The sequence below is a fragment of the Centruroides vittatus genome, unplaced genomic scaffold (assembly GCF_030686945.1).
Source record: "Centruroides vittatus isolate TY-2023 unplaced genomic scaffold, ASM3068694v2 contig_482, whole genome shotgun sequence".
Taxonomy (NCBI): Eukaryota; Metazoa; Arthropoda; class Arachnida; order Scorpiones; family Buthidae; genus Centruroides; species Centruroides vittatus.
This window is the reverse complement of record NW_027122272.1, coordinates 652,171-721,669: the sequence shown is the minus strand read 5'-3', so window position 1 is coordinate 721,669 and position 69,499 is coordinate 652,171. Positions and strand designations below refer to the sequence as shown.

The window sequence follows — 69,499 nt, the reverse complement described above, 5'->3', positions numbered from 1 at the left end:
TTATAAGTTATTACAAATATGTTTTCACATTTCATATATAATCATAAGGCTAGATATAGTTTTGTATAAAAGTTAATTAGGAATCTATTAACTTCAATGCCATTGACAAGACATTCAAGAACACATTTTTAAAAATAATATAACGAGCATTTAAAGTTAGCATTAATACATTAAATTCATATTTTTCTAACTGTTATAAAGATAAATCAATACCGAATAAAACAAAAATATATAGTGTTTGTATAATTGGTAAAATTCCATTGGTTTTATTATTCAAAATCATCTTGATGTAAAGGTTTCATCATCCAAACTCCTAAACCTGCATTTTCAAATGCTTCTTTCAAGGTGCTTTTAGCCGCTTGATAATTCAAGCAAGATTGTTTTGCTTCCGAATAAAACTTTGGTTTTCTGTTCAACTGTCGTTCAGCAGCAATTGGAATGTCGTCGTATAATTTATTAAATCGACAAAAAGACGCTTTCTTACTTAAACTCGAAATCTTTCCATTTTCTAACTTTCCTGTTGTTGAATTAATAATTTCAGGGCCTTTAAATCCGACTGACCAAGTAACACTAAAATCTGGGTGTTCTACAAACTCGCAGTTTTCAGGATTTCTTACACAGCATATTTTAGGTTTATTTAAAAGATAAGTTTCCGGCAACGTTTTAAGCGATTTTTCAAAACGACCCCACAGAGCTCTAAATATATATCCAGGATAAACCTCACTTCCAAAAACAATACTTTCCAGATATATCGGTTGTATGAAATAATTAAGAAGCGAACCTTGAATGCCTAAAACGTTCCACGAGGCAATTTTATCAGAACAAGACATTGATATATACTGTTGTTTCTGCTGTTTAATTAACTCTGTTGCTTGATTTCCATCATTAACTTTAATAGGTAAAGATTCGTTTCTGAATTCATTTTTTGATCTTAAAACTCCACATGCAGTACGATGTAAAGATTTGCGATTAAATTCCTCAGGCAAATATATTCTCGAATCACCACAAGGTGGATCACTAACGTAAAGATGAAATTTTATGTTGGGCTTGAGTCGGTAACCTCCCGTTTCTTTACATTCGGTAAAGATTGAATCATTTTTCCGTCCAGTGGCTATCAACTTTAAATGACCATACAGAAAAAGTTTCAAACATCTTCGTACAAGCACTTCGGCATGACAATCATTCAAAGATTTACCATCCATACTTATATTTTTTCTAACAATACATTTTGTGCCAGTGCTTAAGGCAATAATTTCTATTTTATGCATTTCAGCATCACGTGTCATGGAAATTCCGGCTAGTACTTTCCATTTTCTGTAATCTTCATAATGGACCATTACTTTCTGAAACGTTTCGTGAATACCACTACATATTCCATTTGCTATTGATTGAGGGAGTAAATATTTTTCCGGTAAAGGTACCTGATTCACATTATTTTCCAAAAAATTAATACCATACAAAGTGTGCAAAGCCGATCTCGCAGCTGCAACTTTCGCTAATTTTTTGGTTCGATCACAGCCTTCAAAAGTAATATCGTAAACTTCAACACTCATTGTGAACCTCTCCAAAGTAACTGATTTATTTTCTTTTATTAAATTAAATTTCAAATCCGAATGAAGTTCGTTTAGTAGCTCAACGGGATGTTTTCCTCGTACACCGGTATTCATTACGTTGTTGTGTATTTTCTCAGAATATTTTTTCGAATTATGAACATAACCAATTGCAGCTAATGCCTTCTCTGCAGCAATACGTTTCGCCATTTGCTTAGTACGACTTTGGCCAGTAAATTTTTGATTATCGATTTCAAGAGATACGGTAAATATAGGACAATGCGCTGGTCCCTCACTTTCTACTGTACATTGTACATCAATGTTTAATTCGTATAATATCATTAATGCATTTTTCCCATGGCCGCTCTTTGACATCTTTAACGGTCGATCTGATGAAGAAACGCCTTTTCTCTTCAACGATTCAGTTGAATTAATATTTAAACAATCGCCAACTTTCATTTTGATATTGACTATAATTAAAAATTTCGCAATATTTCAAAATCATGCAAGAAATTGAGTAATTTTTTTATTATAAAAATTCCAAAAAATGTCAGTTACATACTCACGTTTTCAAAAAGTTTTTCGTGTTGCCAACCAAAAATAAAAATAGTAATTTGCTTGTTATTATTGACGTTTTAACTTTTCATGATATATTGATATTTAAAATCTATAAAATTATATTTATAGAAATAAAACGCTTAAATATAAATATAGTTTAATTTAAATAGATTGGATTTATTAGGTGAAGATATAGCACATTTACACTATACTGTACAATCGACATCAATATTATACAGAGTTGCAAAAAAAACAGTTTTTAAAAAAATAACGGTTTTTTTTTGTTTAAAACAGCTTTCTGATAAAAAAAAGCATAATTTTTTTGGATGTTTTAAAATTTGATTTGGTTTTTTTTAATATTCCGTATTTACGATTATTACAAAACCGAGAAATAATTACTTAAGTAACGATTACCTGCTACTAGCATAGTGATTTCTTGAGAAACTAAGACCTGGATTAACGAAAGCGTCGTATAATATGACAAAATTTGGTATTCATAAAACTTGTCCTAACCTAAATATGGTAGTCGGACGGCCAGATGGCCGAACAGTAAAGGTGGCAACCTACCGCTCTGGGGGACCCGGAATCGAATCCGAACGGGGCGAAAAATCCCCAGGAATTTTTTGTAGGAATGGTCCGTCCAAATATGTCAAGCCCCGTCCCTCACCACCCGGCCGCCCCATTGTGGGCCAAGCCGAACCAATAATGGCCTTGCTAAAAGAGGCCCTTTTAGTGCCCACAGGGCGGAGAGTTAAAAAAAAAAAAAAAACCGAAATAGTCGTAAATGTCGTTATATACGACATAGAGTCGGTTGTCTCAAAAGAAAATAATTCAAGATGATCGATAGTATTTAGCTTTCTTGGTCGATCAGTGGGGTGCAGTCTGTGGAAGCGTTGCTTCTTTTGTATTTTCTAAAATATAAATACATATTGTGCGATTATTATCATAGACAAGTTCTTATATCTTTGTTTCATGTCGATGTGTCTATTTTAGAATTAAAATAAATAAACTGTTTATTTAGTCATTTTCAGTATTTGTTTATAATTTTTAAAGAAACACAGCTTCCCTACCATCAGATGTCACTGCACGCCACTGTCAATTAGTATATTTAGATCTTTATTTTTGAATTTATCATATCGTGGGATTTCCTGGGAGTTTTTTAAGGATGGAAAAAGACCGCGAAAAGAAAAAAAAAACAATATTTTATGTTTTGGGCGTTATTTTTGTTAACGATCGGACTTGACTCCTTACACCACCATCCTCCCTCAACAAAAAGAAATGAAATTACCGTATTTATTCGAATATAAGACGAGATATGGCTTTAAAGTTCAGAATAAAGAAAATTAGATTTATTAATGCAATTCTAATTTTATTTCGTTTAATAACAAATAAAATATCAAATGAACGTAAATGTACACGCAAAAATTACTGGCATTTTAAACTTCAAGGAAAAATCTTGTGAAATCGACAATATAATTTGTTCACGTAAAGCCGGACAATCGGAAACCTTTTTTTGTTAATACTTAACAGTCGAATTCACTCTTCATCGATTACACGTGAGTTTCTTCGAATTCTGATTTCCAAATAATCACCTGTTTTCACGTGGGAATGAATTACAGTAATTCTTATATCGGGCATCCGTATCATTTTGGAATTCAATTCATAAGTTCTGCTTTTCCTATTGCTATTCATCTTTACTCCTGACCATACACAAGAACGATTCAAACGACCCAGATAAAATGCTTTTGTCTTTAAACACCAGAAAATGAGAATCCGGTAAAAAATGCGAATACACAGTTTACAAAAATTATAGAAAAACGAAAAGAATCTTTCGTTCTCGCGTATGGGACGACCTAAGTATTTGAAGCAGTGAAAAAATAAATAAAAACCTCGTCTTATATGCGATTAAATACGGTATTTCTTTTAAAAGGGATTCCGAATCAATAGTACAAATCAAGTGACTCTCTCGTTTCAACAATAATTTTAGATGAACATTATGAGACATCAACATAATACAGTACGTAATGCCATAAAATTTATTAAAAAATATAAATTTAATTTACTGAAATTTTAAAATGATATACATAGCTATTAAAATTATTAAACGTTTGTAATGGATATTAGAATTTAAACTCTATTTTAAAATAAAAAATATCAATGCACGTGATGAATTTTGTATCTGTTGATATCCTGTCGTACTGTATTTTTATACCAAGTTGATATAAATTATAGTTTGACGATTTATTAATAATTTATTTAATTTATTATTTGGTATAATTAATAGTTATATAATACTACTAATAATAGTGTAACGATATATATTAAAAAATAACTTTACCTGAATATAAAAATTCACAAACAAAATATTAATAATATTTTTAAAACACTCTCTTCACTAAGTAACAACGGTTCGGCAGAATTTTGCCACCGGCATTTTATAACACGAATATTTAAAAAAATAAAATTTTCGAATTATTATATTATGTTTTATTCTAGCGTTGTCTTTCATTTTTGTATGGCGCGCAATTTGGAATAATCAATTTTGGGTGCGAGGATAAAAATGTTTTCGAAAATTAGTTATTTTTTCTTGCTGTGTGCCGTTTCGATGTTTGTAAGAACGCACCCGAGATAATCTGAAACCTACCTACAAATGGCCTTTGCCGAATAACAAATCCAATAAAAATAAAGAAATGAGATTTGGCTGTTATAAGATTCTATTTAGAAAATAACTTTTATATTTTTAATTACAGTGGAATCTCGCTCAACGAGCACCTCGCACAACGAGTATTTTGCATAACAAATTGTAAAAGTTTACTTCGCTTAACGAGCTATATTTCGCATAACGAGTGATGAGGAGAGGGGAAGACCAGAATTGTGCGCATGCGGCATGCTCCATCAGTCTGTGTTTAGCACTCATTCCGCTAGCATCTTAGTGTCGCTTGTGATCACATATTTTTCCAAACTTGTGTTCACACATATTACTTATAAACATCAACAACCATAGCCCGTTATACAATAAACACGCCAAACAATATGCCAAATTCTTGGGTCATTAAATTTAATGACCGATTCCAAATTAAATTTTAGAAATGTCCGAATTAAAAATTAACTATTTATAATTACTGTGTTAAATGTAATACGAGATGGCAGCATAACTGCCTACCTCTAGTCAAATTAATTAATTTCTAATATTTAATTATAGCCTTTACATAGCCCAAGAATTTGGCATATCGTTTGGAGTGTTTATCAAACATATTTGATTTTCTTTTTGTTTCTGCAAATCGAATTTTCATTCCAGGATGGTTCATTCCGCGCTAGAAGAAAAGATGATGATGATTCACGCTCCTTAACAGTGTATATCGTATAATTTTTTTTAAAATAAACGTTATACATAAAACATTTGAGCATTTTTTCGGCGTGGAACGCATTATCGTATTTTACATTAATTTCTATGGGAGAAAATTATTTCGCTTCACGAGTGTTTCACATTACGAGTAAGACTGTAACGAATTATGCTCGTTAAGCAAGGTTTCACTGTACAATATAATAAATAAAATTGCGTATGACGCCATCTGTTACGAGATATATCTGTTACGGGATCATCTGTTACGAGATTAGAAAACTTTCTATATTTTTAATTATTATCGAATAGCATAAAATTTAATTTTGAGGGTTATCATCAAAAAAACTGTAAATACTAATAACGTATAATAACATCATCAACGATCCTACTCGAGATATGACAAACGAAGCTCTTTATCTCTCTGCTCCATCGACCTTTAAATTACGATATTAACATTTAAGTATTACAAAAAATATAATTATAATTAAAATTATAATTAAAACATGCCAGGACAGAATTCATACTTTAAATATTAAATTCACAGAAGCAATCACAAACTTTGTGTCTTCTTTTAACGTCCTTTTCGCACTCGGGAAATAACTGTCTTTACGGCGGAGTCGACCTTCTTTTGTAGGCTACTCTTCCGCCTCAATATTGAGGCGGAAGAGTAGCCTACAAAAGAAGGTCGACTCCGCCGTAAAGACAGTTATTTCCCGAGTGCGAAAAGGACGTTAAAAGAAGACACAAAGTTTGTGATTGCTTCTGTGAATTTAATATTTAAATTTAAGTATTAGTTTTTTGGAAACTTTCACGATGAGAAAGAGAGTACGCAACGTCCCATACACGAAGTAACGTCTGTCATAGCGGACTTTTTTTTTTTTTTTTTTTTTTTTTGGCGGACTTTCACGCAGTGACCGTAGACCGCCGAAGATCGTGAGCGTCGGTACTTCTGATTGGTCATTTCTTCTTCCACTCTCTCTTTGTTTCGCGTAAATGCGGTCTTTTATCTGATTTGAAGACAAGTGGAATGCCTGTAAGTGGCGTTCTAGACATAGTACAAACGATAAGTGATCATGTAATATAAACGTCAATACCTAAGAATGAGTATAAAATCGAATACTTATAAATTAGGCATCTTTAAAGCAAAAGTGCGCCTTCCGAATAATATAGTTATTTGAGGGGACAAATTAAATCGGATAATATTGTGTAGGGGGAAAAAACGCAAAACTAACGATAGTATGTCAAATCCATTAAAATCCCAATGAAACAAAAGTTTTGAAAGTACTGTACATTGTTGACTATGTTTAACATAAGTGGATAAACAAGGCTGTAATTTTGTTTTTTTAAGACACCTGATTTAAGCAGTGGCATAGCGTGGGTGTCAGCCGCTCGGGGCGGAGAAAAATTTCACCGCCACCTTATTTAGGTATTTTCACAAGATATTATTATTTATTGTAAAATTTTGCCGCCCCTATAAGTGCCGCCCGGGGCGGGCCGCTCCTGCCGCTCCCATTACGCTACGCCACTGGATTTAAGTACAGTATTCAATTTTAAACTAATTTTTAGATATTTACACTTATATTACGTGATCGCTTATCGTCTGTGCTATGTCTAGAACGCCACTTACTGGCATTCCACTTGTCTTCAAATCAACTAAAAGCGCTTGCGCAAAACAAAGAGACGATGAAACGACCAATCAGAAACACCAACGCTCATGGTCTTCGGCGGTTCCCACGGTCGCCGCGTGCGGATTAAAATTATGCGTCAGAGTATTTCAGGTGAGTTGGACTTGATGAAAATTTTAGTTCTTACTGGCAAAACTCTTCTCTGCCCTCAAAATTAAGCCGTTCGACTTTTTATTATAATTAATTATACAAAAGTTATTAAGAATAGCAGCTATACGTAGAACTGGATAAATTACGAGAGGAGAAGGTAAAGTTTATTAATGACTTGAAACCGTGTCGCGCTTGATTCTTGTTGACTACGAACACAATATAGTGCTTTCGACGATCACTTGGCTTTTCTTCTCCCTGTTCTTTAGTTGAGACAAGCATTACGTGCGCATGTAGCTCGTTTCGGGCCCAATATGCCCCTCCTCAGTCAACTAAATATTAAGACGATGACACTTTACAACCAATGTTTTAGGCAATGACACTTTACAACTAATGTTAAGAACGTTGGTTTTAAAAACTTTTTAACTTTAAAACTTCGACTAAAATCAGTATTTTTTCCGTACATGGTAACTTAGAAAGGTCGCAGGAACCACAATTCACAATGCACTAATCAATACTGAACTAATCAATACTCACTAATCAATTCGTTCGTATCCTAGCAAGAATTGGATAGGATACGAACGAATAATTCGAAAGCACTATATTGTGTTCGTAGTCAACAAGTAAAGTTTATTGTTAACGATTAATTTAAAATTTTAATGTAATAATAATCGGCATAAAAATTTTTATATTATAATAAATAGAAATAATTAATAGTCGAAAGAGACAAAACGAAAACTTTAATGACGAAAATTAGTGAGAAAATGGAGAGAATATTCAACACAGAGAGAGACGCGATCAACATCGAAGAGGGGACGGCAAAAGCTACCAATCAGATCTTAACTATTAATAAAAAGAGATGTGTTTCTCTTCAAGATTTAAATGACCATACAAAGGTTTGTTAATTTTAAAATATAGCCATATATTTTTGTAACGTAATTGGAATGTTTTTCTTTATTTAGCAGTTGTTTATTTTGTGAAATTTCAGCAATGTGTCCAGTTGAACGAGAATAAAATTCGCATTAGTCTCCATTACTCTCAGATGCTCGCCGATAAACTGAAAACCGAAAGAGAATTGCATGAAGCCAACCAGAATCTACAAAGTTTGGAAGTTCGTTTGTCACGATGCTATTTATGTAACGATAAAAATGAATGCTTTAACTTTTATACGCCGCGTAAATTTTACAGGAAGAGTTGGAAGTCACGAAAAGAGCCGTTATGGAAATGAAAAACAACACAGAACATCTCTTAAAAATAGCGAGGGAGATCACGGACGTCGACGACGACGGAGAACTGCCAGAAAAAATGTAGAAGTAAGCGAAGTATATGATAATTCCCGACAATTTTAATTTTCGGAAATTATCATATTCGCTTCCGTGTTTCTCGAAAACGCAATTTTAATTAAATTGGAGTACGCTAATTTAAAGAAAATTTCGATAAAAACGCAATTTAATTAAAATTGCGTTATCGAGGAAGATGGAAGCGTGATATATTTTCCTATAATCTTTATTATTATTTTTCTAAAATTATTAATTGAGAGGTTGCGGCCGACGTTTTCAACGCGAAACGTGTACGTCAGACGTTCAGCGCCGCCTTCCTATAAGCCTAAAAGTTTGACAATGGCGTTTGGAACGTCGAGCACGATTCCACTGACGTTCCTAAACGCCATTGCCAAACTTCTAGGCTTTAGGAAGGCGGCGCTGAACGTCTGACGTACACGTTTCGCGTTGAAAACGTCGGCCACAACCTCTATTTTTTGTATGACGCGAAACTTTGCTCTGTAGGTCATCCATCAATATCGGCAGAAACATAACTACATCAATCAACTGGAGAAGGACGTGACCGAAAAACAGAATAAACTAGATCAGCTGAAGGACAAAATAGAAGAAATTAAGAAGGCTTCCTCATTTGGAAGATTTATAAGTACAATAAACAATAACTTTACTCGTTTCATATCCACAGATATGACAAATGACTCAATCTTCATGGTGATTATGTCGAAAAGTAACCATGTTTGTACCTAACTTTTGGTAATAAATTCATTTTATTTACACTTGTTTTTGTTTTATAAACCATTGGAGGTTGGGGAAAAACCGCCCTCATTAAAAAAGTAAGCTACCTTAAAACAAGGACTCACTTCTTTCTGCTAATTTCGTCTTCCCAATAAACTCCCAAACCTTTTGACCAATCTGGACCAAATTTTGCATAGTCTTTATAATTTTCCAAAAATATACGCTACTTTAAAATGAGGAACCTCACTTTTCCTGATTTCATCACCCAAATTGCCAAACCCTTGGACTGATTTGCACCAAATTTTACATAGTTACTCTCTCCCACTCTGAGAAATACACGCTACCCTATAACGATGACAACTCAACTCCCTCCGTAAGTTCCCGGGCAACACGACATTCTTTGCTAGTTCTTAAATAAAACTGAAACACCAGCAACTGACATTAAACAGATTTCACTTTACAAAAAAAAAACTCGATATTTGCTTTTTATATAAACAACGCATAAATAATGCTTTTATAAACCAATCAGGAAAATTATCGCGGAGTAAGAGTGCATATGCACAACCTTAGCAAATGGCGCAAGGGTGGGTGCCAGCCCACTTTAAAATCTCCTCGTCCTCTGAAATAATTTATTCCAGCCTTAGGATACTATTATTAGGGGGTTTCTTTAATTATGAACTAGTTGTTCGTTAACTATTTATATGTTCTAGCTAAACTTTTTCCGTTTATATAAATGTCTTACTGAAAGTCGTTCGCTAAATTTAAAAAATTAGTATCTTTGATAATACAATTTGTTCATAACCCGCCCTCTAAAACAACTTCTGCCCTATCTACGCCCTCCCGGAACGAAAATCCTATCGCTGTTATTGATAATTCTCATTCAATTCTTCATTTGCAGGCATACACATTTAGAATAAAACTTCGATTTTCGAAACGATTTTAATCTTAATTACAGAAAATATTTTTGAAGCTATATAAACACTTTAATTAATTAGAAGTATGAGAATTTGTAGGTTTTGGTATATGAAGGAATTTATACGTTTTTTTATTTCTTCCTCATAATTCAAAAATTCCCAGACCGTATGATTTATTCCATCCAGGCTTCTTGCAATGCGAAGTGATTATCCTTTACATCCAGTATAATTATACTAAAGAAACAATTACATATTTTATTTCATTGAATTCAGTTTCTAATACGAATATTACACCAGTAATACAATGAGTTATAATAAATCTTTCCAAATATGCAATAAATTTGTATTTCCAAATCTGCATTGAATCAGTTCATTCATTCTTTCATTCTGAGAAGCAGAAAAATGGTTTTTCCAATCTCCTACTTCACCTTTTCTTACAAGCTTTGAATCTGTAACCTTTCTTTTTTCCCATATTTCTTGAATTTTCCCCAAGTCTTTATCTTTTTGAAGACGAATAGCATTGTAATTTTCATTTGTTGTATTTTTCATGAAATCAAAGCTACTAAAATGAACTATATTTTTCATTATTTCATTATCGTTGATTAATTCAGAATACTCTGCACCTAGAAATACACAGATTTTCTTTACAACAGCACAAATATCTTGTTTCATTTCTTCGTAAGTTAAGAAAAGAACATTTGAATCATCTCGATGATTATACCACGATAATACATGATCAAAATAATCCCCGTAAGATATTTCTCCAGTAATAAAATGTTCAAAAAATTCATCAAATGTTATTTTAACATTCCCTACAGTTCTTGTCAAAAAATAATAATAAGAAACACAGCAGTCTTTGGGATTTCTTGCAACGTAGACGTATTTTGATTCGGGTGCATATGGAGTTAAGTGAAATGGCAAGTGTACTTTTAAGACACATGGCCTAACTTTATTTGCAGTTTCTATTCCCATCATTTCTAAATAAGGAGAGAATAACATGAAATCCTTGCCATCTTTTGGAGGTATTCCTTTATGAAAAATAAGATATAAAATTTGTTGAGTCCAAGTAGTACCGCATCTTGGAAAAGTCGAAAGAAATATATCATCATTTCTCGGTTTATATTGAATAGTAGAAGTTATGCATTCAGATATGAATGATTTTGGAAACTTGAAATCACTAATAATTTGATATGGTATACCTGTGTTCGATTTTTCTTCGGCCATTACTGTAAAATAAAGAATTTATATTTAATAATAATCATACAGATCATTAATTTATTCTAATTAGTAAGATAACTTACATAATTAATAAACATGTTCAAAAATATTCTGATCTGGACAGGCAAGTAAAGACGAGCTGCCATATGATAATTTTAATAATAATATAACGAGCAATTGAGATAACACAATTGGTACTGTGAAACAAAAGTCCCAAAGTACCAATTGTGATAGGGGGCCTTGGGTGCCATATCCCCTGGACTGACGAATTATCTAGAACGGACTTTTCGACGTTTGATTTATATAAAAAAAAAAAAAAAAAAAAAAAAAAAAAATACCATTTTTTTTGGAACTTCTTGCATACTACGAAAATGTCTGAGAGACGTCTAAGTCTTGAGACGGGTTCGTTTTACTTGTCAGTACCACCATTTCTGTGGCAAGTGTTTACCCTACCAATCACACTATAGACTGAGGCTTCCAGCTTTGGATTTATTGTAATATATATATTACAAATTACAATAAATATGATATATGTAATATATAAGCTGTATATCATATATCAAACAACTGATTATTATATGTGACTGAAAAAGGAAGCCATTACAATCTTCATACATATATTTAATATATAGAATATATATTAAAAACCCAAAAAACATTTTAATCATTAATCACATATATTTATGATTAAAATGTATTTTGTCATTTTAAATCCACTTTATTAATTCCTATGTATATTTAGTTCTCTATATTAAGAAGCAATTTATTTTCTTTCGGAGTAGAAAATGGACACATATTTATTCAAGAAAATGCAGTTATGTTCTGAGAAGAGTGACAGTTTCTATTTGTTTTAAAAACTATATTGCACTTTCCCTGTCAATCTTTAAATGTTTTGGAAGATAAGTTTTGTTTTGTTTAACGACGACTTGTCACAAAACTTTTTAAGAAAGAGGTGGAAGCATACATTAATAAAGTAAAACGTTTATTGCCTTAAAAATGTTATGTTTCAAGCAGACATTCAACAATGATCATAATAAAAACAAGAAGTTTGTATTTCGAGTTTAATTTCCTAAAAGAAAAATTTTCCAAAAAGTTAACCAGGTAAGGTTTTCCAGGTATCTGTTATAATGCGATTATTAGTAAAATAGTTTATGTGTGACCCTAAATAGATAACAATAAATAATTGTTACTGTAAATCGCAGCTGATTAAGCAAATTCAAGGTTTAAAAATTTCAACATTGTTATTTTCAGATTATTATTATTATATTCTTGTCTTCACTGTTAAAACTTTATCAAAAAGATATTGTATGCCTAAGGTAGCTTATTATACTAAACTGCAATAAAATTATTAATTTAAACTTTACGTATAATATGAAATAAAGATAAATAGTTGAACAGATTATTCACATATCTGATATCTCAAATTCGAAATCTATAAAATAAAGGTAATATTTTATTTAAAATCTCCTAATTTTGTGAAATTTAATATTTTGTTATTTAATGAAACAGTTTCAAAAACTCGTTTTTCGTTACGGTTTATACGATAAATAATTTCCAAACCATCATATTTCTCTATTTCATTTAATTTTATTCATTTATACATATTTATAAAGCCGTGAAGTCATTACGACATAACCCCCGCCACACCCAAGTATGAAACAAAACCATACAACTTCATGAAAATCACAAGAAAAACAAATGAAAATTAGTTAAAATACAATTGATGTTTCCTTATTAATCCTTATTCTTTTCCGAAAAAATAAATGTTTTAATTTTACATAAACTTTTAGGCTAACCAGTTATTTAAGCAAAAGTAGTATTTCAGATAACAGTCAATTAAACATTAGAATAAAACGCAAAATTGTAGGATCTCATCTTACGTGAATAAAGACATGTAGAAAGACAATAAATGGGGATTAAAATTTTATACTATAATAGATGATATGTTGCATTTATGAAGCAGAAATTGTGTCTGTTTTAGTTAAAATAAAAGAGTTTAGCCTATATTAAACCTATACTTACAACACTTGCAGCTAGTAATTGGATTAAAATGGACGAATAAATCGATTAAGCATTGTAATCAATTTTGTTAGTGTTTTAAGGTTAAATATAAAACAAAATTAACAGTCTGATACTGAAATGAAAGTAATAAATACTAACCTACTTTTTTTTTATTAGATCGACAATTTCAGTCACAACGTCTGCCATCCATATCACAGATACGCAATAATAGCCACACTAATTTATGCTGTATTTTAATTTATTTCAGTATTCTATAAGAACGTAACCTGATGAAATTAACAATTGCAAATATATAATTCATAGTGACAAATTTCTTCGATTTGTCAGTGTGCAATTGATATTATAATTTGAATTAAAAGCCATCCAATTATATAAAATTATTTTCGCAAGTCTTTTAGTCTATTATAAAAAGTATTAAATAGAAATACAGTGCCAAAGATTTAAAAAAATTAGGCATTTAATAAAAAAAGGTGTTTTCCGGGACAATACGTAAAAAACTTTAAAAATTTACGAAAAAAAATTTCAGTTGACGAACTGTAAAAGTGTCCTCCTCGAACACCATCAGGAAATGTAGGAAGGAACTACGAAGGAGGACACTTTTTACAGTTTATATTTAAAATTTAGTTTTTTTTTTTTTTTTAATTTGATCCGTAAAATTGACATATTGCTGTATAATGATACGTGAAGTTTTCTGAGTTCTTTGCGTCTAGTACAGTACCTAAATATGGGCCAATTTACTGTAAAAAGTCTTCTCGAGAGACACCCCCCTTGGCAGATTGCCTACTGTTACGTTGCTATATCCAATGAAATTAGTCAATGTTTTGAAAATTTTTATTTTGAATTTATTTGTACATTTATAAGAAATCATGTCTATATAAATCTTAATACATTTTCCAAGAACAATTGCAAATATTTATTAGAAAAAATAAACTTTTTTCAATAATTTTATTTAATTTTGACAATGATTAAAATCCATAGATAATAGAATAATTGATAATGAAATCGACAGTTTTTTGATATCAAACAAATTGCTATTATCTACATTCCGGTAATCAATGATTTTTTTAAAAATAACTGTATTGCTTAATATTGATTGATACGCGATAATTTATTATTCGAATTTATTAGAAGAACTCGACGTTTTTCTGCCTAAAGAATTCAAAGTATGCTAACTAAAAATGCCGATATAATTAAAACCTTTGATACGTAATCAAAATATTGTTGATGATTAATTCATATTAATATAAAATAATAGTAGAATTTAGAAGAAGTATGTTTATCGGGTTTTGGAGGATGATGGTGAGATACGTCATTAAAATATATATGTCCTCAAAGTTTCAGCCGTCTTCTTAATTAGAAGTGGATGAAATTTGGGTTGCAAGATTTGAGGACATTATACAAAACAAGTTAAATAATCGCGTTTAAAAAGGGATTTCAATAATTCGAAAATAATTCGTTCTTAGAAATGCTCAAAAAAGCATTACTGCCTAAGAACTTCGTTAGAACAGAGAAAGTAGATTGCTGTGTAAATACGTGATATATTACAAACAAACTTGTTTTCAAACATAACATTATATTATTGATAAATGTTATTTCAAAAAATTTCTTCGCAGTTTATATTTTATCTGTCTCCCCCATTTATCTCCCTTTTCCCTCTATGGTCTACTAAATTTTATTCTACTCATTATTTTAATTTTTCTGCTAAATAGTTCAACCTAACTGTAACAGTGTAAATCAATACTACCCTTTTCAAATTACTTTTAATCACTATATATTTATAAACAACTAGCAGACCCGGCCACGCGTTGCTGTGGCTCAAAATGTATCTATTATAAATGTATAACGCCTCCCCCGTGGGGGGAATTTCAAAAATTCCCTTCTTAGTGTACATTCTCTTGACGTACTGTACCCTATTAAAACGCAATCAAACACGCATCTAAAATAGTATAATAAAAGTCGAGTTCTTCACAGTAAGCCTTAGTCCTGTCCCTCTCCCAAGCAGGGAAATATCGAAAAATCCATTTTTAGTGTATATTCTGTTGACGTAACCTATTAAAACGCAATTAAAAACGCAAAAAACCGCATCTAAAATAGTATAATAGAAGCCAAGTTTTTCACGGTAAGCCTTAATCCTGTCCCTCTCCCCGCAAGGGATTATCGAAAAATCCCTTTTTAGTGTATATTCTGTTGACGTCACCTATTAAAACGCAATTAAAAACGCAAAAAACCGCATGCAAAATAGTATAAATAGAAGCAGAGTTCTTCACAGTAAGCCTTAATCCTGTCCCTTTCCCCGCTGAGGAATATCGAAAAATCCCTTTTTAGTGTATATTCTGTTGACGTAACCTATTAAAATGCAATCAAAAACGCAAAAAACCGCATGTAAAATAGTATAATAGAAGCCGAGTTCTTCACGGTAAGCCTTAATCCCGTCCATCTCCCCCAGTAGGGGGAATTTAGACGTGTATATTATATACAAACACTTGCGTATTCGAATGCAACGTTGTGTCAAAATTCAAAAGGAATCGGTAGGAACAAACAAACGTTATATTTTATTTATATAGATAGATAGAAAATGATCTGCTTTAGTCCATTCTAACAGAAAAGCATAATGCCTCACAGAAAAGCCAACTTAGGTTGTCGGAAGTCGGAAGGTTGGCGGTCGCCATCTGTTGGACATGAAAGCCTTAATCCATATATAAATATATTTTTGAAAGGGGGGAAATAGTGGTCTTCACATATGCCACAAACCTTCGCGGGAGTGTATTAAACAACTTCCCAAAGTTTCATGGCAATCGGATAAATAGTGTGGTAATGCATAAAGGACAGACACACAGACACACACACAGACAGACATACATTCGTTTATATATATATAGATAATTGATCATATTTTTTAAGTTTTCTTAAATTAGGCAGATCCTGTATATGTTTTAAAAATACTTGTAGTTTGATACTGTATACCATCGTTTCTCAAACTTTTTTGCTCACGCGACCCAATATATTAATTTCTTTGTAATGGTTCCGCTACCCAAATGCTTATAATATAAATTTTTTTTAAAAAAAACCTTGGTAAACTGAAGTTACTGTATAGGCTATTATATAACGAAATAAACTTATGCATTATTGATAACAACTTCTACGTGTAAAATGTAACTTTGAGTACATTTTTACACAACATACGAATGAAAGGAAAAACTCTGCTTATGATGGCGACTACAACGTGACTTGTGATGACATTTGATACCTGGTCACATCAATTAGACATTCATAATTCCATTCTGTTTCAACATACTATGTGAGCAGGATTACACTCTGAGCGTCATTTCCCAACTTTCCCTTATGTATATAATATTGAAAACTTAAATCCAACATAATACCAGGCAGTAATTCTCGTTACAAAAGCTCAAAAATAGCGTATTATCCTGTGTTAGAACGAAACTTTGATGTAAAAGTATTTTGTTTTAAGTGTTACCTGTTTTTTTCTCCTATACTTCTATGTTTCACTTAATTTATTTCGTGTAATATACGATTATTGAGATTATAAAAATACGTGACGATAAAATAAAATATTTCTTATATTAAAATATCAAAATAAGTGTTTTTAACGATTTATATTATATAAAATCGGTATAAATACCCTGTATTATGCATTGAGAAGCACATTTAAAATACTTAATTGCGAACTATTAATAAAATACGTAATCAAAATGATTAAACTTATTATACTTTATTTAAATATAATTATTTGTAAACAAATAAACGAGTTAAAGAACAAGTCTTAAAACTCGTTTCTGAAACTAGTTATTTGTATTTAGTTCTGTGTTTGCAACTAATAATTAAGTTCTTATTCAACTAATATATTATATTCCTACCTTTTCTAAAGACGTACGAAACTTTCTCTTTTCTATTAATTGAACTGTCTTGTTAGGATGCTATTGCATTCAGCTTTATTTATAATAGGTTGAAGCTTTAATATCAATGCGTGCTTCGAAATAACAAGCAGCTAAGTAAGTAAACCAATAGTGTATTTCGTTTCATATGAAACGAACTACAGCATTGGTTTGCTTACTTAGAAGCATCCAGTATCTCAATACCGAAGGCTGTTGACGTAAACTACAGCGTTAGTTGAACAGTTCAAGGTCATAAAATTGTGATATTTCCAGAAAAAAGGTGCACCTATTCGTTTAAACAAGGATATGATCCACAGAAATTCTTTGTAATTTGTTATAGCTTAATCATGATTAATTATAAACGATGAAATAAAATCCCTTTATTTTCTTAAAAGTAAACAAAATGAAGTTAAAAAGTATTAACAGACTTTTAAAATTCGTATTTATATCAACACTGTTCAGGCTTGATTGACGTCTTCAATCATTGATTACATCAATAAATAAAACAAGCTGACAACTTGAAACAGAAAATATAGAATAATTACTACAAATTACATTAAAAATTGATAAAATTAGCAAATTCATTTTATAATATTTAAGTGAATTTGTAAATACACTATGAAATTTAAATTATTAAATTGTATTCGTTTTGTACGGGATAAGAATCGGTTCAAACAATTTTTATTAAAACTACATTTATATGATGGATCCTTACTTTTAAGCAATAAAATGCTAGTTTTAATTCTTTAAAGACTCTTAATTTATTATTATTAATAAGAAAGTACGTATATAAATAGTAAAAAAACACTTAAATAATCATAAGACAAAAGAATAATATTTAAATTTAAAGAACATTATTGTTTCGTATAAATATTTAAATATGGATCAAAGTAATTTTATACTGTATTTGCATAGATGTCAGTCTAAAATACGAATAAAGAGAGACACCGTATAAGTAGAATTAAAACGATAACCATATTTAATTCTATAAAATATTTGCGAATTGTTAATCTGACTTTAATCGGATTAGAGCATTAACAAATATTTTAATTTTTATCTTTGATATCAGCGTAAATAATATTTCAGTAGAATTCTCTGATTAAAGGATGCTAAATCTATAAAATATTGAAATTTGTTGAAGATTTCTTCGGAGTGGATGCTGTTGTTTTCACTTAAAGAAGTATTTCTACATAGGTCAAATCCTTATCGATATTTCAATTTTTGTATGATAAGAAAATTGAAATCGTGTCAATTAGATAAAATAATAACTGGAATAAGCCTTCATAAAACGCTAACTAAAAGCCTTCATAAAACGCACTTTTGCCGTGGACACTTCTCAACATATCAATTGCCAATTTGCAGACCTTTTGATTGGGCAGACTTGTTCATCTAGAAATATTTCTGTTTATAACCATTACGAAGCATATTTAATGTCTTATCAATATTTTTCATTAGAAAAGTTTATAGTTTTGTTTCTATTTTTGATAGTTATGTAAATATTTTTGATAAGTATCATTATTCTTTGTATCATTGATCTAATGATTATCAATTATGATAATACTTATGTGATTAAATCAAGGTTTATTCTATTGTTTTGAATAACGTTTTATTTTTAATTATTTAATTAGTTATAGGGCAGCTGAATTCTTATTAGTTTAACTCTATGACCCTTTTATATCCTGTATAGTATTTCATACAGAAAATATCCAATAGTTTAACCACCTAAAGTTATTATTCAATTTTCTCTTCTAAATACGCATTTCAGACTGACGTAAAAACAAACCAAGATAAGAAAAAAAAACATTAAATTTTATAAGATGTACTGTCCAACAATCCCATAGGATTAAGACGTATTTAAAATTATGAATACAGGATATGTACTTGTACCCGGAATTGAATTTTCACCTATGGTTGTTCTTTTATGAAAGCACTTACAAATTATATGGCAGTGAAGAGTGGGTTGATATAAAAGGATTAGAGTTAAAACTAATTATGTAAAATTGTCGTCAGCTTACCGTTCTGGGGATCCCGAATAGAATCCGGGAGACCAACGATTTAACTCGTTATTAGCATTTTCAATTTTTTATAAAACCCATCCCTACCCTCAAAATTAAGTTCTTTTTATATTTTTAATTATAAAATGACAAAGTTTTTTTAATAAAATATCGTAACAGATTGCGCCATCAGAGGTTGCCGGGAAAGTTAAGCAACTTATTACTGGATTTTTTTAAATAAGTGCATGGACGGCTTTAGAGTCTGTTCACTCCTAGGCAATATATTCGGTATATGTTTTAATTTAAAATGGGTAGATGTGAAAACCATGTTTAATTTTTAAAATTTTCACATTGTTCGCTTAGATCAGTGGTCTCTTAACCTGGGGTGCGAGAGAGCATTTCCAGGGGTGCGAGAGAAATTTCAAAAAAAAAAAAGCTTCGTTTTAATAGAATTGTTATGAATAAACAACAACCTAGCCATTAAAATTTAAATATTACTTTTTATGTTATATAGTAATATATATTGTAAATAAACACGGCATTTGTTTATGCAATAAATGTTTTTTTCTTAAATAAAAAATATACACACATTTTTTAAGGGGGTGCAAGAGCTTATTTTCATATTCAAGGGGGTTCTGACCACTAAAAAGGTTAAGAACCGCTCGCTTAAATATCAAAGTTTCCAATGAGTGGACAGTGGTCACTGAGGAAAACTTTACCTTCATACCCTCAGACAACAAAAAATAAAATGTTTGATAATTCTTTAGTATTTTAGAACACTTGTGGCAAAAAAAAATTTAACATTCTGAATAAAACAGTAATGTTGTGATGATGAATGTTTAAAAAACATTGCAGTTTTAGCCATGTTTTTTAGCATATTGCTATCCATGGTAAAACATCGATGTGACATTACTACTCACGAATATATCATGTTACGTCGGATTTGTCACTTTTATAAATACAAATAATGCGTGTGCATTGCAAACGAGTATGGATAGTGACTCATTATAAGAAGGAAAAATTTGTTTATGGGGAGCTGCTCTATGGGCACCACGAAGGTTTTTTCTCAGGCCCACAATAGAACGACCAGGTTGTAAGACGAGGCTCGGTTCTTACTGGCTCACCAGAGGCAGAGTGGATTACTCTATTGAACACTGTCGTGGAATCGCACCTACTATGTTGTTTTCCGGTTTTTACACGCCTAATTTAAATAGGGGCAAGCTTCTCTATAGGAAGTCCTCCCAGATGTATCCGTTTGGGTAGATCAACCATGTGAGTTGCAATATCCTATCAAGCCAAGCCAAATCAAATACTCTACCAGCCAGTCACACTATTATTAAAACTTAAATTTTTCTCCATTTGACTTTTTCTGCCCAATGGACAGTAATCAGGCAGATCCACAAAGGACTACACTGGCCTAAGCCTTCCCCTCTCATATTTAAACATGTGGATTAAAATTTTAATCAATCATGTCAATCTGCTGATAATATTGTATATTGACTTGCATCTCTTACCTCAAAGATTTAAACTTTATTATTGTTTGTATGTTCATTATCAAATTACTTCTTATAAAAATATTAAATTTAGTAAAGATTTTGATTAAAAAAACTAATGTGTTTATAAAGAAATTTATGAACATTAATTTTCTGAAACTCTTGTAATGAATGACAATATAGAATTCTTCAAATGTTTCAATAATTCTACTGTGGATATTTTAATGAAATTGTAAGTAATTGTAAAATCATCTGACTATGTTAATATAATTAAAGTGAAGTTTTCACAAATATAATAGTATTTTTGATAAATGGCATTTTTACATACAATAAATAAAATACACAGAAACCATTATAATATAAAACAATTTATTCATTTTTATTTTATTATAAAACTAATTTTATTTATATTACATACAATGCAATCTAATATATTCAAAAGACATCATCACTGAGAATTCTCCTTTTCTTTGCTGTATTCATATATGGCCTCAGTGCCCATTCTACATCAGCTACTTTTTCCTCATCAAGTGTACCCAATTTGATTTCATACACTATTAAAAAAAATGAAAGTCATTACATAAAATAATACATAAATTATTTATAATTAAACTTACATTTTAATTCAAATCTTGGTCCAACTTCTTGCAATTCAATTTCTTTGTTTACTTTTTTATAAGTATGATGTCTGAAAAAAGTGTTTTATTATAAAATTTATAATAAATTAATTTTATTTGCATAACAACAAAACAGTTTCTTGAGTCTTTAATAGTATATTTCAAAATTTAAAATAATGTTTCTAGAAAGAATTTCATCACAATTCAACATTGAATGGGCAATTTATACACAAATACTTTAATCCAAATTGTAAATTGAATAAAAATATCAAGTACAGAAAGTCCTCATTTAACATCATTTTGTTATAACATTGTTGAGGAAAACCAACTACATTAATTTGTAATCATTTACAGATATTGTTGTTGAATTTTCTTTATAAATAGTAAAATTGATTATGTGGGGAAGGAAATAAATGCTGGAGGTTATAAACACAATCCAAGATAAATAATATTAACCAAATATTTTTCTTAAAATATGATTATTATAATTTGCATACCTTCACATTTTTTTATATATACCTTCACATTTTTTTAAAATCATGTAAACCTATATCCACATTTAACATGTAAGACAACATTTGTTGTCTTACATCAAAACAAACAAGTATGCCTTGTTTGTATTTACTATTATAAAAAAAAGATGCAACCTTTCTTTAAAATTTTTTTATATGTCTACAAAGCTGCATATAGATAAGTATAAAAAAAATTCATGTTTTTCAAGTTACTCTCACCACCAACCCTTAAAATTGAGTTTTGTACTTTGTAATATATGCAAAATAATTCTCTATAATCTTTTTCATATAGCAACATACAAACACTACTTGAGGTGTTATTTTGTTAGACTAATTTGCAACCTGGACAATAAATAAAGTAGTATGTGCCATTATTTTAATATTAAATGATATAGAGTCACATTGATGTGTCAATAACCAAAGATTATTGGTGCATCAATGTTTATCCCTAATCAATGACTATCCTTAAAAAAATTTTCATTGGTGATGGGGTAACTTAAAAAAACATGAATTTTTTTATACTTATCTATGTACAGCTCCATAAAATATGAAACTATCTGTCAGCTGAGACATCTTTATAGGATCATTTTCAATGGACATCAGACATATCAAAGAGATTGAAAATATTCTAGCCAATGAATGCTCTTTCCTGCATTGAGACAATCAGTAACCCATCTACTATAGATTACAGCAAGACCCTGAGCTTAGGTCTCTCATGATCTCAAGTGACTTGTAACTCGTACTTAAGAAGTTTAAACTTTCTGAGTGATGTTGAAATTTACTGTAATGTAATGTAATTGTATCAACAGGTCACATTCGTACATACATTTCACTTAATTATCATTGCCATGCCTTTGACATAAATCATAACCTGTTCTATCCAAGAGTGAGGAGCTCAACCAGGTTGATTAAAGAGAAATTTGCATGGCCATCCATCAATAAAGACTGCCAGACAAGGTCTCACATCTGCATTTCTTGTCAGTAGTCAAAGATCCAGAGACATGTCACCAGCCCTCTGGAAACCTTTCCTATTCCAGATGATAGAATTTTACATGTTAATATTGATATTGTTGGTACTTTGCCAACTACCAATGGCTCAAAACAATGTCTCACAATCATTGATAGATTATCTTGTTGGTCTGAGGCAATCTCAATGCCAGATACAGTGGCTGAAACAGTGGCTTCAGCCCTGTACTCAGGCTGGATATTTCACTTTGGGCTACTCACCCAGATAACATCTGACCAAGAACAACAATTCAAATCTGGCTTATTCAGATCCCTCACTCAACTTCTTGGTACCAAAAGAGCTAATTAGGACAACAGCATATCACCCAATTGCAAGTGGCATGGATGAACGTTTTGAATGTTCACTTAAAACTGACATCAAGTGTCACTCTATTGAAAGATGAATGGAAGTGCTACCTACAGTCCTATTGGAATTGTGAAGTGCTCTATGTGAGGACACTAATACTACTGCAGCTAAGCTTTATAGCACCAGCCTCAGATTGCCTGGAGAATTTTTCATCCCAAGTTCTCAAGAAACCAGTACCTATAGTGCACCACTTTCATCATAACCCATTTATCTACAAAAAACTGGAGTAATGCTCCCACACATATTTATTTACTATGATGCAGTACGGAAGCCTTTACAACCTCCAGACAATGGACCCCACAAAGTCCTCTCACATAATAGCAAGATATTCACTTTAAGAATAAATGAAAAAAAACCATAACAACAGTGAAGACTAAGTATTCTGCAGACAATCCAATGCCACCAGACAAACTACTTCATGCTCTGGTCAACATGTATCCTTTCCTGCTCATTTTGTATCACAGACACTATGGGAGAGTAGCTGTGGTAGTCAAAGACTTGAAGTTCAAATGGCAACACTATCCAAAAATGAAGTTCTTTGGCAACACTTTTTCCCAGTGCACAAAATTCACTCTCTTGTACACATGCCAGCAAAAAGTATGGATGTACAATACCATACCTTTATTCGTTACTACATATAATAGTCTTGTCATACATTGTGTAGCAGTAGTAGTCTAATCGTTACATGAATCTTACACATGAAATCTACAGATGAGTTGGCATTCAACTACTTAGCATTAGTATTTGGAGGATTGGAAAACCCAATTGCTAAACAGGTTTAGACAAATTTTAATACAAAAAAACAAAAATTCCTTGACAAAGTTTTAAGTAGTTTGTAATATGAAGTCATCAGTGTAAACTTGATTATTCTTTGTTATTTTAAACAACCAATTTAGCACTAGTAAAATTGATAAAATAACTACACTAACCTAAATGATATATAATCATCCTGATTGACAAAAGTTATAACTCTTTGACTATCAGGTTTTGGTACAGGAAACAGATATTTTAAGATGTTCATAACCTATGAAAAAGAAATGAATATATAAAATTAAAACAAATAATTAAATTTAGAAAAGAAAAATATTAATACATTCATTTATAGCTTACATTAAATTTGAGAACAATTCTTCAAATAATATTACAAATCAATTAGAAATTAAGTTAAAAGTAGAATTTTTCAACAAAATATAAAAAAAGCAATAATAAAAAAATATTTTATTACAAAATCTATTACAGTAGAGCATCGATTATCCAAAACAATTCAGGACTAGGGTTGTTCGAATAACTTATCATTTATGAAAAAATATATTAAACATAAAACTGTTATACTGTATATATTTTGTATCAAACATCTTACAAATATTTATCTTACATAAGTAGTTCATTAAAGTAGCCTACAGTTGAGGTTGGCAGAGAAGGGGAGAGTGCTGCAGCGCCACAGCACTAGTGGAAATTTGAATTTGCCGACTGGAATGCTTTCAGTTAATTGATGTTTTGGTTGATCGGTATTCAGATAATCGATGCTCTACTTCCATTCATTCCAAACATTCCAGACAATAATCCATTTTTTAAATATTAAGATTAAGAAAACTGAAGTTTTTGCATGGAGAAAATAAACCTTTTGCTTGTTATAAATCAATTTTCATTTGTTCAATCTGCCTAATGTTAAAATATCTATTTAATTTGAAGTTAATCTTTTATCAGTGTTTGAGTAGACTCTTCAGAAAAGATTAACTTCTTATCAAATAATTTAAAGGAAAAATAGCTGTTACTTTAGATGTTCTAATATTAACCGAAATCAAATTAATTCATTGTTTGGCTAATCAAAAAAATTCTTGATTTGATTTAAAAGCAAATTAAAAAAAAAAAAAAAATGTAAATTCTTCAATCCTTTCAATTTCTACTTTAGAGTTGGCTGTCCATCTGCTTCAGTCCCTAGACAAAGAATATGCTTTCTCTCCTCTGTGTAATGATGAGTCCTCATTCTTCATGAGTCATTTTCCCATGAGGACAACTCCTTTTGTTTTCTAATGTCTTTTGACCCAGGGTGAAACAGGTGGCCACATATCTCCATTTACACTGTTCTGTATATATATTCTACCTTTAACAAACCATTCTAGTTATCCATAAAGTTATTTGTAATTAGAAGAGAAGCCATTAAATTTGATATAAAAGTATTCCCTCAAAATGTATAACTAATAGCTAAAATTATTCTTCACTTATAAATAATGACTTCAAAAACAGTTTTTGAGTTATGAGGTGAATGAATAAAACAAACTATTCAAAATAAAATGTATATATTTCATTCAAATATTTTTGATATGTTAAAAACATTCCTGACTGTGACACATGTTTAGCATGAAAATCTTTTGTAGTGTGATTATATGCTGTTGTGAAGCACTAATTTTCCATACTCCAAAAAGTGTGGAGTCATTAGTGCTTCATAACAGCATTAGTGTAATTTAGTATGATGTCTATGCAAGAAAGGATTACTGGCACAATAAGTACCCTATCAATTTGTTACAAACACTTTATTTCATGGGTGAGTTATGAATATTTAAACTAATTTTTTCAGTGTATCTATTTTGTATGCTGTGGGTGTTTGTTACAGCTATGTCTATGATGTATGTTATTTTGGTATTTTTTTCTCTATGAATATCATGTCTGGTCTGTTGATGGATTGTTTTTTCTGTGATTTTTAGCTTGGTCATAGTATATTTTGTGTGTTATTTTCCATGACCATCTGAGTTGTGTATTTGTAGTATGGTTCTTGAGTATGCAGTAGTTTGTGTTTATATGCAAATTTTGGGTGAATTATATTTGCTATTTGGTTATGCCAATGTAAATAAAAGTTTGTGTTAAAAGAATGCAATGCAAAATAATGTATTGTATAATTTTGTGAATTATATGGCATTTTCTACAAGTCTGTAAATGCTGTATCTTTTAAAATATGCTTCCTATATTTTTTCCTATTTATGACCGGTCTTGTATGACAACCAGAAACCCTTCCACCTCTCCAAAGAGAGGAGGAAGGGTTGATGTATGAGTCAGCCAGCAGTTTGATGATGTTCTGTCAACATGATCCTGGATGAGATCATTAGAATGTCTACTATGAGCTTCTAGATCCAGAACTGCTTCATGATATCTGTGTTTTTTTGTGTACTATGCTTTTGTCTGCAAAAGCTACAGCTTTGAATAATTGTGGTGGTTCTTGTTTTCTGTAGAAAATCTCTTGTAATGGCTGTGTTTGTAGTGTTGTAGTGCAGATTTAAAATATCTGTGAAGCCTCAGTCTCTTTCTTTATGAGAAAGTGTCAGCTTTTCTATGGACAACTTAGAATAATATTTATTCATTATCCTAAAAACGATTAATTGCAATAATATTTCTTTACTCTAACGTTTTCAATCGTCTTAAATGATCTGCATTAAATGAATTTTGGAGTGGGTATTAGTATAATTGCAGTTCATACAGGAATAATAAGGATAGTGTTTGTTAATGCTGTTTGTGTTTTCAATTGCAGTTGTTCTAATCTTTGTGTGTGTCCAATGTATAACTAAATGAATATATAAATACTGGAACAACATATGTTCTGATTGCTTTAAATGTGTTTTTTCATTCAGCTGTATTATTAATATTGAGTTTAATCTGCTATTGTCTTCTTTCATTAGTCTTTGTTTTATATGTTCATGTGTTTGACCTGTTGGAATCCTAAATATCTGTAAACTTTGTGCTCATCCATTGATTCAATGAAGTCTCCATTTCCAAGTACAAAATACTGTTTTTTCATAATTCCTTTTTCTATGTGAAGTGTTCTGCATTTGTTTATTATAGTAATTAGCTTAATATGTATTTAATGAAAAATTTAACAGTATACAAGAAAATTTTTTCATTTTCCTAACAAATCTATCAATAGTTAAAAATTGGCTTGTTACTTTTCTCAAAATACATCATTCTTTCAATATGAAAATAATTTTAATAAAGTATGTTTATGAACTAAATTTTAAATGATATTATATTAATCCCTCCATTTACAAAAATTCATTAACATGGCTGAAAAATTCTTAAATTTTAAATAATCAACTTTATGGAAATAAATGATTGTTCCATCAAAAAGTGTGTTCTTTTTTGTTTTCAGTGACCTCTTACATAGACATATATTTAAGCAAACTTTTAATTAAAACTTTTTTATCCCAATAAGAGTAAAATACTGTATCTATAAAATCCTTATTTTAAACAGCTATCCATGGTTCTATTTAAGTGGCATTTTCATTTATGCACTGTTTTTGCAGAACCAATTAGTCGTGTAAATGGAGGAATTACTCTATTTTAAATTAATCATCTATTACTATATTCCAATTACACTATGTTATATTTTTTACAGCAAAGTAATTAATTTAATTATTAAAAATTCTTACTCTTTTCCCCACTCGAGACTTGAAATTATGAAATATAAGATGTGGATAGGCCTCAGACATTGTTCCTAAATCAGGAATGTCATGCCTCATTACAGTATTCAATAAAGTAAAATAAGCAGTTGGGCCAAAAGGGAGATGTGAAATAATTAATCCATCTACAACAATTATAGATTAACTCATTAGTATTGATCTATCATCTAAAAGATTTATAAAAAAAACTCTCAAACATTAAAAAATATGAATGAATAATATAAAAATATATTATCTTATATTAACTTTACCTGGAATGCCTCTAGTTTCATGAACAATAATGAAATCTGTGACATCATTAGCTCTACAAGCTTCAACTATTTGTTTTATTTCATAATTTCCTCTATTCATTCTTTGAGAATTAGGAAATATTAATCTAATTTCCTATTTAATTAGAAAATTAATAATTTATTAAAATAAATAAATTCAAATAAATACTAAAATTGCAACATGCATTTCAATACCATTAGTCAGAAATAATGAATTTATATCTATAGATTTGAACAAGAAATAAAAAAATAAATACTGTATATATTTAATATAAAAACATTTGAAGGTGATATAAGTGGCCATGCTAAATGTTTCTAGACATAAGAATCATACATAATATGAAGCATGAAGTTTGCTGCATTTGGTAAAATAACTCTTGTTTAATTGATGTGTCAATAGATATTTTGCTCTTTCACACTATCATTATTCCAGAATGGTGGTAATTTGCAATGAAGTTAACTTGGGAGCATTTTTTAGCATTGTTTTACAATTCTAAGTTGGATTTAATGGAGGCACAATCATTCCAGTGTTTGTAAGATGCTTTCTCAAACTCTTGTGCACACATATTTTGATAGTTTGATATGGTAGGACTACTCTCAAAGATAACATCAGAAGCAGTCACCCTGAACAGCATTACAGAACATGTAAGCTGTGTGAAAACTATAGTAAGAATACATTGACATTTAACATACAAGAACATAGAGTTCAGTCTAGACATTGGATCAGCAGCAATGAGATCTTACACACAAACCTGTCAAGAAGATTGATAAGTTCTGCATTCCCTATCAAACCTGTAAAAAGAGTGGTACTGCTACACAATCCAAAGATTTAAACACAAAAAAATCAAAATATGTTTGGGAAAATGTAACTAGTGATAAATCCTGAATCTATCAGTATAACCCAGAAACAAAGTGGCAATCAAAGTCTGAATTCCCAGATGCACCATCACCTATGAGTGAAACATTTCAGAAGTGTTAATTGTCAAATAGTGGCTACATTATTTGACTGAATCAGTCACACTGTAACCATATACAAGAGAATCTATAGAGTGCAGGAAAAGGATTGTCATTGATAATTGGTGTTATTGTTTGTCTACTGTAAGTCTTTCAGGGCCGGATTTACATAAGGACATTTGGGGCCGGTGCCCAGGGCCCCCACAAAACTATGTTTAAACATTATTATTATTTTTTTTTTTTTCCTATTACTGCGACAGCCTAGTGTGGCCTAATCATGAGGGCCACAAGTGAAAAAAACCAAACCCGGGAAAAAACCTATGGAACATCGGAAAATTTCGGGAAAAAATTTTACGTAGGTATTTTTCAATTAAATTAAAATAATTAGTTTTACACAATATAAATATATGTATGTTTACAATAACCTTATTTTTAAATGAAATTTACAACTTCCTAGTTGAAATCTAGTTGAAAGTACAGTATTTTGTGTAAATTTTCTAAATCATCAAATTTGCCTACTCTTAAAGGGGGGCCCCACCGAATTTGTGCCCAGGGCCCCTGGATTGGTAAATCCGGCCCTGAATCCAGGATATATCCAAAGGCCAGACTTCAGGGTTTCCTGATTCTCGATGACAATGCTTCAGCACATACAATGATAAGAGCAATGGATTTCCTGACTGATCTGAATATTCAAATTCACTGTAGTCCAGATCTGGTATATTATGACTATTTTCTACCACACAAGTTTGGAAACTTCTTTGCATATGTATTTCCAGAATGCAAAAGAGTTTCTATATGCTAAAAACACATTGAAATCATCAAAAATATTCAGTGGCATGACTGCTTCTGCAGTTAGTTCAAGAAGATGAAATGCTGCATAGAATATGATGTAGAGTACTTTGAGAAGATATGATTGTCATATGTAAATTATATCTAACAGTTTGTGCATATCTAGACACTTTCAGAGTTGCCCATGTAGTGTCTGGCAGGAAAATGAGTAATTAGAAATAAATAGTTATTAACTTTTGAATATTTATTACAAATGTTTGCATACAAGATTTCAAACAACATAGTTTGTCATTTATGTTTTGATGATGGCATCACCTCATTCATATGCAGTTAATCCAACTCTTTACATGTTTAAAGTATTTCATGCATAAAGCAGCAAAACATATTCTCAGGTATGTTATTAATAGCATGAATAACCAACCTACTAAATAAAGGCTTTAGTTGTATAATAATTAAATTACTGTTATAATTTAAACTGCTGATCAGTCATTAATATCACTAGTCAACAAAAGAACACATTCTTCTTACAGGTTGAAAAATGCCAGCAGTTTTTCTGCAAACAATATTAGAAAAATCAGATAATTGACATCTCAAGGTTATGATGTTAAAAAAGAGTTCCATGAATCAACAATAATAATACATTTAAGGATGTCATATTCTTTAAAGTTGACATAATTTCTTTATATGCTACTATTAAATAAGGATTTAGAACTTAATAGCTTCTAGCAACCACAAAACTGAAAAGATGATAAAAGCAATTTTACCTTCATAATAAAATTTTTTATGTGATAAATGCTTTAAGTTTACAAAAACAGCAAGACAGTTCCATATCTTATCTGGATTTAATAACTAAAAAATTATCATGGGGTCTCTTGTTTCCAGTCTATAAAAAGCAGATAGTTTCTATAACCTTCTCCCTGCTATCTCATTCTAGTATTGTCCATACCTACAAGATACAATTTATCCTTTACTTAGAAGAGGTTACTTCTATACATCATACACATAAGGACTGGAAGTTGAGTTATAAAATATTATAGTAGTAATGTTAAATGCATATTATGCTAAAAGTTATTTAAAATACAAGGGTTGTTCAAGGTTAAATGAGACTTTTATTTCTACAAACCAAAAGGAATGTCCAAAACATGTATAAACTACGTCAATTTTTCGAAATACTCTCCATCTGTATGTAGATACTGTTCCCAACAGCAGGGTAGGTCCCTGATACCTTTCTTGTAGAAAGAAGTGAGCTGACGTAGCCAGCACAGGAGAACTTGATGCAGTTCATCGTCTCTGGAATTTCATTCCTCCAAGATGCTCTTTAAGGGGCCCAAACAAATGATAATCAATGGGAGCTAAGTCTGGACTGTAAGGCACATGAGGTAACACTTCCCAGCCCATTTTGGCCAGAGTTGATGTTGTCAGATTGGTTGTGTGCAGTCGGGCATTGTCGAGAAGAAGAATCACTTTCCCAGACAATATTCCAGGTCTTTTCTTACTAAAGGAGTTTCTTCCAGCAACTGTAATCAATTTTGTGTAATACTGGGCATTAATTGTGGCCCTTTCTCTAGAAAATCCACTGGCATTACTGCAGTCGCACAAACATGTCCATGTGCTTCATTTGTCACCAGCTCTCGTCCTTCACCAAATTGTCGACACCATTTGTACACTCTTGCCCATGATAGCATTTGTTCCCAATAGCAGTGGTTCTCAATCTTTTTGAAGTCGAGAACACTAAACTTTTACATTTTTTTTTCGTGGAACACTAAACTTTGACATTTTCTTACGCGAAACACTTACAATACATCAGCTTTAAAGCAGAGGTGGCAAACCTTTTTGAAATCAAGCACGCTCAGTCTATAGATGACGACATTGGCATTTGCTAATTACATTTCCAAACAAAAATTATTTTACATTGTATTGATTTTTCTTTTGCAACAATTTTTAAATGTATATTTGTTTTTTCATGAAACACTTGAAGTGGCTTCACAAAGCACCCATGTTCTGCACACCACGGATTGAGAATCACGACCCCATAGCATGCACTCAATCTTTCCTCCACAAGAAATCTCATTACACACCGCTGTTCCATTGTTGCTGACACATTACCTTCTGCCATGATCACTAAAACTGCTACATATGCGCAAAATACATCATGCTTGCTACCGAAATTTTGGGATGGATAATGCTACTCCCTCTCTGGGTTTTATCATGCTACAGTTACTCTTCGAAATTATAGGCCTAAAAGTCTCATTTAACTTTGAACGACCCTTGTACTTAAGACAAAAATGTATTATGAACTTTTACAAACTACTGCTATACAGAAAATAGGTCAAAATTATAGATAATAAGAAAACAACAACTTTTTAACTATTATTAATTCATAAAATTATAAAGTTATCGAGAAAACTAAGTTTATGTCCAGCTGTATCTTCAAATCCTAATTTATGCAAACTTTTAACCAAAGACAGAGATCTGCAGACAACAATGGAATTAGCAAGGATATATAAAATTCCTCTAACCAACCAGGTCAATACTATTTTTTATAACAGAGCAACTTCAAGAACATTACAACACAAAAGGAATATTCAGAAAAGAAGAAAAACAACAAAATAATTGGAGTTTGAATTATTTAGAGATTATGAAGTGATGGCAATACACTTAATTTAAAAGGTGACTAAAGTTCAGCTATTAAACCCATTGGAAAACCATGAAAGCTTATGATCCAATTAACATATCAATGTACAGGTACAACCTTTATTTCATGTCACAAAAGTTACTGAATATAAAACTAAACTAAACTTAAAAATTCTTTTAATATTTATAATAATTTTATTTAGTGTAATTTATTTTTGATTAATTTAATTTGATATAAAAATTTATTTTGGCATTATATTACTTTGACAACCAATATTTGTATTTTGTTGGAATACATTTAAAACCTATTATAATTTATATAAGCTTGAGAAAGTTCTAGTATAAAGAATCTTTAATCTTTAAATGTTAAAATAATAAATGTAATAATGTGTAACAATAAATTAATTAAGTGAAATATTTGCATTTATGTATAAAAAGCTTATGGAAATTTTCAACTAAACAAATCATACAATTATTTATTATTATTTATTTATTTATCTAGCTAATTCAAGTATTTGAAATCTTATTAACCTTAGCAAACTGCTTAAGTTTTGAACTAGGATCTCTTGATGTTGTCACTACAATTTTTGGATCCTCAACTCCTGCCCATCGATATTCATCATCCATATGGGAAGTAACACCTAAATTTAAATAAAGATAAATATAACAATCTCACTAATTAAAAAATAAGATTACACACATTAACATAAAGCATTAAAAAAAATAAAATTTTTAAACAGGAAAGTTTCTACTTGCAAATGGAATGACATTAATTCCATGGATGGAGTGAAGTCAACAAGTATTTAAGATTAGGAAGGCAGAATTTGTAAGTATCCTTCACAATGATTAGTGTGAGACATAAAAGGGTTGCTAGGATAATTGTAATTATTCTAAAATCTGATATTGCAAATGAAAATAAAGATATCTTAATTATTTATTTCTACTACTTGTTTGTATCTTTATTTTTTATATATCTCATGGAAAAGGCTCATAATCCAAAGTAAAAATATGTAAATCAATCCCAAACATAATTCTTTATAATTTCATCCAAATTCATAGCAACTTTTGCAGTTTTAAAAAAATATTCTATTATGTTTTACTAATTTTACAGTGTCATTGATTAACATCTTATTCTGTTAATATAAATAAATTATTTTTATTACACTTATTTCCTCCAGCAATTATAATTAGCAATTTACAATTGTTTTTCTAAGAACTAAAAATTAAATATTAATATTATACAATTTTTAACAAAAATTATAATTAAACATTTTGGATAATCAGATTTCAAAAAGTCAATTCATAAAAGACAAAGTATTAATTGCACAAAACAAACATTTCAGAATTTTACTTCAATACAATTAAATAACATATTTTATCTATTTTGAAATTAATTTTTTTAATATATTTTTTTTATATCACTTCATATAAGATTTATTACATTAACTCACACATTTAAAACTTTAAGTGAGAAATTTACAGTTTTACTAGTAAAAAGCCTGAATATAAAATTAATTTTACAAAATGTGTTTTGTTTGGATGTTTTTTTATATCATACAATCATTTATAAAAATGAATGTATGATCTGTTTTCCATAATTATATGTGCACATTTATCTGACGAGAACTCAATAAATAAAAGAATTTCAATGTTATAATTTAAAACTTTTTCTAGACTTTGACACTGAATATATTAAAGAATAAACCAGTCTGTCTTCCTTATCTGTATTCATTGCTTCTAAATATTTAAAATTTTTTGAGAACATTTGTATTAATTAATTTGTGACGTAATCTTATGCGCTCTTCATAGATTGAATATTTATTGCAACAAGCTATTTATTTATTTTCCTGTTTCAGATAAAATAAAAGATTTACAAAATGTCCTCATATTCTTTTCAGGCAATATTGAGATTAATAAATTTAGATAATCGCAGGAAAAGAAGTGATGACAATTTGGTCATGTGAGATGATGTACAGTACATGCAAGTTCTCTACAAGCAATCTATTCAAGAAATTAGTGATCAGAAATAAAATTTTTAAGCTTTGTTTTATATAAACATTTTATATTCATTCATTTATTTAAACTTGATTATAAAAATTTACTAAATTTTTTTTATTATTAGCAATAAAAATCAAATTAACAAAATTTCAATATAAAACTTATTACCTTCTCCTCCCTCATCATCCCAATCTAATGATTTCTGTAGAGTTAATGCTTCTTCTCTCAGATCAGTGGGAATTACTTTATTTCCTGAAAAAAAATTAATTATTGAATATCAACAATCAATTAATTCAATGATTAATATAGTTAAAAATCTGTTTCACAATTAAATCAATTATTTTTTATTTATAAAAATAACTTATTATTATTTTAAGTTGATTAACACAAGCAAACAAACAGCTAAATCTGAGGCAACCAAAAGTATTTAATTAGAAATGTTTTCAAAGTTAGGTCATCTTCAGATAACAGAAAAAACAGATTTCATTCCTTCCACTAAGATAATCTAAATCAAGGTCAAAACTATTTCTTCATGGCTCCATTTGAATAAATTTTCAGGACATTTGCAAAGTAGTCGGCATTAACTACCTGTCCATGTGTAACCCAGTGTTGTAGGATCATACAGCATGCATCAAACAATAGTACTTTCAGAGAAATATCTACTTCATCTGCCACATTAACATGTATGAGATGCTTTCACTCATTGTGACAAAATGCTGAAGACTATAGTGCCTTAACTGCACAACTGGCCCAACTAACTATGGTGTTTTAGACTATTCTTATATAATGTTCAAAGTAGATGTGATATCACAACAGAAATGTTGTCACATCTACTTTGTAGAAAAAGAAACAGAGACGGTCTCATTACTTTTCAATCAGCCCTCATATTTTGAAGAATGTTCTATTTTAAAAAAGTATTCTCTAAAAAGAAATTCAGTCTCATCTGTAATAGCATATGTTTATGTCTGTCTTTCCTAAAATTTTTTTAGTAGTTTGTTTTGGAAATGTAGAAATAGCTAAACTTTTTCTAAATAATTTAAAACAGTTAATTTCAAGAAAACTGACAAACAGTCTTTAGAATAGAAGTACAGTAGAATCTCATTTTATTGGATCACAGAATAACAGATTTTTCAAAATAACTGATTTTTTTCTCCTGGCCCTGCCAAATCAATGTAATTTTACCTGTCTTTAGCAGATCCGTAACTTGAAATAACAGATTTTTTTCTAGCTCCATCTTTGGTAAACATCTTATTTTTTTCAACCTTTAATTAATAATTGGATGTTTCCGGATACTAAATTCAAAAAAATACATTGCATGGTGTGAAAACTAAGTGCATAATTGTCACAGTTTTCACTGCTAACATTGCAGCTGTGCTTTAGTGCCCTCCTGTAGCATGTTGATTAGCAAAGGGAAACTACTTCTGGCTTAACACTTCCTGATATGCACATTTGTGCTGTACCTTTGCTGCAGATGTGTTCAGGAATATTGCCCAAGTGTAGTGCCGAAATTTAGTGAGGCCATCAAGTCTTTCTAAGTCTTGAAGACCTTCCTGACAAGTTTTAATATAAACAAACAGGCTGTATGTAATATTGTTAATAATAAGCACTTGTTATACTCAATGAGCAGTAAAGCATCATCAAAGCAATGCAAGATGGACGAATTTTTTAACATATTGTGAAGTGCTAGTGATCATGCATACTTTCTCACTTTTTGGCTTATACAGTTTCTGTCAGCTTTGTTATGGCATAATGTATGATCTTGTAATATACTTGTTTATATAAAATAAAAGATAGCAATCTCAAGAAACTAAATAATTTTGAGTACAGGTTTTATTTATGTAGGGGGTTTAAAAAATGAAAATTTTTTCTTATAACAGATATTTTCCTGGGAGTGTGAGAAATCACTCATTCTTGATATAACAGATTTTTGGAATAACAGATGATTTTTGGCACTCCGAGCGATCCATTTAAACGAGATTTGAATAATTAACCTGAATTACAAAGAAAGTAAACTAATCTAACTGATCTTTTTGAAAGCAAATGTAAAACTAAGTGTAAAAAAAAGCACAGAATAATTTTTTATTATTAGATAGTATACAGGATAATTATAAGAATTATATTATATAATATAAATATAAAAATTTATGATGGTAAATTAATTTTACACAAACAAAATTTTGTAATTAATTTTTGATGAAAATAATAAAGACAAAATACTGGGTGATCATAATTAAAGTATCCCTAATAAACACTGTCTAGAAAAATATTTAGCAGTCTAAATGCAACTAAATCTGATATGGTGACATTTCAAGACATGCAGAAAACATTTCCATAAATACAAGGAATTCTAGGCACAAGGATAATGAAACATCTAATGTTCAATAGGCAGACCAAAGGGGTGGTAGTAAATCTTCTTTCTTCCTTTCTGCAAAGAATCCAATATGTTGGTAGATTCAAGCTGACACTACATAGTTGTAGTATATTTCTGTAACTTCTGATTTGTGTGTTGAGTAACACAATGTTTCTTGACTTACCCATTCTCATGACTATGATTAGTTGGCATGTTTGGAATGTCTTATGCACTTGTCAGCTATGGTTGAAGGAAAGTAATGTTGTAATAATAAGAATGAATAAGCAAGGAACATTGTATTAATTGCTCAACATATAATGAGAAGTTATAGGAAAATATTAAAGTATGGAGTGTCAGTTTGCATCTACCAACATATTGGATTCTTTGTAGCAAAGGATAAAAAGATTCACGATCACCCCTTTGGCATGCCTATTAAATATGAGACATTTCCATAAAAAATGAGTACCAAAACTCATAACTACGGCACTTTTGGCACTGCCATAGAGCAACAAACATTTTATTTGCACAAGACTGCATTGCCAAGGACTCTGTATGAGACCTTAGCAATGTAGAGGATACTTGTTCAATGTGGTCCTGATTCTGAAGGTGTAAAACCTGAAAGCAATAAACAGTGTGTTCAACAGTTAAGTATAACTGATCATCTGTGATGTTGCTCACATACAATGTGATATTGTCTTTCAAGGCTGTCAAATTTTGCAACATCTCAATAAACCACTTTTTTAAAATGTCCTCACAACCAAAAATCATATGGATCAAAATCCAAAGAATGTGGTGGTCAAGCAGTATACTGTTATCAGTGTAATGTTGTCACAGAAACTGATGTATGCAGCATCTGATATGCAGAGGTGCCCCCATCTTGCATGAAATTGGGTTACACAAGGCTTTGTCACTGTTGTAGTTGAGGTACAACAAAAATGTAGAGCAACTCTTGGAGTGGACTGTCACAGAACATGTCATAAAACCATTAAGATGGTCAAGACTTCAAAGAAGAATGGTTCAAGGAAAAATGTTAGACTGGAATTTCTCAGACTGTAAGTTATGGCAAGTGCAGTGGAATCTGCTAGAAAACATGAGTTTTCTGCAATCCAAACGCAACAGTTGCTGTTTTAGAGGTAAGAATGTACTGTACCTTTTTAACCTCAGGATATTCCAGTCATAAAACATCCACATCTGTTCTGGCAAAAAAAGTCAATGGAAAAGTCAGTTGAGTTTCCTTATTAGCAGCGAATAACTGCTGGTTGTTTGCTGCTAATGCACCAACTTTCTCAGTATCTTCACACTGTACCATAGATACACCCAACTCCCATAGCACTGCATGTGCACTACTAGAGCCTACAACATTATTCATTGACTGTTCAACAACAGTTGTGGCAAGATTTTCAACAATTTGTGAAGTAATAAAAAAGGTTTTAGCTGGGACATAAGTATAAACTTTGAAAAAATTTACAAATGAAATTTTCATTGGACAAACTGTAAAAGTATCCTCTTTTGTTGTCTCTTCAAACACCATCAGGAAATAACAATTTCATGGTGGAGATAACCTTTATTTGGAAGCTTCTTCCCCACTTTTATTAACTTTTTTATTAAATGTATAATTCTGACAAATGTATATGCTGCCGCCAGAGGAAACTTTTTAATGTTTTGCATGTTAAGATGGAGAAGTAGCCTCCAAATAAAGATCATCTCTACTGTGAAATTGTTATTTCCTGGTGGTGTTCAAAGGGACAATGAAAGAGGACACTTTTACAGTTCATCCAAAGAAAATTTCATTTGTAAATTTTTTTCAAATGCAAAGTAATAAGTTTATTCCCTCACAAAATTGAACTCCAGCCCAGTTTCCTCGAATCACATGATTATTCTCCTAAGAGTTTGTGAAGCAAATAATCCTTTGTGTAAATCCTTATGACAGTGAAATTACTGAAATGCAGTAATGGCATTGCCATTGTTTTCAGAAACAGCTTCAAAATAAATGCATGCTTGAGAAAGATGATGACCATCATAGCTGATAATGAATTCAACAGTTGTGGTCACTTTTATATACAGAACTTGACTGCATTCAGAGTGCTTATGCAAAAGAAACTGTTTTCTCGTTGCTTGCAGTACCAAAAGTGATATAGAAGTGAGTTTTAAAGTACTATTTGTTTCATATACAAACATCTGAATGTTCTGAAATGTTACCATACCAGATGTGGTTGCATTTAGACTGCTAAGTATCTTTACAGTTGGTATTTTAATTACAATCACAAGGTATATTAAATATTTTTGATGTGTTGATAACAATTTTAAAAATTATATAAATAAAATACTTTAAATTAAAAACATCACAATTGAATTTTTTTACCTTCAATTGCATTTTTAATTTTTTCTTTTTTTTCAGCAATAAGTCGTTCTTTGTTTTCAATTGATTTTCTATACAGATATTCTCTTCGTAATCTTGCTTGTCTCCTCAACTAAAATATAAATTTTATAAATGTTTGAACCTTTAAAAAATTACATTTACAAATTCATTTATTTATTATTATAAATATGTTAAAAATTTCTAACTTAATGAACCCTAAATTCTGATATAAATTTTATGTTGTTTGAACTTGGTAAGCAAAATAATTTCTAATCAAACATTTACACAAGGAATTATGATACCTTGAGCAAATTTGTTAGCACCACATAACTGTATTATTATTTTTACTATAGATCTGTCAAAATTCTGACATCATGTTCAAACACAATCTGACTATATATAGCCTTTTATACAATAAGAAAGAGCAGACTTCCAACCAGACAGCAGGAATGTTCACAAGTCCCTTGGAGGATGGACATTTTGGAAAAGACAATGCATTTCCTTGTCAAGCAGTTAAGTAAGCAAAATGACATAGGTTATTTCATATGAAACAAACTGCATCATTAACTTACTTATCTGCTTGACAAGGAAACATGCCAGTGTCTATGTAGTATATACTTCTTATTCTTTACCTATATGAATCAAGGAACATCAATATGATGGTAAGAGTCTTCTACTCAACTTCCCTTTCATCATTTTCTATGCAGCAGGGTAATTTAGGGACAATTCCTTTGGGACAATTCTGCCATAGTTAGGAGAGGCTACAACCCAGCCCTAGCAAAATTCTTGGAAATGCTGGAGATGTAGCCTACAATTACATATGCAGTGTGAAAAGAGACTGAAGAAAACAGAGATTCTATAAAACTGTCCAATGCTGGTAACTTCTTGGAATGTTTGTATACAGAATGTATACAAACATCCCAATCTCATGTGTATATATATATATATGTATATGGCTGTTTTTAACAAATAAATTGTAACATCTATTGTATACCAAATATGGGAATCAAAAACTGTCTTTTGATATTCTAATCAAGATGATTCAAGAATAAGATCAAGAACATTTAATAAATTATTCAACTACTTTCATTATTACAAAATAACTTCACAAACAAACCAAATTATGAAAGCTACTATAACATTCAAAAAGAAATTGTTCTATTAAATATTTGTTTTAATAAAACATATATTATTATATCAGAAGGCTAATCTATTTAGGGTAATATCTAATATTATAAACCTATTATTGTGCTAAAGAGAACGAAGACCGAATAAGCGCTTAACAGTGCTGCAAGTTTTGTCGATTATTTTCTGTAAATTGTGCTTTTATTTTTCAGCTCTTGCATTCCAAAACCAGCTTTTCCTAGCTATCTCAATTAGGGTTTCTCGTTTCCCAGTCTTTTGCTTGTCCCAGGATTCTGGGATAAAAGTGAACTGTTTCCCGGTATCCCGGGATACCGGGAAACAGTACATGGGATAGAAGTAATTATTTTTAAAATATACAAAATATCTTGAAATCAAATGATATAATTATTTTTTATTTTTTAAAGTAATTTAATACATTTGCAACCTCCAAAATCATATTAACAACACTGTGTAAGATATATATTAAAAATTATCTTTGAATTACGTAGAAATGTTCACCAATAGAAAAAATTTATTAAAGTATCCTGGAAACTGCATACAACAATAAAAAAATGTGACTTTGAATTAAGTTGAAAATTTAAAGAAAAAATGAATTTAGATCAAACTTCTAACTTAGAAGGTAATTTTCGTTTTTTAAATAAAACATAATATAAAATATTATTGTAAATTTTTATAAGATTTTAAAAAGCAAAGATGGTCAATACTCTGATCACTCAATCTAATTCTTATTTTAGTAATAAAAAGTCTTGCTACTGAGAATGCCCTTTCCAATTCAATTGATGTGATTGGAATCGTGTTTAGTGCATTTAAGAGAAAACAGATGCTAGGTGTTTTTTCACCTGTAGCCTGGGGATTTCTAGTTCATTTTCGAGATTGTAGTAGTTCTTTTGCTCTCTAGTATTCTTGATTTGTCTACCTTGGCTGCTTTAATAGAGGTATTAAGCTTGTAGCCCGATAATTCGACAGTTTGTTTGTCTTTAATAATTAGGTTTATGAAGAAAAACTTCATACTTGCAGACTTCGTACTCGTTTGTATCCTGGCCCAATTTGCACAACCTGGCGTTATGCAGTTATTGATGCTACTGGGCATGGTTGAAAACTAAAACAGCATAATCACAATTATTCCAGATATTACAAGTTCCGACAAGTAAAGAATTTTCAGAATCCTGCCACAAATAAGCTACGCATTGATTATTGACCATTTGTGACGTGCCATAACGAGCAAAAATTTAAAAAAGTAATAAGTAGGTTTAAAATTAATAAATACAAATGTATTCTGACAGTTTATGAGTTAATTATACTTTCTATTTGCAAAATTTCCTGAGCTTTAACACAAAATAAGAAAAAAGTGAATTTTTAAGAAATTTGCGGAATTTCCCGGGTTAAAAAAGCAACCGGGATCCCGTTTGAGAAACCCTAATCTCAACTATGGTCTAAGTAACATATATATATATTTATTTAACTTCATTTTATGCTTTCAAAAAATTTAATCTTATTAACTTAGAAATTGATTCAAAGCCGATATACATACCATATTTCATATCACACGTGGTTCCTACTAAATCAAAATATGTTATATATAAAGCGAAGTGTTGCCAGATAGACAAAAATATTTGTAAAATTTTCAAAAATTAAATCTATTTTTTAATATTATTCCATAAAATTTATAATTTAAAAATTAGGTTATATATTTGAAGTAAAGTATTTTTATTTTACTCTTTTTGCCTTGAAAGTGCTAAAGAGTCACTTTCAAGTTTCAAGTCCATTATGGATTTTAGCCAGGGCCACAACGGAGCAACCGTGTGATGGGAGACAGAACCCGAAATATCCAGGACGAACTGTCTATAAAAAATTCCTGGAATTTTTCGATTGCCCAGATCGATTCCGGGGTCTCCAAGTTCGGTAGGCTGTCACCTTAATCGATCGGCCATCCGGTCAAAAGTTCACTCATTTAGACAAGAACCATCAATCTATCAATTAGTAGTCGGATATAATGCTGCCGAGCAACGGATTGATATTTAATGAGGCAACACAATACACAGACGAACTGTCTAGGAGGATTGCTTCCAGAGAAGACTAAGTTTAAGAAACGTGAATAAAATCGGACAACTCCCGCGAACCTACGATAAAACCACCGAACACTGCCCAAATATCAGTGTTCGGTGGTATTATCAACTCGGCTATTGCCGGGCATGTTGTGACCAAATGGATAAAATCACCAAACACTGGTAGTATGTCCTGAACTTTGCGCTTGACCAATGATCTGGACATGTAGCGTTTTCTGGGTTTTCTTCATACGTCTAACATCTAAATAGGGAACAGTCTCCCATATAAAGTCTTCCCAGGAGGTACCTTGGCAAATCGCTCTTGTGTTGCATTGCACCAAATCAAACCATTCCCAGAGAACTAACAAGAAATCAAAATATAATATAGGAAAGTTTTGTTTTAAAACATTCAAAAATTTTATCAAAATGCAATACTAAACTGAATACCATAAAAATATTATCCAATATAATTATATATTATTAGTATTATATATATGCACAGATACTTAGAAATATTAATTACGAAATAAATAATATCGAAATATATTTTCAATGATGACTGTAACGTGGCAACACACAACATTTCGAATCAATGTTTTGTGGTTCGAAATGTCGTGGGTTAGCGCGGGAAGTTATGGGATTTTTATGTTAAGTAAATATGTTTGTTTAAGTTATAATGTCTAAATTTAAATGTAAACTGTAAAACTTTTTATTAAGGGATTTGGTTATGCTACTTAGCGCGTTTATAGATAATTTTTCAATTAACACACTAGATATTGATTTAAGGATAATTCGTTTTACAAATTCAGTATATGAAGGGAAACCTAAGTTCATTGTCTTCAAATTTTGGTTATGCAGTTACTTTGTGTAGCAGATTTGATGAATAAGTAAGCTGAGAAATATTTTTTATGGTGATTTCGATGACGAATAAGTTTTCAATCTTAAATATGCTCCGAGTAACGATGATCAAAATTTAACTAGAATATTGAACCGATGATGAGCTAAAGGCGAAAATGAATCACTTGAGCAACACTGAAAATGTGTTGTTCGTGAAATGTGCACTAAATGGTTCTGAGGTTACTTCTCCAGTGATGATTATTTATTCCTGATTTTTAATGATGGAATATTACCTTTCCTTATTCATAAGTTTAAGTCTGAGGAGAAGTGTTTTGTTTTTTCCTGTTACTTCTGTTTTCTAAATGAAAATTTTAATTTCAAGTATTATGTCATCAAAAATTGATCATTTTTGGTCCCCATTGCTATTATTGGCTGCATTCAGCAGACTCAACAGTTGTAACTGAGTAAATCAGTAGCTGTTACATAGCAACCTGAATCTGCTGACTGATGAATGATGTTGCGTTGGAACAAAAAGCTTCATTGGTCAGTTTTAGGTAGTGATAGGTAATGTAAATGAAGACGTTACCAAATGTGACGTCAAAACACCAAAAGTGTTCTGAAAGAGTGCTGCTGTAGAGGGTGTTCAGCAGAAAAATGCTCAACAGCTCCAGAACTGTTGAGTCTGCTGAACACAGCCATTGTCAGTCATCAGAAATAACATATTCCCTCTCTAATTATGCCATATGGCCACAAGTTAAAAACCATTCACAAATATGCAGGAATTATTTTCAGACAAACGTGTTGAAAAGAAAATAAATAATGAGTGTAATTATGCATTATTGGATTTTCTTTCCCTCCCTTTTGACATTGTTAGCAATTGTTTGATACAAGTAAATCCCTGTCAACCGTAAATGACCTTAAATACTTTGGTCGAATGGACTTAATATCTTGGATATAAACTTTTTTCTAATGGTTGTAATACATCTTTTTATTAGTATCTGTACATACATCAATCAAGCAATTTATTTTATTATTGTTTTACTGATAAAACGATTATTTTAACTGTATGTTGCTTTGAAATTACACATTCATGTGATAAAAGTTTCATATTTGGCATAAAGAATTTAGCTGGAATCTTTTCTGATTATATGTAATTTGATGAATATTATGTTCTACAATCATTTTGATAAATCCTCATTATTATTTAGAACTGCTTATAATCAAATTAGATTACATATGGATTAATGTGCAATTGCAATGTTTGATATTTTATAATAGACCCTGATTGCAAGTTACTTGTGTGCTTTTCTAGTGGCAAATATTTACATAATAGGTAGGAGTTTGCTAATAATGCATTTGTATTTTATCTGGCACATTTTGAAAAATTTACTGAATCCAGTAAATAAATTTGTATTTATAATTGAGGTGCTTACTAAGGCATGCATCTTTAGGTGTCAATCAATTTGATTCCATCCACACATAGTGTCATCATTGTGATAGATCAGGCCTGGCCAACCCGCAGCCCGTCACGTTAAATTCTGTGGCCCACTAAGCGATATTATATATCTATTAAAACATTTGTTTTCTGTTATGTGTATACCAAAACAATTAAATAAATGAAAATTTGTGTGTGTCATTGTTATAATGCACAAGTGCGAGTACGAATTCTTGGTATAACAATAAAATGTTATTCATTTTGTATTTGTTTTACTTTTTTAAAAGCATGTTTGCCTAAATTGTGACCCGCAAAACAATTTGGATTGGCCAGGCCTGTAATAGATAAACAAAATTAGACAGTATGATACATTCTCCAGGCAGTTGCTAGGTGTATATCATCTGCATATCTATGCATAAATTTACTATGAAATACTGATCTTGAGACAAATGTTTATGGCTATGCAGTAAGAGTCCTGAAAACTCAGCACTCGATAACCCAGCAGTCCAGGTAACTCAGCCACACTCCCTCTCCTCCACCACTTATCTGGCACATTATGTCCAATGCAGAAATTATTGCTGCTGTCACAATTAATGAAAAAATGCTGGAAAATGATGAAGATGTTGACATTTTAGGAGCTTGTACGGTGGAGTCCTCAACATCACATAGTGAGGAACTAAAGGCTGTCAAAACCGCCCTTCAGTATTTTGAACAAGGTGCGTCAGTAATGGACTTACTGTTCCTTTGCCGTCTTCGTGATGAAGCAGCAAAACGCAGAGTGCAGTGCGGAAGACAAATGCAATTCTTTAAAAAAGTTGCCAGTTTTTGGCCTCAAAGTATTTTTCTGAGGTCTGTCTTATCAGATAAATTACTGTGTACTGTGTATTCATTAATTTTCATTTTAATGTAGTAAAGGCTCTATGCCTTCATAAAGTGTGTGCTTTTCCTTTAAGGGTATTTGGGCAGTTTATTCTCTGTTGTATTCTCAAGCAAACAATACATACAAGTACAGTACAGTATTTTCTGAGGAAACACTCGTACTTATTCTTTTTTAACTCCATTCCCGATAACCCGGCATTTTCACAAACTTGGCCACCCTTCAGTCCACATTAGGCCGAGTTTTCAGGACTCTACTGTACTATTATGGTTGATAGAAGGTTTCCTCAAATTAAATTGGGTGTCAAAAATAAAAATTTATTTTAATTATGTCTTCTTTCTCAAAACCAAATCAAAATCAGTTTATTGACAATGAAATGGATGAAATATACAGAATTGCTCATGTAAGAATTCATGTTAGGAGAGTTATTGGTAGAATTAAAATTTTTGAAATATTGAACTGCAGCTTATTCATTTCACTTCTTCGGTATGTAGATAAAATAATGTTTATTTGTGCAGTATTAGTAAATCTGCAGTCTCCAATTATAAATGAGTGAATTTTATTTATTATGAAAACAGAATTTTATTGTCTTAAATAGGATAACTGTATTCTTATTAGTTTAACTCTATAATCCTTTAGTATTTCCTACAGCAAACAAATATCCACTGGTTTAACCATGCACAGTTTATTATTCAATTTTCTCTTCTACATATGCATTTCAGGTTGGCGTAAATTCTCAACTCATCTTCAGTGCCATGTAATTTGTTCTTTCATAAAAGAACTACCACAGCTAATTGAATTTTCACCTACTAATTGTGAATTAAAATTTAATGTTAAATGCAAATTGGAAAATACAAAAATACCTTAATTATAACCAACTGAGGAAGGGTAAATGGCCTGAAATGTACATATTGGTTTAACAAAATCTCAGCAAGCTTTCCAATTGATAACTTTGGTGTGGTAAGCAGTGTGGTAGAATTGGTAAACAAATAGTCCAACTCCCATCAAATTTGAAACATGCAAATTGACTCCAACCTGTCACACTACAATTCCTTTTATAAGGAAGATACCACTAAGTATTTGAATATTTTTGGGGGCTGATGGAGACAAGAACCAGGGCTCACCTCCAGGAGCAGAAGACCGGTGGGGGTGGAATGCCTACACCCTTCCCCTGAAGAGTAAGATACTCCAAGGGTTTAATGTGGATGAGGGGGCCTTTGACGGTTAGATCTGCAGAAGATCCTTACTTGGGCAGAGGCTTGGGAGCACCCAGTGGCCATGCTTCTCCCTATAGGAGAACCCCTCCCAAGTGAATTGCGAGCCAACTTGGCAGGTGCGTAAACATGATTCCCAGAGACCAGCGTCTCGGATCGGTGTGAACACCAATACCTCCAAGAGAGGAAGAGATGGCCGTGGACATCGGTGGCCAGGGCCCAGAGGAGTTGAGGTCGGGCTGGAAACAACCCCCGGGGAGAGCCACCTTGGCATATTCCTGTGGGAGATCAGTTGGCACCAAGATCCAGGTGTGCCTAGAGTGGAGTACCTCTCCGGGTAGAAAGGTTGAAGAATGACAAGAAAAAAAGGGGGGAAGTGAAGGAAAACCCAGCAAGCCCAAGGGACCCCTCAGATGTAAATAGAATATACATACAGTATATGAAAAAGAAAAGTGAAATCGTACGCATATATATAACAATGTGTGTCTTTTTTTCCCCTTGATCCTTTTTGTGTCCTGTAAATAAACCCAATTATATTTTGCCCATCAGTAATCAGTCTGTGTTTTTTGAAACCTGAATGGGGATCGGGGAACCCCTTTTAGGCTTTGGAACCCGTGTTGCCCTGGAATGATCCCAGAGTGCGTTTAGTTGAGAGTTCGGGAATGCTCTCCTGACATTCGAGGCTCAGAATGACTAGAATCAGTCAATGAGTCGACTGTAGCCGTTGAGAGGTTACCACCCATAAGTGAAAATTTGTGATTTCCTTCATCTCCTGGTTATAACGCGCAGAACGATTCTAACTTACCTTTGTCTTTCTCATTTTGACACACGCCAAACCCCAGCCGGTTAGACTAAAGAGGGTGCTGCTCTCCCCAAGACGGCTAATCACCTGAGAAAAGGAATGGACACTGGGTTATAAGCGTAACACGCAGAGCAAAACCCCAATGAATGGTGATGTGTGACCGTCTGAAATGGGGGTTGGTAGCCACTTTCACTTACAAATTGGTAAAAGGATGCGGTATTTTATTTCGAGTCACCACCTGATAAGCTAATTGCTGTAGACTTTGTTTTGTTGGACCATAAAAAAGTCTCTCTCATTCAATAGCAAGGTCACAAATTTTCTGCTCCATTTCTTTTGAAAAAATACGTTGAAACCTATCCAGGTTTTTGGACACGTCACCTTTTTTGATATGGCGATGTAAAGTTTCGATCGGAATTCCATATTTTTTTGACACAGCTTATTGTTGTAGTTTTAGTTTCATCCATCGCCATCTGCATCGTTTCTTCAGTCCAAGAACCTCTGTTGCTCTTTCTTATATACTTGTTCACTATCTAAAAACAATTACATCCTCAATTAGATAAATTGAAAACAGAAATCAAAATAATTGCATGCGGGCAACATGGAAACTATTCCATCTTGTCCTAAAATGCATTTTGCCCATATGCCCATTGCCAATAATAATATCAACACTTTAAAAATCCTTGAATTTTTTTCCTCTAAATATCAATTCATGCAATCTATCCCTAATAGGTACTTTGTATAAAAACAAAATAGTAATACTTACCTTGTAGGTATAAATAATAACGCTGCAAAAGTCCAATGATTGCATAATAATCTGCTGCGAAATAAGAATTACTTGCACACGTCACTTGGTGATGCCAACCGGTCTGAGTTGCCATTCATAAATACAAGATATCCAGGTGTCTATGTGCATGGAGATTCAGGTGCTTAGTTGTGCAGTTCAGGGTGGGTAAGTAGTTTCCATCTTTGGTTGACAGAAATGCTTTGTTCTTTCCAGTGGCGTAGCTACATATTCAGCGCCCTGGAACAAGTAGAATCGGTGCGCCCCTTGTTCCTCGGAAGAGGTCTCGCAAAATTTGTTTTGAACATTTAATTTAAAAACATATATCTAATTATTTAATTTATTTGAGATTTGAGGCATTTCAACAATAAGATATTCAATTTAATAAATATATAATAATACTATAATATTATATAATAATAAAACAAAATAATTCTTTAAGTACGGAGTACCTAATAATATTTACTACATAGTATATAAACTGTATTGACAAAATGTATGCAAGTTTAGTTTCATAACAAATACATAATAATGAATATAAAAAAAAACTTCAAAATTGTTTTCTCGCTTTTTTGTTTGCAAATCGGTCAATCACTTTCTCCAGATCAAGTTGACAAGCTATTGTTTTTTTCAATTGATATAGCCAAAGAACTAAGACAGTGTTGTGACATGCTGCTTCTTAAGTTTTGATTAATTATTAAATGCAAACATTTTTTTACAAATGTTTTTACAAGTTTTTATTTTGCCCTTTCTAACTTGGCGCCCTCGTGATTCGTGCACCTGGAGCAATTTGCCCCAACTGCTCCACGGTAGCTATGCCTCTGGTTCTTTCTTTGGATATACTGGTGAAGTGGCATATACTGTCTTTGCATATACTGTCATGGCGGCACTTCTTTTAGGTTAGGTTAGATTAACTATATTTTTAGTAGACATTTCCTTCTTTTCTTTTGTTCAATAACTAGTGATGTTTAGTACATGGTAGCCTGCCGGCAGCTCCCCTCTAGGAGGTCAGTCAGAAGTGCAGCCCTAGCACCACCATGACATACGCATCTGAAATTCAACTGTAAATTTATTTTAAAAATCTACTCCCATGTTATAAATGGAGAGAAAGTAGAAATTCCACGAGATCGCAGGTCATTAACGTCAGATGCATATCCATCAAAGTGGCCCACCTGTGACCAAGCGGTTCCATTTGCTGAACACTGATGGGTGTTCGGTGGTGGGTTTGCGCTTCACCAGGACGTACTAGCCACGTGGAGTTATCTGTGTTTTGTCCACGTCTGAAGCACCTGAATAGGGACCAGTTACCCTTAGACTTTGGAAAGCATCTCCCCTAGGCACTCAAGTGTTGTGTTGCCGTAATTTTACAAAACAAATATATTCATGTCATGTAACTGTGCTAAGTACTGTATATTAGTCTGTTCCTCAAAAATGATCAACATAATGTCTAACAACAAATGAAGAACCATCTAGGAAGAGCTCACAAAAACATAATACCAAAGATAATATATGTTTGTTATCTAATCTTAAAGGAAGGTGGGACGACAGATAGAGAAGCTTTGGGGTGCAACTATGCAGATGCAAATTTAGTAGCACACAAGAGGTTGCGAGCAATAGTTCTCACAAAGGAAAACCATGGAGAAGCGAGAAATCTCATTGGCAAGAGCAAATTTCTGGTTTTCGCACATACCTGACATGGTTTGATATTTATCTCTTCTTGCCACATATTCTCGCTCGCTTGCATCTGTGTAGTCACACCCTTATTTTATCCTATAGCTCCAAACAACAACATTAAACTTTTATCACATTGAAGAGCAAGCTATGTAGAATAATTACACTGTAGCCATTAACTATAATGTCTTTTTATTAGGATCTAAACAATTTTTTATTGTATACATAATCACGGTTTGTTGAGCAGTAAATATCAAAAATCTTAACTATCTCTCTGTGGCCCACCTTCCCTTATAAATACTTTAAGATTGATAAAGAAATACTATACAGTTAATTATTAGATTTGTAAGATACACACTTCCAAGTACAACTGGAAGAACATTTACAAAATTTGCTTTGTAATCCGAGCCTGTCTTATGTTGTTATGGAGATCATACTGATAGTGAATTATTAGATCACAATTATTTTGCACCAAAAACATTTAAGTTTATTCTACACTATTTAGGAGGTTACATTGTTTATTCTCTACTGCCACCATTTGGTTGTGATGAATGAAAATATATTGACAGCAAATCCTTGAGATGCTGCACCAGAGAAGACATTTACGTTCCTCAAATCTTGACATAGTTTGTTATATCCAAGCCATAAGCTTTGCCAATTGATGTACTGGACAAGAAGCAAAGTATGTGTACAGTTAACAAAACCAAACATGGGTGTTTATTTTTAACAATGGATATAATATTTAAATCAGTGTTTTGTTACATTGATGATAGGATGCAACCAAGGACTATATACTACAAGGATAGCCAGATCCCTATTCTACAATGTTAGCCAGGAATGCGAAGTTAGTGATGTCAGCACAAGACCTGACCTCTTTGTTTATGTATAGTAGCATGTGCATGTGTTTAGTTTTCGCTTTAATATTTGTCCAATTTTGTTATTAACGAAAGTGATTTATTTTAATATTTCTGTAATTGTTTATTTGACTAAGTTGTTTATAAGGTAAGATGATTTAAATATAAGTCATTAAATATTTAAAGCTATATTTTTATGTTTAGGTGAAGGACAAAATGCCAGGTACTATGTGTGCTGTGTATGGTTGCAATAACAACCTTGCAGTAAAAGCTAAAGGAGAAAGTGTAACATTTCATGTGTTTCCTAGACAAAAAGACTTAATTTCTAAAAGCATTAGGTCTTAATGGATTAATCGTTGCAAAAGGGGCGATAAATTTAATCCAGATACAAGTAGAATATGTTCTGTTCATTTTGTTCAAAGTGATTATGAAAGAGATTTACAAAATGAATTGTTGGGTAAGTCATAAGTACGGTTCATTCATACAAATTACTTGTTTTTGTGCATGAATGTTTAATTTGCTTGTTTTAGTATAAAACTGCAGAATATTTTCTATTTCAGATTTACCAGTTAGAAAGACTCTGAAGAAAACAGCTATCCCTAAATTAAATCTTTCCGATAGAATGAACCCAACAGTTACGGAACGAGAAAGAAGTTAATGATCTTTTAACAAATAATGGTAACAATAGTAACAATCTTCAAGATGAATATCATTACGAAATTAAATATAAGAAGCTGTTAGAAGAATATAATGTTTTGAAATCAGAATATGAAAAATTGAAAGAAGATTGTAAGAATAAAAGTATCAAACGATTTATTACAATATTACAAAAGAAGAAATATCTATCATCCAAATCTACAAAAATCTAACCAGATAACTACAGACTTGTTGACACAGGTCTTCACAAAAAGTCAAATTTCATTACTATCAAAAAAGAAAAATGAGTTACTGGAACACAGAAGATATGTCGATAGCCTTAACATTAAGGTATTACAGCAAAAAATACTACTTATATTTAAAAAATAAACTGCATTGTCCCTTGCCATGTGTATTGTCTTTAAAGAAATGGGAATCTCAAGTAAATTTACGACAAGGAATATTAAAAGATGTCTTATTAATGTTGAAATTGGCTGGAGAAAATTGTACACCCTTTGAAAAAACAGTGGTGCTTTCATTTGATGAAGTGAAAACTAAGGCAGTTGAAGAGTATGATGTCTCTGCATATGAAGTTCTAGGACCTTACAATCAAATGCAAGTCGTCATGATAAGAGGTCTTTTTTTCAAATTGGATGCAACCTGTTTATATCTGGTTTGATCAAAAAATGACAAGAGAGATACTTTTAAAAATAATAGCAGAACTTTATTTACTATTGTATAATGTAGTAGCTTGCATCAGTGACTGTAGTTACAATAATATAAGTTTATGGAAAGAATTAAATGTGAACTTCAATGAAACGTTTTTCCTTCATCCAAATACAAAAAATCATGTATATATATTTGCAGATGCTCCTCATTTACTGAAATTATTGCGAAACTGGCTCATTGATGTAGGTTTTAAGTTTGAAGACGGTTCTGTAATAAATAAAACTCCATTGCAAGCCCTAATTTCTATCACCGATACTGAAGTGAATTCATGTTGGAAAATTAATGAAAAACATTTAAACTGTCAAAAGAGCCAGCGCCAAAATGTTAAATTGGCAGCTCAGATTTTATCAAATACCGTGGCTACAGCTCTTCTACACTACCTTCCCGGTACAGACAAGAAAATGGCAGAGAGATTGGGTAATTATATTACAGATGTAAATATGTGGTTTGACATTTTTAACAGCTGTGAACCAAAAGGTTCTGTTTTAAGCAAAAGTGGATATGGTGTAGACTTGGAATTACAAGAAAAACATTTAAATAAAATGATAAAAATAATCTCAACAATGAGAGAAAGTGGAAAAAATGCCCTCTAAATTTTCCAGAAAGGAATGATAATCTCAGTGAAATCGCTAATTGATGTTTTTCAAGATATGAAATCGACTTTTGATATAAAATACATTTGCACTCACAAGTTAAATCAACATTGTCTCGAAAACTGTTTTTTTCAAATTAAAAGCCAAGGTCCTAATGAATATCCAAGCCCATTGAATGCTATATATAGGATTAGATTGATTATTTTAGGTAAGAATCCTGGTATTTTAGAGTCAAAAGTAAATACTACAAATCAAACACAAGAGGATTTAATATTATACCCAAGTTTTAGAGAAAGCACATATAGAAATATCAAGTGAAAATACAGACCTATATACTGAATGTAAAACTGCGTTTTCTTCAAATACATCTTCAGGAAACTCTACATGCAATCCAGACTTTAACACAATCTCTGAAGAAACTTCTCACGATGCTCTCGAGTATATAGCAGGATATCTTGCCTATAAATATAAAGAAAAACTCCCAAACTTGGGTAATTCCACTAGCAAAATTAAAAATTATCACAACTATTGCATTCCATCATGGGTGCAGCATTTATCTTATTGAGAGCTTATTAAACCTACTGATGAATGGCTAGCAAAAATTATAGAATGGAATAAATATTTCGAAATATATCATGGTGAATCGTATAAAAAAGGCCCCAGAGTTGTACAGAATTTGTCAGTGGAAATATCAAAACAAGAAAAAGTTTTACCTTTTTTTTTAATAAAAGATTTTTGTAAATTAAGAACTATAATAAGAATTAATTATAGAAATCTTAAACAAGAAAAATGTAAAATATTGAAAAGAATGCCTTCTGAAAATGGTGATTGTCGAAAAAAATTTAAAAAGTTAAGTAAGATAACCACATAATAAAAAATATAGCTCATTAATTTATTAAATACATATTAGACAAAAGACTTGTAAATTTATTTACATACACTTATTAAATCCGAAAATTCTATAGTAGTTTACAGTTTGTACTAATTTAGTAATTAAGAAATGATTTAGTATTTTATCGTATTTTATTTGAAAGCATCTGTCATGTTGAAGTAGAGGGCTTGCTGTGACGTCACATAGATCCAAGGTCACGCTAACAAATATACGGGATCTGGCTATCCTTGTAGTATATATAACGTGACCAGACGTCCCGTTTTGAACGGGACTGTCCCTTTTTAGAGTTACGAGTCCCGGTGTCCCCGAAATGAACTCTGGGACGCAAAATTGTCCCGTTTTCTGAAACCGCGCGAAAAATTTGAGTAGTCGAGCCGGCCGGACGCGATCGGTATGCGAGAGCAAACCGCGTCGTCGGTTGACGCGACGATAGCCGAGAGTGGCGAAGACGTCATCGCTCGCGCTTTGTTGACTAATTGTTTGGCAGATTTTTCGTTCGCCCACTTTTCGATATGTTTTGTTGTTTGATGCTCGTGTACCTAGTGAATGACTTAAACTTCTTTTGTTTTGGAATCATAAGTTAAAATGCCGAAACGCAAGTGTACGTTCAATGTTAACTTACAAGCAAAATATCCGTTTATCAAGCAAATAAATACTCCCTCAGATGTCAGATGTGAAAAGTGTCGTACAGAATTTAGCGTTTCCCATGGTGGTGCCAGTAATATTGAACAGCATTTAAAGTCTGAAAAACAAAAATGCCGATCGTACCGCCGCTTCGAGTTCTTCGATGTTAACCTTTTTCAAGAAATCGGACGCACCAACTTTAAAGGATTTGGATATCGCCGCGGCAGAAGGCGTCTGGGCTTATCACACGATACAAGAAAACCACAGTTTTCGCTCTAATGATTGTGCGTCGAAATTAATTCAATCATGTTTTGATCCCAAATTTACATGCGCGCGTACGAAATCAGAAGCTATTGTAGTAAATGTTTTGACGCCTACAGCAATGAAAGAATTAAAAGATGATCTTGATAAGTCCAATTGTATTACAATACTAAACGACGCTTCAAACCACGGTAACAAGAAAATATACCCTATTCTAGTGCGCTTTTTTCAACCTTACGTAGGTGTGCAAGTAAAAATTTTAGATCTCCAAGACCAACCAGGTGAGACTTCTGACATCATTGTCGATTATTTAAACCAAGTGTTGACAGATAATTTGACAGCAAAAGTCGTGGCATTTTGCGGAGACAATGCCAACGTCAATTTCGGAGGTGCGGCTAGGCGAGGAACTAACAATGTGTTAACGAAATTGCAATCATCACTGAAAAAGCCATTGATAGGTATTGGATGTGGAGCCCATGTAATTCACAATGCAATAAAATCTGCTGCAGACAGGCTACCCTTAGATTACGAAAGCATTATTGTGAAGATATATTCATTTTTTTATATTTACACGATTCGAGTTGAAGCTCTAAAGGAGTTTTGCGCCGAAACTGAAACGGAATATCAACAAATGCTCGGCTATAGCAAAACTAGATGGCTTGCTCTTATGCCTGCCTTGGAAAGGGTTTTAAAGATGTATCAGCCATTAAAAAACTACTTTTTGAGTATTAAAAAATGTCCCCTGTTACTAAAAAACTTTTTTGAAGATCCCACATCCGAATTGTGGCTTTATTTTTTACACGCTCTGTCAGCAAGTTTTCATCAAGCTGTATTGAAACTGGAAGGTCAGACTGTATCGGCAATTGAAGCTGCAAAAGAAATCAATCAACTAAAAGACAATTTGACTCAGAAACAGACCAAACAGTTTCTTCCATTTATGGTCCGTCAATTAATAGTGAAATCGAAAGATAATGTTACTGACATAGATGAAGAGTTTGTGAAAAGGGCGGCTACAGAATTCTATCAAACAAGCCGTGAATATCTGGAGCAGTGCACTTGCTTTCTTACCAAAGAAATGGAGATATTTTATTGGGCAGATTTAAAAAAGGTCCCCGCATGGGAAGACGTTCAAAAATCTCTGGATGTATTAACTTGACTTTTTCTGAATAAATAACTTTAAAAAAGTGTTTTTTTTTATTGACTACCTGTTAATTAACCTAAATAAACCAATGTCCCGTTTTGAGTCAAAAAATAAATGGTCACGTTAAGTATATAGTCCTTGGGATGCGTCAAAGCTGTTTGCAAGTCATACTTGACCTCCAGATTTTTCATTTTTTTTGTTACCTGTCAGTTGCATTTTTTCACTCGAACGATTAATCAATCATTTCATCAGTTGAAAGTAAAAAAACAAAAATTTCTTATTTAAAGTAAATTTTAATAGCGCAAATAATAATAATTATGTATAATATAATGTTATATAATTTTTTGTATGTATAATACATTTGTAATGTATAATAAATTGACATAATAGCAATAATAATACAATTTAATAATTGGCTATTATGTCAGTTTTGTTATTTATTTATCCATAAACTTGATTTTGGATCTAAATAAAAGCTTTTATTTAATAAAATTCATATAGAAAATTATGAAACCGAACTCGAAGGTTATGTAATTTTCAATAAAAAAAAACCATTGGCCTCGCCAAGCTCTAGCAACATCTATATAGGCTTTGAGCTCTTGTAGTGGTTGCAGTGCCCCTGGTGGTAATATTTGTCTCTAGTTGATTTTAGCAAGTAGCGAAGATAGGTAGTCGCAAGACCAGATAATTACCGACTCTGACTGTACTTAGAAGTTTTATAGCCAATATAGTATACATATGGATAAATTAAATTCTGTCGAGTCGATTGACAGTTTCCCTCCTGATTCATATTTGACGGAAAATGAGTTAGAAGAACCAATTATTCCATTAAAAGCGGGATTAGATGTCAAGTAAATGTTTTGTTTTATAAATTTTTAAATGTATGGTCCTATTTGAGAATTGTGGGCATGATTCTAGGACCGTGTGAGGGGAAAAAACCTCAAACGGTAGACCCCCTGTGCGATCAAAACATGTTTAATGAACCACACCCTTACGGGCGACTCTTCACGAGATATAGCCCCCCCCCAAAATCGGGACTCTCGTCGCTCTGCCAAAGCCATGGCCACCACGCGATTTCCAGTCGTGCGCGTCTTCTCGAGGTTAGCGTTGCCAAATGTTTTTAGTGTTTCTGGCTACTTTTTTGAATGTTTTTGGCTACAGATTTGACGATAAAATAAAAAGACACATCATTCGTGCTTTTCTAGCAATAACTTTAATCACAATACAGGTACAGTACTCCTCACACTTTACAACGGAGTTCCGTTCCGACGACTACGTCGATAAGCGAGGAGCTTGCACCGGGAATATAGGATCGTTGTAAAATTATAAAAATTATGTAATAAACTTCAAATTTATTCATAAAAAGACTATTACAGTACGCTATTAGTCTATTATAGTAGTAGACTATAAGACTTATAGTGCGCATGTCACCATTCGCAACTGACCGACACTTAAGCTGAGAAAGGGGATTCCCCGAATTGCAGGTCGAAACTCGATTGGTCGTTAAGCAGATAGGTCGTAAAGTGAGGAGTACCTGTAAATGTTTTCGGCTTATTTACAGCCCTGTAAACTGATTGCAAATAAGGATCGCATGACTCAAAATATATGCGCACACAGTAATTTACTATATCCAGAACACTCATTTTATTTGTAAGGTAGATTGCAACAAATGATCTTGCCAAGACAGACTATAAAAAATTAATTTTGCTATGTAATAATATTAATAGTTATTAATTTACTATTATAAAGGATTTATCAAACTACAATTATTTAATTAATTTGAAAGTTGACTAATAGATTTCTTTATTAAGCCAATACGTACTCTAATAACAATAGTAATAAAGAATTCCTACATCCCACAGCAAAGAAAGTAGACTACAAAAACAAATTAATTAAAATATTAAAAATAGATATTAAATTTATCATCGAAAATAGCATAAGGAAGAGTTAAAATCACTTTTAAAACAGAAAAACACAAAATCAAATTGGGGGAGGATATTGATATATCCAAAATGCACATATTAGTTTAATAAAGAAATCTCGGTAAACTTTTAAATTAAATAACTGCAAGAAAATTAATATTTTTTCTACTTTTATTATTTAAACATTAACATGTCTAGATTAAAGTAATAAGTATTAAAACTTTATCACGAAAAAGGATATTTAAAAAAATTACTTCACAGACACTTTCAATTTTTACTTACAAATACAGTAGATAAATTCATTTATTATAAAGGAGACAAACAAATATTTTTTGGAAAACAAAAATATTTGTTTTATTTGGGTCTCTAATTAATAAAAATCGATGAAACACCATTTTAAAGTGCATTTTTATTCAAATAAATGTATTTATAAATTATATGTAACCGAAAATGTAGCTAAGTCAAATTTATGTAGCCCAAAAAATAGCCAATGCGCCAAATGATATTTTTTACGCCAAACTAATAAAAGGGTAGCCAAATCTGGCAACGTGCTGTGGTCACACATTGTTCATTGACGTTGCAACAAACTTCAAATTTATTCATAAAAAGACTATTATAGTACGCTATTAGCCATGGGCGTAGCCAGAAAGGGGCATGGGTGGGCACGCCCCCCCAGTTAACCTGGTGCCCCTCCCAGAAAATTACAGCCTCTACTAGACCCCTCCCATAACAAAATTCTGGCTACGCCAATGCTATTAGCCTATTATAGTACGCTTAGTGCGCATGTCACCATTCGCCACTGATCGACACTCAAGCTGAGAAAGGGGATTCCCGGAATTGCAGGTCGAAATTCGATTGGTCGTTAAGCAGATAGGTCGTAAAGTGAGGTGTACCTGTATTTACGGAATTTTAGCCACATTTCTTATTAAAATGGCAAGCAGTCCCTTTTCTGGAATGAATAAAAGAAAAAAAAAGGCAATTATTTTGATAGAGCTGGCGAGAATACACGAAAAGATGAAATCTTCGATAAAACGAAGAATTACAATCCCACAGAAATTCGGGAACCTTGATTCCTATATATATTCCTATATATTTATATCCCAACTTTGAATCTTATGTATATACTAAGTGATATTTTAACTTGGTTTAAACTCTGAATATGCCATTTATATGAGCATATTGTATGTGAAAGTATTTGTTTATTAAAAAGATTTATATATATAATTTTTTTTTCATTAGGAAATTAATTTCAGGAACAGAATTCTGTATTAAAGTTGATAAAGATGTTGTTCCTGAGGAAAATAATTTGAATTATTTAAATAATGAAGAACTTCTGAAAGTTTTAAATCAAGAATGTTTATATTTTCAAAATGAAGATGATGATGAAAATAATAATGATGATTTAGTTGATGATAAAACTCCCTTTGAAAACATGATGAAAACAATGATACCACTTGTAGAAAATCAAATTTTTAAAAAAGTAAGCAATATTTTGATTAATATTTATATATATGCATATAACCAAATAATATATTTTATCAAGCCGAAAAACTATTAAAGAATTCTATAACGTTAGTTTTTGAATTACTGTTGTTGTTATTAAAGAATCTTGTACTTTTATAAACTATATTTTAAGATTAATTTAAAAATTGTAAATATTTAAAATGGTTTTGGTTTTGTATTCAGTCAAAGAATGTTGTTCTATTTCTGCTTAACTTTAGAATATAAATCTTTGCAACTGTCAAATTTGATAATTACAAAGTGGGAATAGCACTCTTTGAAAAAAGAAATAATAGAATGATTGTGCAGAGTTAGGAATTGGCACATTTCTATATCAAGATCATTCATACAAGCCAAAGCTTTACAGTTTGCATCTAAATTTGGTGCTGTGGACTTAAAAGCTTCAAATGGATGGCTTGAAAAATTTTTAAAGCAACATTTGAAATTTAGAGAACCATGCTGGGAGTAATCTCTCTTTAATTTAGTCTTCTAACGAAGACAGAATCAGCACATGATGCAACGATTTTATTTAATGTTTTTATGGAAATTATGTAAACGTTTTTTATGGAAATTAACGTTATGCTGAACACATTAAAGGTGTGAATATATTTAATTCTGATTTTATTTAATTTTTCCAATGATGATATGCATTTTGAATGTCTTTAGCACTCTTCTCCAATCATCCATTTTTATAAAATACACATTAAGACTATTTCTACATACTATTATAACCATCTGTTTATATTTAATATTTTTTTACTCGCCTTAATATAGTTACACATATCTGTTTTGATGACATTTCTCATAAAAGGAAGTTTAATATCTAAACTGAGTAGATATTACAATTTTAAACAAATTAAATGTTTAAAATAGTCATAATGTTTAATTAAAAACATCTACTGACTAACTTGAATAAAGCTGCACTTGTCATTTCTAACAATATTTACTACAAATAAAAGTAAGCATTTATGTTCTAAAACCATTTCAGGCCTCTAAAGTAGTAAAATTCTATAGTACTATAATTTAAAAAGTTCAAAATTGTCTTAACAACAAAAATAAAAATGTGATTTTATTTATCCTTTGGCAATTTTAAAATAAAACAAATATAAAATCTGTATGTATATTGAAAGCAAAATGTTCTCTCACTGCCACACACAAAGTAAATTTAAAAATTCATTTGTTTACAACTTGAAAATTTCAAAACAACTTATAAACAATTTTCAAAAACCTTGTTTTAATTTTCAATTGATTTGATTTTAATTAATTTTGGTTTTGGTGTAAAGGCTAGAGTTTTAATTATTATTATTATTATTATTAGGTTTAATTTATTTAGTTTTAATTTTGTTTTAGTTTTTATGATTATTTATAATAAATAATAAATAAAAATTATCTAATTTTGCCTACATTTTTTTTGAATTTTTAATTACAATTTTTTTCGTTTTGCAACATCACTATAGAAATTATTTTAGTGTTGTTTTTCCACAAAAGATGATCAAATTTAAATTTATTTTAATTTTTTTTAGTAATTTCATTAATTTTTGTTTTTATAAATTTGTCTACTTTTTAGAAAAATTTAAAAATTTTAATTACAAGCTGGTTAACATTTATTGAACTATTGCATTACCTAGCATAAATAAAATTAATAAAAACATTTGGTTAATGTTACCTATGGTAGCAAACATGGCAGCGTGTCTCTGAAACAGTGGGGACACGTACTAACCTAACCTATTCTAATAATTTGGTTGGCAATAATGATGGTAATTTATTAGAATAGATTAGGTTAGTATGTGTCCCCCCACTGTTTCAGAGACGAGCTGCCATGTTCGCTACCATAGGTAACATTAACCAAACATTTTAAAAATCTTCCTAAAAGGTTAAAAAAAAAATCTTATATCTTAAGTTCAACAATGAAGACAGTTTAAAAGTTCTTTAAAGCCTAAAAAATTTTCACTCAGTTTGGATATACAATAATTAGGAATTATCTAAACTGTGAATTTAAAACACAAACAAGATGAAAAAGTAAGATATTAAACTTCTTCCTATGAGAAATTTCATCAAAATGGATTATATGTAACTATGTTAAAGTTAGTAAAATATATATATGTTAGGCTCAAAGACCGAATTGCTCATTGAGCAAAAAAAAACGACCACAAAGCGAAATTCACATCGTGGCAGTTGTAAAAACGGCCACAACGCGTTGTGGCTAATTCAAAACGACCACAAAGCGAAATTTGTGTCATGGCTTTCATGATATTTGACCACTACGCGTTCTGGTGATTAAGGAAAGCCATAACGCGTTCTAAACGTTACCTGATGCAACCACGATACGAAGGATAGGTTATAAGTTGTCAACGGGCGAATTGCAAACACTTGCGGAGTTTCTATTGTGTTCATTCTTGACCAGTGCTACCATTTCTAAGGTAATTACCCCTTTTCAAGAGTAATTTCAACCTCTCAGAGTAATGTTTTGGGTAGTCTTATGTAAGATTCGCCGACTTTAAAGGGGGGATACAATTAATCCCGCATCAGGATGAGCTTAAGGGAACTCGTGTATGTGGGCGGTTGCGAAGGAGACAGATGATGATAAGTGTTTACATGCAGAAAACCGTTTATTTGGACGAATTCATGCTTACATCGGGTTGATGGTATCCAAATCTCAGTGATCTTCAGTAACATGCACGAGTCCGGTTGGTCGATTTGGTCCAGTCCCGGGCGGACGAAAAGGGTCGTTCTGTGATGGTGACGGGCGGTGGCACACTTAAAGTTCCGAGTGACGACACTACACACACTGTCTTAATCCACAAGAGGCATCTCAGTCCTTCCGGAAAAAACTTCCTTCGACCTTGAAGTCCCAGTTTTTATACGTTTTTCTCGTGTACTATCCACCTTGCGGATTGGTCCCTCGTCCCTTTCTCCGTTTCCCGATTGGTCACCACTTTGTTTTCAAGCGCAAAACGAGGCCATGTCGGGTTGCGGGAAAGGTCCAATTTGAGGTGTTTATTTGACACCCTTTGTCGACTATGCTCCAAGATTTGTTGATAGAACCAGAACACCTGCACTCATAATTTAATCCGTTGTTTGCAATTGATGTTATTTTGGAATTCTAACGATCACGCGATATTTTTCTATCTCTCCAATTTTTCCCTTTTTCTGAAATTGTTTTCCCAAGTTCAAATTTTTCTTTGAATACTTGTGTCAAACTTATACCTCTTTATGAGCGCGTGTGTCAGAGTTCTACCTTTGGACTGAACATTAACAGGTCGTTTAACACGCATTGACATCATCCCGAGACTCGTTTACATTTTTCGTTACGTTGTTTTGATTAAGAGATTTTTTTTCTCTCTCTCTCTCTCATATAAAATATTGAGATTTTTTTCACAACAGGATTCTGCAATTTTTTGCAATTTCGGACCTCGTCTGGGTCCTCACACTTATATTTAGGGTAAATCTAGGATAAAACTATCCTGTGTTCTGATGCTATTAGTCATCGCTCCACAAGTTTCGCTGGAAAAAGTTTTAGCCTAAAATTCATTCTGTTTTTTCCCTATAACTGGAGGGTTTTAGGATAGGACAACAGAAGCTAAAGAAATAATGCAGATTGATGCTAGGTACATGGGTGTTCACTGTACAGCGATACCTCGGTTTTCGTCGATAATCTGTCCGAATACAATTGGCAAATCCAAAACCGACGAAAATTTAGGTATTTCTGTATATTAACCTGAGTAGGATTTCGCTTTTCTTAACCTTCATGCCATTGAGCCATTGGCACTCTCCATATTACCTCTGATAAAGCCTAAAAATCCTAAGACATTTTAATTATTAAAATTTTTAAAAAGGAATGAATCTGCATCATAGAACCGTTTGTCTTATTTTTTTATATTCGAGCATGAGCTTGAACTTGGAGTGTTTTCTCAATTTAGGGTAATCTAGGGTAAAATGAAGGATTACAAGAACTGCTTCATTCTACCTCCAAAAATGATGATCAACAAAACCAGAACAACATAGATGATGATAAATAGCTAAACGAAGTTGAGAAAGCACAAAATGAAAAAAATGTTGAAGTCATAGAAGTATTAGAGAAGAAAGATGAGGAAATCATACAAGAATTGACAAAGATATTATTTTAGAAAAAGCTGAAAATTTAAATTTAAGAAAAATTTGTGTTATTTGTGAAAATAAAACCACAGGAACTTACAAGTGTTCAGAGTGTCATGAATATGTTCACGTTATCTGCGGAGAAAGCAACGAGAATGAGGGATTTGGTGCAAATGTTACTTGCAAGCTCTGTTTAATTAATCCATCAGATCTCTATCAATTAGGAAACAAGGAAGGTCTTCTTGGTCGACTTTACGCTCGTAATCAGTGGTGATATTCAAAATAGTTAACAAAGGGCAGAAATTAGCAGAAAATTTTTCCCTGACAATCACTGACAAACGAAATGGAAGTTTGATACATGCTTTAATTAGAATATTATGTAAAGAAGCTGATTGATAAAAGACATGATAAACCAAAATCGCATGATGTGTTACATGCCAGATGACTTCTCCTGCAGTGCAAATGGCATGCAGGAGAAGTCATCTGGCATGTAACACATCATGCAATTTTGGTTTATCATGTCTTTTATCAATCAGCTTCTTTACATAATATTCTAATTAAAGCATGTATGTTTTATTTGTACATTTGTTATTTGAAACCTAAACCTTTGACAAGCACAAACATTTTAAAAGATAATTATACTCATTATATGGCATGCAAACTCGAAAAAGTTTGCTATCCCTATTCTATTCTGTTGTAATAGTAATATTTATAACTTACTGTATTTACTTGAATCTAACATGCACTTTAATTTTTATATATGCACCAAAATTTTTTTTGAAAAATCGACAACTCTAGACAAGTTTGTGTTAATAGAATTGACATAAATTTGTTAAGTATATATTTCACAGTAAAAATAAGTTATATGTCACTTTCTCCATAGCATCAAAGTCAGAAGCTCTTTACTCTTCTAGGCTTTTTGAATCAGCACTGGATTTGATGCTTGCATCTTTTTGTGTGCAGTTATTCTTTGTGTCATTTAAATCATCAGAAATGCAACCTTTCTTAAGAGTGCTGCATAATTTTTTTGGAATTTTCATCCAACTATATATGATGCTACTGTAATAGACTAATGAGATTAAGCTAAGTTGACCTCAGATATTTAGTATTATGAATATTGGTCTAATAAAATTATTAAAGTGATACAATGGAATTAGTGACAGAGAAATAAGACACATGGCACTAGAGGTTGCTAATTATGATCTAATACATTGAATCTAAGACAGGATATTTTCAGAGATGCTAAAACTTGAAAAAAGTGCATCTTACTTACATTCAAGTAAATATGGTATTTTAAAATATCAATAGTTTTGTATATATTCTTGGTAGTATAGAAAATTCAACATGCAGATGTTTAGGCCATTTCAATTACTGTTGTATTCAGAAAATATTTTCATCAAAACTTTTAAATTTTTTTCATAAACTAAAATTATGATGATATTATTTAGGTATTAAAGAGAGGATTTGGAAAAGAATTGCCAAGTAAGGCATTCGTTACCATCCATTATAATGCTTACTTCGAATTTCGTGATGAGCCATTTGATTCAACTAGACTTCGAGGCACTCCTTTCAAATTTGTGTAAATATTTCTTTTACAGATTTTATTAGATTACAATAATTTTCATCTGACTTATTTCATTATTGTAAGAGATATTCAAATCAAATTAGGACTTTATAGATGGATGTCTCTTTTTGAAAGCAAATCAACATTATGCACTAAAACTTCTTGATTAATCTACATTAATTTTAACTTACTTTAGGTTTTATTTATTATAAATTTTTAGTTTTTTTTTTTTTAATCTATTATGAACAAAGTTAACTTTATTTGAGAATGCAAACAGTTGAGTAAAAATGGTTGATAGTATTTACATGTTAAAATTATATTGAAGAAACAAAAATTATTTTCATAAATGTGTCACTCACAATCTTCAGAACCTCAAAAAGAATTTTCTGTTTACAGAGAGAACCTTTTATTAGATGTAATGCCTCGGTAAAATATTGAAACTAGTTGAAAATGTCAACCTTTTTTGTTTAGTTGTGTAATTTATAAGTTTATAAGAACTATAAGAACTATAATAAAGAAGTTTATAAGAACTAATCCTATATTGATATATTGATAAAATATGATTATAGTTCTAAGATATTTTTTATTATATTTTATATTGCTTGTAAATATTGTACAAAATAGTAATGGTGTGGTTTGATATATTCTATCAATGTAGAATAACATTAAGTACATGTTGCTGATCAGTTGTAAAGACTGACTGACAGTAATTAAATCAACTCTACTCAACTAATTTGTAGCAAGGTCCAAATGTAGAACTGGTACTATACTACTGATCTGGATTATGTACTCTCAATTATTAAACTGGTAGGCAGGAGTGAGAGGAAGTTGTTGGTCATGCCGTTGTCTCTATTCGGGCATACAAAGTATCATATGCTATATTATTTGTTTATTATGTCAAACTATTTTTCACAATTATTGAGAAAAATTTGCATTTCTTTTCTCTAACTATTGCTGTGAAATCAGGTGTGCATAATGTCATAATTTGATGCATTATTCCAAATAACATTTGAGTTAGGCAGTTCCTGTACTTGTTTCGGATATACAGTAGAGAACTGAAAATCTGAATCAATTGGGGACTGGGGTTGTTCAGAGTAGTGATTTGTTCCGATTACCGATTATGTACGAATAAATATATTAACCTGTCCAATGTTCAAATTTTTCTCCGTTGCGTGTCGCTTCGTGTTGAATTTTCATCGATTTTAAGCCTAACGAAAATTTTTATAATAATAATCGAGGCTATCGTATCGTTAAAAATTATTTCTGCATTTTGTAAAAACAAAATAAATATATTGAAGAATATAAAAACATGAAAATTATACTTTAGAAGTAAATTTAGTATCAAAAACGTTCAATTCAGCACGACACAGTCAACTGAAAATTGTTCCGATTACCGGGGTTCTGATTAACGAGTCTCTACTGTACTTAATATGGGAGAAAATCAGATGAAAAAACTTGGTCTGGAAACTTGCAGTTTGTTGGTGGGCCGGACTATTTACATCTAGTGGTCTGGATTTGGAATAGAGATTTCCACGAATAATTAAAAAAAAGCCAAAGTTCATATTGATTTTGGATTAGTTTTTACATTTTTAATGTCTTATTATGTTAATTTCATATATTTTTGGGAAAGATTAAAACTAAAATCCACATTTCAGGAAAATATTCATAGAGTAATTCTAAAATCAGGAACTATCTAAAAATATCTTTAAGAAATTTAATGTTAGATGAATCTAATCTTCATTATATATTAGACTAATAGGTGTACCTGGGTATATACAGTAGAGTGTCGTTTATCCGAAAGTCGGTCGACTGAAAGCTTTCCAGTTGGACCGTGTCATGCTGAATCAAACATTTTTGATACTAGATTAACTTCTAAAGTATAATTTTTTTGTTTTTATATTTTTCAATATATTTATTTTGTTTATACAAAATAAAGAAATAATTTTTAATGATACAATAGCCTCGATTATTTTTATAAAAATTTTCATTAGGCTTAAAATCGATGAAAATTCAACACGAAGCGACATGCAATGGAGAAAAATTTCAACATCGGATAGGTTAATATATTTTTTCGTACATAATCGGTTATCTGAAAAATCAGTTATCTGAACAACACCAGTCCCCAATTGATTTGGATAAACGATGCTCTACTGTATCAATATACAGTAGAGCGTCATTTATCCAAATATTGCCCAATCTTAAAGCCATATTGAAAACTGTCATCTTGAATACAACTTAAAAATTCAGAAATTTAATAGTAAATCTGTTTTGAAATCTCTTTATTTATTTTGAAATTATCACATGTTAAATGTTCTATAGAATGATTCTATGTGCATGTTGTTATCAAGGTATTTTTCTCATTCAGTGTTATAGTGATGGCTTTGCTATCTCTGAATCCTTTTTTCCCTTGAATATTTTCTGTTTCTTGAAAGTTCTTAACAACTTTTGCTACTGTACTGCAGGTGATAGGTTGTTGTATGGTGTAATAAGGTAATACAACACAAGGGCAATCACTAAGTGAATACCTTCTGAGAGGACTTTCTATGGGGGAAAAACACCTCAGATGTTAAACATATGAAAAAAAAACTCTGTTCTGCCAGTCTGTGGGATAGGTGTGGGACCACTGTCAGTGGTTTTTAACCATCAGCCACCAATGATTTTGAGTGATGGTTGAAGTTTATGCCAGTTTTTCTTGTAAGTTTATCTACACAGCATAAAGAATGGTGTAAGAATGGTGTTGATTCTTTCCTTTGTCAAAAGCAATGGCATTCATCATTATAACATTGCAGGTGATTTTAAAAAAAGTGAAAGGAAATGCACATGAAAACATCCTGTGGAACATTTAACACATGATAACTTCAAAATGAATAAAGAAATCTCAAAATTTAACCAATGGATTTCTTACACAATTTTTCTTAAATTAGACTGGTCACATTATTCTGTTTGAAATTTTTTAAGTTGTACAATTTACTCAAAAAAAATATCTTGGACGCTTCTTGATTTTAAACTGTTATATTTTGAACACAGTAAAAGGAAGGAGGAAAAAAAAACTTTTGTAAACAAATTCATTGCCTGAATTAAACTGACATTTTGGAGCATAAATAGCACAATTTGAATTTTTAGAAATAAATATCTGAAGGAAGCATAAATGACCCAAAAATAAAAACTAAAGAAATCTCTAGCATTGATGGAAAATACCTCTTGCACTAGTAATTAGTATCTGGTTATATTACTTTTGCCAGTAAGATTGCATTTACATGTTTACACATTGTATTAATAAAGCCGACTGTTCATTCATATTTCCTGGACTTTTTGGCCTAAGCCAGTCACTGTTCTTTGAGATCTTTTCTATAGAACCTTTTCATGTTCCCCCATAGATTTTCAATGGAAGAAAGGATTGCTAGGTGGCTACTCAACACATTAATATTGTAATTTGTAAGCCATGCCCTAGTTTTAGCAGAATGACAACTTACCCATCTTCTTAAAAAATTACATCCAGATTCTGCAGTTTTTCCAAGTATAAAAGAAGGTTGTCTTGAAGGATCTTCTGATATTCTTTTGTGGCCGTCAGCCATATTAATGTATATTTTTGAACCCATTCCCTCCCAATTCCAATATAACTCGATGCTATTGTCCCTCAGTGCTATCATGTATATGAAAATTGTGTTAATCAAATATGGTATCTATGTTAAGTTAAGACAACTGGTAAAGCCATGTTAATTAAAATTCTGCTGCATATATAAAGAGACTGCTGCAATTAATTTTGCACATTAAGCAAAACCACATTAAACAAGGATACCCATGTAACCAAGGTCAGTAGTCAGTCAATAGGATTTAACCTATATAATCAGAGATCTGACAATGTGTAAGTTCTGTAGTCCATCCCATCCCATTCCAGTCGGCCATGTTCCTCACCATTTGGTCACCCCATTGTAGGCCTGGCTGAATCCATAATGGGTACAAAAAAGCTCTGTTAATGCCAATAGGACAGTTTTTAAAAAAATGAAAATTCTAGGAAATTTTTAAGAGCGATATTTTTTGAAAAGGAAGTATAAAGATTGTTTTTTTAAAATTAAAATTAAATGAAGATTTTTAAAAAGACAAATTTATTGAAACATGCTAGATCAAAATAAATTGTGTTAAAAGCAAACCGATTTTTTTCAGATCACATGAAAAAAAACTCTGTATATAAACAGTATTGAATGTATTGTATATATCTTTGTTTTCATTTTCATAAAATGTTTGTTATTTAATACAGATATTTGATAATCTGATTGAATTTCTTCTTGCATAAATGGCATTGTTTTTGGAATGAGATAATGGTAACATTGACAGTAGAAATTGTTTACCAGATGATAATCTTGTAATTAATTTCCAAATAGCTTCAGACACTACTGTATAAATTATAAATAATAATAATAAATCTGTTAATAATAATAAATTTGGAGATGTAGTCATTTCTCAATCTACTACAAAAATATACTACTATTTCATTTTGTATTTATTTCTCTTTAGGTTTAATGTTATTTGATTAATATTTTATTTTCCATATAGATTAGGTGACAATAGAGTCATTGAAGGATTAGATATTGCAGTGGCTACAATGAAAAAAGGAGAAACATCACAGTTCTTAATAAAATCATTGTATGCACTTGGAGAAATGGGATGCGCTCCAAGAATTCCTCCAAGTGCAACAATTTTATATGAAGTTGAACTTTTGCATTTTTTAAATAGTGCTCCAGCTATTGAATATGAAGAACTTTTACCTGAAGAGAAAAAACAATTATCTTTTAGTGAAAGAATAAAAGT

General features: G+C 31.3%; 3 protein-coding genes and 1 long non-coding RNA gene across 5 annotated transcripts in view; 2 read left to right on the top strand and 2 right to left on the bottom strand.

The window, feature by feature from the left end:
- Positions 1 to 10,155: 10,155 nt before the first annotated feature.
- On the bottom strand, positions 10,156 to 17,483 carry LOC136977888 (sulfotransferase 1C4-like). 2 transcript variants are annotated; one of them, XM_067273479.1, is made up of 3 exons: positions 17,265 to 17,483; positions 13,532 to 13,655; positions 10,156 to 11,375 (listed from the first exon to the last, which is right to left on the bottom strand). In XM_067273479.1, exon 3 carries the CDS (start codon positions 11,371 to 11,373, stop codon positions 10,459 to 10,461), a length of 915 nt encoding a protein of 304 aa, XP_067129580.1. In that variant the 5' UTR covers positions 11,374 to 11,375; positions 13,532 to 13,655; positions 17,265 to 17,483; the 3' UTR covers positions 10,156 to 10,458. The 2 variants fall into 2 exon arrangements, with proteins under 2 accessions (XP_067129580.1, XP_067129579.1); XM_067273478.1 differs by lacking the exon at positions 13,532 to 13,655.
- Positions 17,484 to 21,121: 3,638 nt separating this feature from the next.
- Positions 21,122 to 41,789, bottom strand: LOC136977925 (U3 small nucleolar ribonucleoprotein protein IMP4). The gene is made up of 9 exons (XM_067273540.1): positions 41,749 to 41,789; positions 39,075 to 39,183; positions 34,531 to 34,614; positions 32,896 to 33,005; positions 27,970 to 28,102; positions 27,689 to 27,843; positions 24,200 to 24,294; positions 21,387 to 21,457; positions 21,122 to 21,323 (listed from the first exon to the last, which is right to left on the bottom strand). The coding sequence occupies exons 1-9, from the start codon at positions 41,749 to 41,751 to the stop codon at positions 21,205 to 21,207; spliced, it is 879 nt and encodes a 292-aa protein (XP_067129641.1). The 5' UTR covers positions 41,752 to 41,789; the 3' UTR covers positions 21,122 to 21,204.
- Positions 41,790 to 50,655: 8,866 nt separating this feature from the next.
- Positions 50,656 to 51,391, top strand: LOC136977887 (uncharacterized). Its single transcript, XR_010881141.1, has 3 exons — positions 50,656 to 50,723; positions 50,938 to 51,190; positions 51,294 to 51,391. It is a non-coding gene; the product is annotated as an uncharacterized lncRNA (long non-coding RNA).
- Positions 51,392 to 56,317: 4,926 nt separating this feature from the next.
- The window catches only part of LOC136977918 (inactive peptidyl-prolyl cis-trans isomerase FKBP6-like), a 14,089-nt gene continuing 907 nt past the window's right edge, over positions 56,318 to 69,499 (top strand). The window contains exons 1-4 of the mRNA XM_067273529.1: positions 56,318 to 56,460; positions 58,771 to 59,011; positions 64,575 to 64,705; positions 69,245 to 69,499. The exon at positions 69,245 to 69,499 is cut by the window's right edge and continues 907 nt beyond it. Of these exons, the coding sequence (XP_067129630.1) occupies positions 56,348 to 56,460; positions 58,771 to 59,011; positions 64,575 to 64,705; positions 69,245 to 69,499 (740 nt within the window). The 5' untranslated portion in view covers positions 56,318 to 56,347. The remainder of the gene's footprint in view (positions 56,461 to 58,770; positions 59,012 to 64,574; positions 64,706 to 69,244) is intronic.

What these genes read in the sequence shown, in the direction of transcription:
- LOC136977888 (XM_067273479.1), bottom strand. Translation starts at nt 11,373, where the DNA reads ATGGCCGAAGAAAAATCGAACACAGGTATACCATATCAAATTATTAGT.
- LOC136977925 (XM_067273540.1), bottom strand. An exon ending in GGATGATGAGGGAGGAGAAG is followed by an intron (nt 33,006 to 34,530) that starts GTAATAAGTTTT and finishes ATTTAAATTTAG; the next exon opens with GTGTTACTTCCCATATGGAT. An exon ending in AGTCTCGAGTGGGGAAAAGA is followed by an intron (nt 24,295 to 27,688) that starts GTAAGAATTTTT and finishes TCTTTTTCATAG; the next exon opens with GTTATGAACATCTTAAAATA.